General features: G+C 32.1%; 3 protein-coding genes across 4 annotated transcripts; 1 reads left to right on the plus strand and 2 right to left on the minus strand.

Annotated features, from left to right (window-relative positions):
* Nucleotides 1-685: 685 nt before the first annotated feature.
* Nucleotides 686-4,552, minus strand: LOC148596519 (IgGFc-binding protein-like). Its single transcript, XM_088563687.1, has 4 exons — nt 4,415-4,552; nt 3,539-3,607; nt 2,505-2,582; nt 686-2,080 (listed from the first exon to the last, which is right to left on the minus strand). Exons 1-4 carry the CDS (start codon nt 4,422-4,424, stop codon nt 807-809), a joined length of 1,431 nt encoding a protein of 476 aa, XP_088419813.1. The 5' UTR covers nt 4,425-4,552; the 3' UTR covers nt 686-806.
* Nucleotides 4,553-6,906: 2,354 nt separating this feature from the next.
* On the minus strand, nt 6,907-20,502 carry LOC148596520 (tetratricopeptide repeat protein 23-like). 2 transcript variants are annotated; one of them, XM_088562851.1, is made up of 11 exons: nt 20,416-20,502; nt 16,488-16,632; nt 15,861-16,032; nt 14,258-14,381; nt 13,013-13,295; nt 12,345-12,471; nt 11,497-11,579; nt 10,490-10,703; nt 9,687-9,836; nt 8,458-8,540; nt 6,907-7,318 (listed from the first exon to the last, which is right to left on the minus strand). In XM_088562851.1, exons 2-11 carry the CDS (start codon nt 16,616-16,618, stop codon nt 7,195-7,197), a joined length of 1,491 nt encoding a protein of 496 aa, XP_088418977.1. In that variant the 5' UTR covers nt 16,619-16,632; nt 20,416-20,502; the 3' UTR covers nt 6,907-7,194. The 2 variants fall into 2 exon arrangements, with proteins under 2 accessions (XP_088418977.1, XP_088418976.1); XM_088562850.1 differs by lacking the exon at nt 20,416-20,502 and adding an exon at nt 17,265-18,446.
* A 104-nt stretch (nt 20,503-20,606) lies between these two features.
* Nucleotides 20,607-35,487, plus strand: LOC148596521 (uncharacterized). Its single transcript, XM_088562852.1, has 11 exons — nt 20,607-20,734; nt 22,590-22,617; nt 23,534-23,639; nt 24,135-24,220; nt 26,822-26,908; nt 27,569-27,717; nt 29,166-29,259; nt 32,510-32,603; nt 33,381-33,473; nt 34,137-34,215; nt 34,794-35,487. Exons 1-11 carry the CDS (start codon nt 20,717-20,719, stop codon nt 34,884-34,886), a joined length of 927 nt encoding a protein of 308 aa, XP_088418978.1. The 5' UTR covers nt 20,607-20,716; the 3' UTR covers nt 34,887-35,487.
* Nucleotides 35,488-72,089: the final 36,602 nt, after the last annotated feature.

The following is a 72,089-nucleotide window of genomic DNA, read 5'->3' on the forward strand; positions in this document are numbered from 1 at the left end:
CGCTGTGGACAAAATACAATTATACACACCGTTACATCAGCTGAAAAAGGTCTGAGACTCTTGTTAAAACGGAAATATAGATACTGAATATAAGTTACACAAATGTACGGACTAATGACTACTAGCAATTAACTGACATACCAGCTCAAGACAAGTTTAGAACTATATATACCTGAATCGATACATATGGAGACAGGCAAAAAAAAGGAAAACGGAAAAACAAAAATAAAGGCTTTTACTTATACTTGACTTTTTTATGAGCAGCTCGGCGGGTGATTCTAGAAAAGCAGAGGGCACTTACCCTACCGGTGCACCTGGTCCATGTTCCCAGTTTTAGTGGAGTTACTTATTATGTATGATTTTGGTTATTTTATGTTCTTTGTTGTGTAAGTCTGTTTTCCATGTATGGTCTTTGCCCCTGTGTGTGTATGTTGGTCGACATTGACGTAGATAAGAAATGTGTTTATAGATCAAAGATTTATACTTCAAATCATTTGTATACCGTCACCATGCTTCCAAAATGTGTCCATCGGCACCTTTCACTTTACAGTTTTCTTTCAATTTCATGTCTGTCAGGTTTGTTTATATCTAAATCTGGTAATTTCTTAGGAAGAAAGCCTGTTGTCTTTTAATGAACTAGCTTTCTAGACATTTTCTAATTGTCTTATCAATTATACAAACAGTATGCTGGTAAAATAGTCGCTGTCATTAGAGTTTATTTTATTCAATGAATATGTTTTCATTTATTTGTTCGAATATACATCTGCTCTACTAAGGACAAAGGTCAATTTTCCGATACACGAAAGTTACAGTCTTACTCCAGCACAAGTTCCGTAAGAATATCCGTCTCCAATCCCATACACTATGGCACCGAAAACTACGTCTGGTGCAGTGTGCGTTATTTTGTGAACACGAATTGAGCTAAGACGTAGATGAAAGATTTTATATATTTCGTTCTCGTATATTATAGTAGACTCCGACAATGATGTGAAAGGATGGCCGTCGAATCTTAACCCAATGGAATCGAGTTCTTTTATTATAACGGTGACAAAATTTTCGTAAGTTACTTTACCACTGGGTGCGCATATATCGTAGTCATTTGAAAACTGAGAAATCGCGGGAATTGTCACTTTGAAATAACTAGTCCTTAGACCTTTATGTATTTTAACTCGGAGAGTCAATTGCATTGGAGTTCTACTCGCCACAGATGTCGGCGACTTTGGCGAAATCGAAATTTTATAAAGATCTTTATTTTCAAAAACTTTTAAATCATTTCCAGTATAACTAAAGATTTTAGAAGTTGAATCCTGAGGAACAATATCTGCTTCAATCGAAGATGCGTACATCAAATCCGGAATAATGAACTCAGATCCCAATGAATTTGTAGGGAGCAATTGCTCTATCTCAAACCGTTGAAGCCCATTCGCGTATTTTTTAGTCTCATAATTATAAGATCGTCCATTTTGTTTTGTTCCTTGAAACACCGCAATGGGTTTTGTACTCTGAACAACAGTTCCTGTAATATCGCTTTGTACCTCAAAATAGAACGATTCAAGATATTGCAGGGACACTGTATAGTTCATTCCATTTGGAATGGTCAGGTTCGCACTGTGTATTGTAATGTTGGAATTAATACACTGAAGTGTGATATCTGTGTTATCGTTAACAGCAATAACACCAAATGTTCCGAATTCTTCATTTATAGTATTGAAATTCTGAACTGTCGCAAGATTGTATTTAGTCCCAAGTTTGTCAATTGGCAAGACAGAAAATGCTTCTGTTGCATATGTTCCAAGACCTATCACACCCAAAACAGAAATGGAACGATCCGCTCTAATCTTCAAAGCATTAAAATTAGACCCGTTTTTGATGTCGACAAGAGAATTAGGTAAATTTATGACGACGACGTTGTCGAATGGGTTTGTAGCTTCGAAACTTCCAGGGTACTGGGACTCTATATCGACCTTTAAGGTGTTGTTTCTAACTTCCTCTGATGTGATAATTAACTGCGCAAGCGTAGATTCGTTAAAAGATGGTGTAAACATGGCTACAAAATCTGTACCTTTATAATCTAAAGATGCTGAAAGTTAAATTTGATAGATATAATACAAATATTGATTGTAACTTCGGTTCTGAATGACTTTCTTCGTTTTATGAATCGAAATGGTTTTATGTCGTTGGCATTTTACAGCTTAGTAGTGTAAATTACCTAAGCCATCTACATGTAAGTATGAGCAAATATTCCTCGAAAAGCAGAGGACGCCTTTCCTACCGGTGCACCTGGTCCATGCTCCCAGCTTTCAATGTAGTCGGAGTTGCTCATTTACTTTTGCTTCTCTGCACGTGTTATTTTAGTATTTTTTATGGCTTTCGTTGTGTGTATTTCCCTGTCTAACCTTTATCCCTGTATCACATTGTTTTGATTTCCAAGAATTTATGTTTCCTTGATTACCCGTTCCACCAATGATGAACGTCATTACTATATTCACGATTATTGAAAATACCTGTTAAATTTGCGTGTGCTTTGGATCTATGTGGTGCTGAGGTAAATGATTGGATGGAAGGCTGTACTGTAACCTTGCCTGAAAGTAAAGTACTTGATTAAATACGTTGCTGTAATCTTGTCCGAAATTATTTTGAATATTTGAATAATTAGACAATTGACAAAAAAGAATGATATATATATAAAACAATGAAATATCCAGTTCACATGTTCTTAGATATTGTTTGTTGGGGTTTAACGTCCGAGCAGCAATATTTCAGCTATATTCAGACAATGAACATGAAATGGATGATAAAATGAACATGAAATGAAAAAAAAAGGATGGGTCACAAGGATAATAGGGTCGACAAATTTTGATTGCCACTGGAAAAAGGGGGATGGGTAAGGTCGGGCAATTTAGCCTCCATTGGCGGAGCGCAAAGGTTCCTACTCCTATCGAATACCACAGCAGGGTTCTTTAACGTGCGAGGAACGTGGCATCTTTCCCAACACGGCGCACCACTATGGTTTGCGGTCAGGTTTTCCGTATTATAGCCTGACAATCCCAGCATGTAACACGCCAGGGGTACCCCATTCCACCACCTGGGGCACACATCCCAGTTGCTCTGTGGGCAGAGCGCCTAGCCCCCGGCTAGGTTTCTGAGCACTATTTAGTCGCCTTTTACGACAAGCTTAGCGCTGCTGCAGGCCTATTCTTTTAACACCCGGACCTGCACGGGGCGTTCTTAGATATATGTTCGGTTATCTTGTAGTGCTGATTGTACCTTTACAGTCGGAAACTCAATTCAATTAAAAGGGTCAGATCCAGGGCTTTTAAAAAGGATGTGCAGAAAAAGGGCGCTCTTAATTAATAATAGTTATATTTTGCTCAGTTCTTGCAGGATATAAATTTCAAAAAATTTCAACATCTGGTTCTTCCACTTACTTGGATATCTACATGCATGTGCAAATGCAGATGACTAACTTATTCAAATGTATATATATTCATAAAAAAAATAATGAATTGCATTGTATTGGAAATTAAAAAAATCTTACCATTTGCATTGAGTGTGAAGACCAACACCCACAGTGCTATCACCATTGTACCAAATGTTGATGGCGACGCTTGAGTAGAGAAACAAATAAGGCAATTACATCAAAATTAAAAAAAATATCGAGATGTTATTTCATTCTCTTGTCTTTTTTTATTTTAATTTAATTTTTTTGTTTTGTGTCTGCTATGACCACTTCGTAAGCAGATTGAAGTTTCTAGTTACTATATGAAATAAAGACAAACCAAGAATATTATCCGGAATTCTTTTATAAAGTAAATATATAGGTAATGCTAAAGAGCATTATTTACGTTAACATTTCATTTTATTCTAAATCGTGTCTTGTGGTATTGTCAATATTAACCTATTTAATTTTACATTGATCATTAACACTGGCTTTCGACAATACAAAACCGCCATCGGATTGACCAACGCCCTGTCAGTGATCAGTCATTTATTGATCCTTGATTAGTCAATAATCAATCATTAATCTATCAAATAGTTGCATGGATCGGTTCAGGGACTGTATATTTTTCCATGCAATGCAACCTTGTATAATGATTTGAATTTAATAAAATTCAGAAGTACATGAATTGAAAACAAGACATTAACACTCATCTTGTCGCTGATAGTAATATTCAATTTTAAATGGCGGATTCATAAATTCCGGCAGTGATTTTCTGCTTTCCTATTTAATAAAACAACTTTTATGACCACATCCCCTTAAGATACAAGTATGTCTAAGAAGTAAAACAACCAAGAAAATTATAAAAATTCTAGCAATAAGCTAGACTGCTATTACACAAAATGAAAGAGCGTCAAATAATACCAATTTAGGGATGTGATACGCTACCAAAAAAATGCATTTTTAAGACCTTACCATGTATCATTGTCACCAACAACAAATAATTGTCAATGACCTCAGTCCTCCTAATCTTCTACATATGGTAAATCATGGTTAACCAATGGTCTGCTAATGGCCTACATGTTTATCTCTGCCACAGATTTAATCTTACAGTAGTATCAAAAATAGTACCTTCTAGGTTAAAACCTTTTTGTTACAGTCCAAGGTTACTTCTAATAAACTCATCTTGTATAAAAATAAGCAACCTTTAAAACATTATATTTTCTTACCTGATTAATGTCTGTTTAAAAGCAGGTAATAACAAATAAACTGTGAGCAGAGCTCAACCAATGATACCCAAACCTAGAAACCACATGATAAAGCAAACAAGTTACTAATAAGTCTCCTCACATTCCCCAAATGATCACAGAACCCAAAAAATTATATTCAGTATACAATATTAAGCCTGTATACCAAGTTTCATAAAATTTGGATGCAAATCCACTATTTTCCTGTGTGGCACCTTATTTTACATGGCGCCTATTTTAACTTATTCAATCTAAGATTGTTTTATATATCCCTTAAGTTTGGTAAAGATATCTCAAGTCATAAAGGAAAAGCAACTGAAAAATCACAAAAAATCACACGAACTTTTCATTTTTCTTGTTACCATGACAACACATGAAATAACAATTTACTTTTTGAGAATAATATTATAGAGATCATCAAACTCTACCACACCAATTTTCATATTGGTAGCTGCTAAGGTTTACAAGGTATCACAATGTCCTATATTATGACCTATACCCCTTTTCAACTGAAGCACTCCTCCTTTTAATTTTTTTTTCTTGTGAAGTGAACATCTATGGGTTAACATTCCTAAATATTTGAATTTAGCATACAATTTAAAGCCTAAATAGTAAGTTTCATAAAATTCTGATAACATTTACACAAGGAAGTACCTTATTTTGGGTGTTGGCCATCTAAAAAAAATCAATCACATTTACATTGTTTTATATAAATCCTAAGTTTGGTGAAGATATCTCAAGTCATTTTTTCCTACATAAAGAAAAAAACATCTGAAAAATTGCAAAAAATGGCATTTTTTTTTGCTTTTTTGTTACCATGGCAACACAAAACATATTGATTCACTTTTTTTTGCATAATATTGTAGAGCTCATCTAACTCTACCAGCACACTTAATAATACAGAAGAAACGGTGCAAAAACAACAATTTTGTTCGGGGACTTAAATATAATGAAATTGTCATACAGGAGATTGATGTCACTCAAGTGTGAAATTCAATGCAAACAAATATAAAGCTTCTCTAATGGATCATGTGACTTTAACAGTTTGTTGATAAAGTTGCTGACTGGCACCATGAACATTATATACCTTCAAACGAGGGCATTACAATCCTCATGGTCACACTAATGAAGTAGTGTACAAAATTTATCGCAGGTTGTACCCAGTGAAACAGGTTACAAGTTAAAGAGCAAATCAAGGGAAGGACTCCAGCCAAAATCAAAAGAATGTAACCCAGGGACAAAGACCAAACATAGATAACAAACACAAACACAAGAACACAAAATAACCAAAATAATGCTACTGTAGAAACGATTGTGTTTTAAACCCTTACAATCATGTTAGTAACTCCATTTTCATAAACTTTCATACTACTTTACTATTTCAGAATTATTTTCTAAATCATTTTTTGGATTAAATGTACATATGCTTAACATGTCCCCATATAAAGCACTAAGCAAAGTTTCATTAAAATTTCGAATCAAATACATATAAGCTGTTTAATATTGACAAGTTTGGTGGAACCAATTTACATTCTAAAAAAATAATTTGCCAAAAGAATTCACATTGAACTGCCTACAGGATGTTCCCAGTTATTTTTAATAATAACAAGGATTTCAAAGGTTGTAAAATCTTTTTTAAAGATATTTCATACTAGAACAGTATAAGAAGAAAAAAAAAGATAAGTCAATGTGCTCCATTTTTAGGTATAACCATTTACAATTTTGGTGGCAAAGGATTCCATGAGTTTTACCTTAGTAAATTTTATCTATCAAAACCACTGATGGATTTTATAAAAAACATTTTAAGGTGCTTTTTAAAGAAAATGAAAAAAAAGTGGGTCAGCCGCAAAATACATTTATGCCTTAAAATGTATAAAACAACAGGAGTCAGAAAACCAGTTGAATATGAGCAGCGAACATCGTGAAGGATGTAGACCTAGGGTAAGGGAAATAACTCTTACAAATCATTTGAACGTTTGTGTAAAGCATTTTACCTCAATCTCTTCTAAGCATCAATTTAACTTGGATTGATTTCATTCTATTTCAAATGAAAGCTTGATAGGTTTTGGTTAAATTAAATATGATGCAAACATATCACTGACTTAAACAGTTATATCTCTTACACTAGGTCTACCTAATTAAATGAAAAAAATAGTCATCCATCCTGAAATATCAAAGAATCAAAAGGACAAAATGGCATTCACAATCAAAGAACTGCAATTCTATACATAGGTTTTTAATGTAAAATGCTATCACAGAAGAAAAGTTCAACAGAAAAATAACTACATGTAACAGTGTAAAAATAAATTTCAAAATATACATGTATTGATGTACAGTTCCAGTTCAGTTTTGTAATTTACTTATTACAAACCTGTAAAGATTCAATTAAATTAATTTATTTAAACAATTCAATTAATAGGTTAAAAGTTATCTCCAGAATTTTGTATAACTTTAAGCTAAATCTCCTGGGAAAAATCTATGTGGCATCTATGGTCTTAAGCTACAGTTTTAAAATGACACTGGCTGACAACCTCCTAAACTTTTCTTTGTTGTAACCATGGTGTTGAACTTTGGCCTTTTCTTCAATTCATCTTCTTTACTTAGTACAAATCTGTTTGAAAGGCCTGGACTCCTGTTAATAGGTAAAAAAGACATTAACTTTCTATACAGAATTGAAATACTTATAACATTCACATTGAGTGAAAGTTGAATATCACAAAATATGATCTTAGTTTCAATTTCAACATTGTAACAAATCTTGGCAAATTTGAAATTAAGTAAAGCAAGTTTTCATTTTGCGACATCCAACTTTCATGAGTTATAAAAAATATTTTTCTCTAAAAATCCAGAATAGGAGTTAGTTGTCATCAGTTAAGATTTGACAATGGCAAATATTTTTTTACTGGCTCTACTTAGACATTGGCATTTAACTCAATGTGCCACTGTCAAATGCTTGACTGACTTCTCCAAATACAATACAGTTATCTCAATAATGTACCTGTAAAAATAACCATTAAATTTTGCTTAAAAATAACTTTGTTCATTCGTAAAAATATTTCGACAGTCAATTGTTATAGAATGAAATTCTTTGCTACAGAATGTAATAATAAATAGCTTAATTTCAGAACATGGTACCCTTGGTTTCCTGTTTTTCTATGTTTAAGTCAGATATTGCATGCTACATTATGCCAAGAACACCCCAACTCAACCATTTCTATCAATCCAGGAAAGGGGAAACATGGAATAGGTCATCATTCAAAAGTAATGCACTACTATCTAAGCAGTCCCTCAAACAGAAGCTGAGAAGCATGTTACAGGAATGTGTAACGAAAAGGCAAACACAGTGATTGGAATTCAACAAATAGTAGCATTAAGTCTCAGTAAATATCAGACTGCGGGTAAAACATAATGTGAAAAAAAAACACCATTTTGTAATTTGACTATTTGCACCATCAGAATAAAGGGAAAAAAGACAAGATTTTTTTGGTAAATTGAGTTACAATATCATTGAAATGCATTGAAATGAACATTTAAAGGGCAGATAACTCTATCAAAAACCTTCTTTGTCTAATATTCTAATGAAAAAATTCTGGAAAAAAATCCAGTGATGCAGAGATCAAATAGTGATCTTTTTAAATAAAGGAATCATCTATATTGTCAGATCAGTAGGTTTTTGACATGCATTTCTTATTTTTTCCATTTTGCCTGATTCTTACAAAGACTTATACTTACACCATTGATAGGTACTGATTGTTTTCTTTTTCTACTTACGCCATTAATATATCTATTGTTCTCTCCGTATCTTTTGTCTTTCTATGATTTTTACCCAAAACCATCTGTTCTATATTTAAACACTAGAATAAAAAATTAAAATGGTGTTTAAAAACAGTATATTTTAGACATTAACTAATGGCCACGGATTTGTAAAATATTGAGAACATGTATATAACAATGAAAGCATTTATTTGTCACCACATGTATACTGGAAAAAGAACACACGTTATCATGTGTATTGGTATATACCAAGCGTTAGTGGGCCTGTGCAGTCAAATGTGCCACACATGAGAATCGGCCTCATATGATTATCATATGATTCCACGCTATAACAAATGTTTGGGACACATATGATTGTCATATGACTATCACATGTAAATTATCTGACTGTGTATGCTATTGCAGTCTATATAATTGGTCATACAGATTTATGTTAATCCTGACTTTTGTGATTTTTAATTTAGATACAATGGAGAGATTCGCCATCTTTTAATACAGTGTATTTGTAGAAAACACATTTGAAGCGGATGCCACTGATAAAAATAATATAATTTACCTTGGCTTTGATACTTAAGTCACCTTTAACAGAAAGATTACTGACATCACAAAGTAAACATACAATGTTTCTCTGATGTCAAAAGGTTATGCAGAAATTAATCTGGGGTCATTCAGATTTAAATGAAAAGTGTATTAAGGTAACCTATGTTACATGTGTTAGTAATGATCTCTCAAATAGATAAATTAATTTATCAATTTTAATCAATTTTAATTAAAAATGAATGTATTCATAGACACTGAATGATTCAAATACACTTTCAAGAGTGAAAGGTCTTAGACTTTTTTGCATCTTAAGGAGGAAGACCTAAAGTATAGGACATACCTTTTGAAATCAGTGATATGTTTGTATCATATTCAATTTCACCAAAAACTTTCAAACTTTTATTTGAAACAGAATGAAATCAATCCAAGTTACTTTGATGATTACATGAAATTGATGTAAAATGCTGATTACAAACATTCCAATTATTTGTAAGAATTGTGTTCCTTACCTTAATTAGGTCTACCGTATTATGTATAAGTGAAAGGTCCTCAATAAGAGGAAAGTATGGTCGTAAATGAAATTTCAATGGTCCTTCATAAAAAATCTAAGACCTCAAACTAGCATTAATTTGAAACGCTGGTGGTAAATGAATCTGTTAAATATAGAGTATATATGGAGTACAAACCTTCTTATAAGCTCTGAGAGATTTCTCCAGACTTCCCTGTGATAAATGGACAGATGCTATGAGTTTGTGTGTGTCTGATACATGTTCTGAATAGTCACCATAAATTTCACATTTGTCAGGGAGTGTTGATCTCAGGATATCTAACCCATCCTGTAAGTAAACATATACATGTATAATATTAACTTATTGTAAAATAACTTTTATTGAAAGAAATTAGAAAAAATGCAAGCAAAGATCACTAAAGAATACCCCTCTTCCAATCCTAAACTTGAAAAATTAAATAAAAAATTTTCAAAATCAAAACAAAAATAAACATGGGTTTTAATAAAACACTGATGTTTACCCTTTTAGCCCCCATTTTCTAAAACTGTAGGGGCCACAAAATCCAAATTAAATAGGAATCTTCCTTCTGTAGTAAGTAAAATAATATCAAAATTTCAGAACAATTTGTCTACCACAACTTAAGTTTAGCATGGAAATGAAGTATCCCAAGATGACTACAACGACCAACAAATTAACTGACATCACTGGATTTGCTCAGAATTCTAGAAAAAATGAGGTTTTTGACAGATTTATCTGCCTGTGAAATGTAGTAAATATTCAGTGCATATCAATGAAATTTTAACACAATTTACTAAAATGTCTTTTTCCTTGATTCTGATGGTGAAAATAATAAAAATAAACTTTAAAAATAATGGGTTTTGTCTCGCCTGATTCTTAAAGCAACTGCATCTTAAGCTCTTTATTAGTTCAATGAATTTATACCTGTTGTCTGTCTGTCTGTTAGATGACTTAATTTATACCTGTTGTCTGTCTGTTCTGATGTGAAGTCTGGCAAGTTCATCCTGTACCCCTATGGTCTTTTTGTGCTGAGGACCATAAGCAGTCTGACATGTTACCAAACATTCATTCAGATATTTCTCTGCTAAAGCTTCAGCTTCATCTTTCCCTGTGCTGATGTATGCCTGAGCTAGAGCCAATCCTGTATCCACCATTTTTGTGCTTCCTTCTCTGTAACTTCAGACAAAGATATTCCTTTTATAGATCTGAGGAAAATTACATTTAAAGCAGCTAAATAAACTATCTAGTATTGATTGTCTTTTAAACATTTAATTTCACCAAAAAACCTCATTATAACTAGAGGCTCCCAATCATTTACATGGAAATTAATTAAAGCTGATCGAACTAAATTAGTTATTTTTCAAAATCAATAAATATTCCATCTCAAAGATGTGTCACATTTTTTTTTACCATACTTTTAATGATGTCATGGAGTTTTAGTTGAATTTAATACTGCTTTTCTTGATAAAAAATGCATGGTTTTAATACAGGGAGAAAAACATATTTGATTTTATTCCTTTTAAAAATAGTGAGTATCCTCATTATAAATATCATAAAATTTTGATTTACTTGTCTGTGTGAAATCAGTATCTTTGAAAAAAAAATCATCTTAAATTTCAATCAAAAACCATATTTGAAAAATATTGTCATCTGTATTATTACATGTACTTTGAAACAACTATAGTGTGAGCCTGGACATAGAAGTTTGTTGCTTGAGAACAATCCTAACTTTGAGGCAGCTGTAGCTTGAGCCTGGAGATAAAGCAATGTTGCCAGGAACTTACTTTGAGGCAGCTGTAGTGTGAGTCTGAAGACAGTGGTTTCTTGCCTTGTAACAATACTTACTTTGAGGCAGTGGTAGTGTGAGTCTGAAAATTCAAGTCTCTTGTCTGGTAACAATACTTACTTTGACCCAGCTGTAGTGTGAGCCTGTAGATAGAGGTCTCTTGCCTGGTACATATGTACTTACTTTGAAGCAGCTGTAGTGTGAGCCTGGAGATAGAGGTCTGTTGCTTTTTCATAGTTGGCATACTTCCCTTTACTTAACTCTACTTACACGTGGTTAAGGAATTTATAAAATCATTTTGTAAACCAAAATGTTGGAAATGGCCTGGTTTCAATAAAATTTGAAAAAAATCCTAAAATATTAAGCCAAGGAAATTTCAATGAATGTCTTCAGAATTTTATTATGTCACAAATTGCTAAGAATATTTTCAGACGGAAACTTGTTCACATTAATAGAATTTTTATTTATCCAATCATTTCTGGCATAATATTTATAATACATTAAACATTTTAGTAAATTAAATAATAATATGATAAACAAAAACGAAAAACACACACACACAATACCCACACATAAACTTTCAACACATCACATATAAAATAAATGATTGCTTGTAGACTACACGAGTTAGGTTTCAGAATTATACACTGTTCGCATTTTAAAACATTCAAAAATGTATTTTGCGAATTCCAAAATAGTTTCTTCATCACTTAATGATAGAGTTATTAGGAAAAAATCCAAACACTGTCACATTAAAAACTAAGAAAAAAGGATTGTTTTTTTAACATGGTAAAAAAAATTAATAGTTGAATTGAAAACCTAGAAATCACTTATTTATCATGATTTCAATGATTGTTACACAAATTTCAATGACTATTATACTGATTTCAATGATTGTTACACCGATTTCCATGATTGTTACACCCATTTCAATTATTTGAGCACCACTACAGTATGTGCCTTGAATTATCTTACTGATAGAAATTGAAATTCCAATTATTTGTCCACTCATTTCAACTCTAAAAGGATATTTTGCCATATTCCTGGTACACTGGGACTAACTCCATAGAGTCTGGTCCATACTGTCTTTTGATAAGATCCAGCAGTCTGTCATACTGAGTAGCTGATCTGGCATGCTTCTTCTGTTTCCAATATAACCTTATTTCAAAAAGAAAGAACCTTATAAAACACTTGTAAGTTAATACTGTGATTTTAATTATTTTTGTTGGTATCAATTTTGTTGGATACAAGAATTACTGACTCATTGGTCTGCAACTTTAATTTTTTTTTTATCAATGATTGAAAAATTTCTCCACATTCCCACTACACTACACCATAGAAGCTAAATCATATTTGCTTAATATTTAAAACCCAAAATTTTAAGGTGTTCCTTCATACATACATTATTTTAATTACAAATACATACAAATGAACGATATATCCACCAGAAAATGAAGACCCATATTCACTTTTAAGTTATTAGTAAAATTTCAAAATTCTTAAATTCTTGCATCTTGCAAAGGAAAATTTGAGGTGACATTGCAACAGTTGCATGGCATTATTTACCTTTCAGTTACCTGAAAATATTTGCCCCACAGATAGCTGGCAATATATATCTGAATGTTGCCTGACAATATTTACCCTACAGATAGCTGGCAATATATATCTGAATGTTGCCTGACAATATATAAGTATTTACCTTGCAGTTGCTTGGCAGTATTTGATTTCCATTTCGTCACACTCATCATCACTGACACATGAAAGTTGGGTGAAATTCTGACAAGTCTGATCAGCCTTAGACAAAGCTTTCTCAGCCTCAGGATATTTCTTCATCTCCATTAGTGCTCTCCCTTGAACATGATGTATTTTGAATAATATGAAGATGACGTCAGCTTTCTCTTGTTCAGTGGTGTATGTAGCAACTGTATTCAACATAATAGTTTTAGCTGTTTCTGAATGGTAGTCAGCTTGGGGTGCTAAGCCTGATAAACAAAAAAAACAGAATAAATCTTAAATTTATCTAAGTAACAGTCTTTATAAAAAATCAGACAGAAGGTAATTCATGCATGTCAAATACCCACCAAATTAACTTGAATTTAAAACTCAGTAATGGTTACAGACCACAAAACTGGTCTTAGTTTGTAAGGACGGTATCATGGTCTGTATTATGAATTGTATTATGGACTGTATTATGGGCTGTTTTATGGACTGTATTATGGGCTGTTTTATGGACTGTATCATGAACTGTATCATGGACTGTATTATAGGCTGTTTTATGGACACTATTATGGACTGTTTTATGAACTGTATCATGAACTGTATCATTAACCATGTGGACTGAATGATAAACTGTACCATAGACTGTATCATGGACTGTATCATAGACTGTAGTATGGACTGTATCATGGATTGTATGATGGATATTTATGTATCGAAACAGAAGGATAAATCATATATGTCACAATCCACAGACATGGTCCAAAATACAAATATGTCTGAGGAAACAGAGACATTGTGGACAGAAAAATACAAATGATTATAAAAACTGAAAATTAGAAAAAAAAACAAGACAACACATTTAAGTAAGCAGTACTTGTAACAATAGTGATGTAAGGTGTAAAGATAATCTTCAAACTTTTAAGTATTTAAGAGGTAGATCTAGGATAAGGGACGCAACTCTTACAAATCATTGGAACGCTTGTATTCACCAGTTTATATCAATCTCATGTAAACATTAAAGTAACTTGGACTGATTTCATTCTGATTCAAATGAAAGCTTGATAGGCTTTGATGAAATTGAATATGATACAACCATGCATATAGGAATCACTGATTTTCAAGAGTCATGTCCCTTTCCCTAGGTCTACTCCCTTAAATTGGGAATTTTAATCAAGGCAATTACTGTCATATAATGAATATACAATAATGAAATTTTGAAGTTAACCTTTCAGGTCTAAATATGCCTCTGCTAGATCAGCATGGCTTTCAGCAAGTTTCCAATGGTTAGCTCCATGCACAATCCTGGTCAGGGCTAAACATCTCACAAGTTCTCTTATTGCTTCATCATACTTAAAACAGAAAAAAATGATCATACTGATGCATTAAATGTGTGAATACTAGTCTTTTACAGTGGACAAAGCTGCATGAAATTGAAAAATACAGAGGCCAAAAAAAAATAATCAAAAAAATTTACAAAATGTTGTGCAATTTCCAATTCCTAACACCACTTTTTTAAATTACGAAGCAATAAATGTAAAGTAAAAGGGCAAATAAGGTTAGTGAAGAGTTTCCTACGCACACAGATCATTATACACCCCTGCCTATTCAACACTGTGATTTATTGACAAAGTTTTTAGTGGAGTCCGAGTTGCTCATTTAATTTTGTTACTTAATTTGTATTATTATGGTTACTTTATGTTCTTTGTTGTGTTTGTCTCTTTTCCATGTCTGAATTTTGTACCTGGATAACATTCTTTTGATTTCCACTACAATCTTTGTTCACTTGATTACTCTTTGAAAACAAGCTTTGGTTAAGAGGTTCTTTCATTATTAGCTAAGTGGTGAAAGATTCAATGGTCATGAGATCAATATTTTAGTTAAATTAGACAAAGTCTTGCTTGTCTAAAAACTGAAAGTACAGCACAGCTCGCAGCATAGTCTGATAGGTGTGCCAAGTATTTATCAGACTATGGTGTGAGCTGTACTGTACCTACCTGTCAGTAGAATGTGATAACAAAATTACCCAATTGATAAACTCTAGGCAATATTCACAATTATTGACTAACGTTCGAATATTAGGCTGAATATAATAAAAACTACCAATACAATACAAAAATACAAAAGTGTGCCAATACCGGTGTCTAGTCGTCCAATACTTCATATTGGACTGGTTAAAATCCATATTAACCTAGCGTATTGGACTACTTAGTCAATAAAGTTATAATTGCGTAAGGTCTTCGATGTTGGCTGAGTTATTGATCCTCAGCTATAAATACTGGACTTTGGTTACGCCTCAGTCCAATATGGCTAGCCTCGGACCAATAACTACACAGGCAAAATTATTTCACATGATTTTCACACAAATTTCATATGGTTTTCACCTGAACTGAGCAAATAAATTTTGTGTCAAAGTTCATGGGAAATTCGTGTGAATCAAGCCTTCACATGAAATTCACAACAGTTGTCCCCATGCAATTCAGGTTAAGTGAATTCCAGGTGAAAATCATGTCAACTTCATGTGAAGTTCATGTGAATTTCATGTGAAGTTCATGTGAATTTCATGTGAAGCTCGATTAACATGAATTTCTTGTGAAAAATATCTGCCTGTGTAAGTCAATATGGAAAATCTTACGCAATAATACTAGAGTAATAGTCAACAATGTAATTCTGTATAACAATGGCAGTAGCAAAGTAAAAACCAGAAAGTTGGAAACCACAGCAATGGTCCTGACCTGGTACTGGTATTAAATAGTATTTTAAAAAATTAAATCAGGTTTTATAGCACTAAAGCTCCCTGATTCCATCATGGTTAATATACCAGAACAAACCTGTTCATTCTCTCTGAGTCTACCTATCCTCTTCACAGCCTTTTTGAGGAGCTTATCTGGAGGTGTCATGTCAACTCTGTGTTGTCCATTATGCCCACTCTTCTTTGACCTAGTTGTTGACCTCCCAGACCTGGCTGTGGTGGCATTGTCATCAAATTCATCATCATCATACCTAAGAAAAATAAACAGATATAATTTCTTAACTTTGAATGTGAAGATTGTCTTTAGAAACTGCACTCCTTCATTAATAAATTGTGTTTTAAGTTCCATTGATGAAAAAGAAGGTACATTTATAATATAAACTTAAAGTTAGATCATTTTATGGAAGGGTTCCTTAGATGCTCAACAAACAGACAAATTGTTTAGCAGCTTTAAAAAAAAACATCAACAACAAAATCAGGGAAAAAAATATGGTAGGAAGGTTAACTTAAACAGACAATATTTTTTCCCAGGCCTAAAAAAAGCATGTCTGTATTTCCTCATAGCAGTTAAAGTTGTCCAGTAATTGTGGCCTATATAAAGAGCTTGAAATGTACTTCATGGACTCATGAAACCTCACTTAAAACGACAATTATTCTATGAGATTATTCACACAGTAAATGTAATTATTAAGTTTTTAAAACAAACCTATCATCTTCATATTCCTCATCATCTGAATCCCTGTGGCATGATCGATGAGAACTTTGTCGATGATTTTGAACCTCCACCATCATCGGTGCACCTGTAGCATTTTCCTCACCAGAGTCATCAGAATACATGATGATGGTTTTACCTAGACAGAATTTAAAAACCATTTGAATTCATATTTCAGAGTTTTAAAAAAATATACTGGATTAACTGTTTAAATTGATCCAGTGACCCAGTGGTTAAATATGTAAGTGGTAATGAGTTCTATAAAACTTTGGATTTAGGGGAAAAAACTGTATTTGTAGTAGTTGGTTCTGGGAGATAAGTTGTGTAGTATTGTACTCCAGTTTTTAACTTTAAAATGTACTAATTGACATTCCCAAAGAACCCAGCCACACGAATAATACTTGTACAAATGGTTGTACATGTATAATCAATCAGGTTCTGTTTAGTCATGGCCAGAAAAAGCATCAACATCAAATTTGTACCTCCAGATTCAGGAGCTTAAAAATAGCATCATGGCAGCTTTATTTGCTAGCAAAGGCGAATCAGAACCAAACCAATCAGATAAAATATTTACTAGCTTCAATTATTAAATACAAATTGATCGAATCACAGCTTTTTTCAAGATGGTCAAAACAGTCAGCAGCATGGTGCAATAAAACCATCAATATCCTGTTTGTTTATGCAAAATTTGGAGCTTTGAAAACAGTATCATGGCAGCTTCATTCTGGTATAGTACACATTGTAGCATAGTCTGATAAATACCTGACATACCTCCAATACCTGGCATGACAGGTACATGTAGGAATTCTGTGAAATTCATTATGTTGTTTGTAATATACAGCTCACTAATTGATTAATAAATTATGGTATCTCAGGTAAAAAAATTTTTTAGCAGCACTGGAATAGAAAATTTCAGGCAGTGACATTCTGTTGGAATTTACATTTTGTTCAGTTTATTTTCCTGATCCTCCTAAATCCATTATGATCTTGTTCAAAATATCCAGTCTCTTGATTTAAATTGATCGAGAGTATCAATAATCATGTACAAAAAATTCATTACAGACAAATCAAGACTGCAACTGTGAAAGTTTATTGACACAATATGGTAGTGGTCGGTACAAACTCGTCTAAAGCTTAAGAAATGTTCCGTTGAAATGGAGAATTAATTGTTCTGTTATGAAACATGATGATCAAAAGAAACGCTTCAAGTTTCTACGGAAGTATACTGCACAATAAATTTGAACGTTTCATAAAACATGAATTATTGTAAGCTGAAGTGAAGAATGTTCATTTCGTATGCTATGTTAAATGTTTGAAACAAAAATGCTGATTAAATTACTTGCTTGTAACTGACAATTCGATAGATTTAAAAAATGTTCATAATTTATTTTCTCAAACCGGCGCCATTTTTTGTCTGAATTGTTATTGGAAGATTATTGGTCAAAATACCGCTAAAAGACAGAGTACGGTCCCGATCATGGGTGATGTCTGAAAATGATAGGGCAACTTCACTTCGCTTTTGGTGTCGTCTGAGGGCGAAGTAAGCAACTCCAGGGCTACTTAATATTTCACTTGAATCGCCCAGTAGCGTGAGCCCTGATGAAGAGCCAAGTACTTTTGGCCAGGGTTGAGTGGATTTTTACCATAGTCAGTTTTGATTGGTTCATTATAAGATATTAGTATCTGTCTGACACCTTCATTAAAATTAATTTGTGGCCAGGTGGGGTGACTGATAAAGAATCTTGTCGGCAATGTTGTAACTTTTATTGGCTTTATACACCTGTGCGATCACTCCGTGACCAACTGACCATACTGTGTTTCCTGTTATCGGTTTCAAGAGCTAATTATCTTGTAGGGTGCTGTAAATGACCTCTGGGCACACGTTTCCTGTCGTAATTGATTTTGAATCCTCAAATTTAACTTTATAGCACAGTGCTGGTAGCAAGATAACTCAGTGCCTATCTCGACAGCACTGTAAAGTGTAGCGCTTTATGGGCCTGGGGAGAACACTCTTGTTATATTGCAAGTAATTAAACACATGACCATTTTATATATTTTCTTTAAAAAAAAACACAGTTGCATACTTATAATTTTACTTATGCGGTTCTATTCAGACTGTTACAATAAGGAGTGTATATTAGGACACATCAAATGTACACCAGAATGATTTAAAGTCTTATTGGCAGATTAGAATGATTAAACAGGGCTTACAAAAACGTCAAAACAAAAGGTGGCATGAACTTTAGTCTAAGATTACTCTGACGTCCAACAGCTGATTTACCAGACAAGCTGGGGTCGTGGGACATCAGAGCTCATTCTTTATCAAAAACACAGCATTTACACTGTAGCGCACCAACTTTGATGGGTGCTTTGATACTAAAATTTACTACTTCATTGGCTACTGAACAAGTCAAGACCAGGTGTGTTATGAAACTTTACACATTGTGTACTATTAAAAATACTATGTATATGCTTTTCTGTAGTAATTCGTGTTATGGAAATAGAAATTTAAAATAATTAACAAAATATTGTGATCTTGAGTCACATATTGTGAAATTTTCTAATAATAAGCAGTATGTAACTTTTTGTAGAGTGAAAAAACATGTCAATAGTGTTGTCTGATGAACATGAAACAATGAATAACTGTTTTCCCTAGAGTTTACAGAATTTGGTCTTTCTAGAAAAATCCCCTATTTTTTGTAAGGGACAAACTTCAATGTCCCTAGCTTGTCTGTCAGAGCAATCTTGGACTACATGTATGAACTTATGTTTCTATGGGATTGTTTCTGGCTTCACATGTCTCATGTGGAATGTTCCCAAATTTTAATTATGTCTAATCCCAGAATGGCTAATGAAATTGTACCTAAAATGTCTAAACAGAAAAAAAATAAGTTATAAAAGAAACAAAATGTAATATTTATTGAAAATATGAACTTTTATTTATTTTATTTATCATTTTAGCCAAACATTGTTACGAGTTATTCGTTTTTATTAGGTTATCAAGTTAATCTTCTGAATTGACACCTTTCTCCTTAGTCTGTGACTGCTCGGATGTCCAATGGCAGATTTGCCAGACAAGCTGGAGACGTGGGACATCAGAGCTTGTCCCATATAAAAAACACAGGATTTAGAACAACAACATGGAGCACAATTCAAGACTAAAAGTTAATGGCTCATGAAAAATTAAGACTAGGTATGTTATGAAAGTTTATACTATTAAAAATCTATATGCTTTTCTGTAGTAATTTGTGCTTTGATATTAGAAATCTAATATAATTGACAAAAAAATTGTGATCTTGAACTTATGAAGGAGAAATCAAAGGAACTAATGTTATAGTGGTAATCAAAAGCATGTAATCCAGGGACAAAGACCAGACACGGAAAACAGACAAAGAACATAAAGTAACTAAAATCATACATACAAAGTAACAAAAGCAAATGAGCAACTCGGACTCCACTAAAAACAGGGAGCATGGACCAGGTGTATTGGTAGGGTAAGCGTCCTCTGCTTTGCTAGAAACACCCGCCGAATTGTTCATAAAAAGTCAAGTCCAGGGTAGACAAATGAGGAAAGGAAAACTATGACTCGTTGAATAAATCAGTTTTAAGATCACAGTCAAGTATTGTGAAATTTTATGAAAATTTGAAGTGTGCAAGTTTAATGCAGAGTGAAAACCATGTCGACAGTGTTGTCTGGTGCACACACAATACTATGTAACTATCTTTCCTTCAATTTACTGGTTTGCGACTTTCCAAATTCCAGTCAAATCCCACGTTTATGGATGAGCTCTCTTCTTTTTTAGTGCCAATAATCATTTTGAGTGGAGCTCGGGCTCGGAATACCCGTAAATTACAGTGTTATAATATAGAAATATAAAATGTGGACAGTTCACCAAGACTATAATAAGGCAAGCTAAAATACCAATTGTTTGTTGATTTGTTTACATCGACAATCGCCATTTGCAAATAACCTCTAAACAGAAAAAAAAAAATAATACTAAAAAATAATGCAGTCTGTTAAAAACAATGTTTTCAGAAGGTCTGTAAAATTTGCGAATTAAGCCACAATTTATTAATATTTTAACAAATATATCAATTCAAACTCTTTTATCTCTTTGTTTTTGAGAGTATAAAAAATTATTCTTGAACAGGTGCGCGTTTATAATATTACTTGTTTGTATTGCAAATAGAAGCGCTTGCAAGACGCAATCACCGGCAACGGGATGGCAGCGAATCAGTTGGTAAGGAAAAATGAGGGTGCCCTTTTTAAATCTATTGCTTTGATATAACTAACTAAGGGGGTTTTAACGTGTTGGACTACCCTGTCGAGTCTCGCACGGACGGTGCTTTGATATATGACATTTCAACTTTATATACTCCAAGATGGTGCCGCTTCTATCATTTACTAGTATCAATCATTGAACAAGTACAAATTATCTTGCTTATCCCTGTTACGGTCGAAATTGGAATTTTCCCATTCCGCAATGGGCCATATTCCGATTTCGGTCGTAGTATCCTCTTTTGCAGAATGAAATAAGATTGGTAGTGAGTCATTTCGCCCCAATTACCTGTTTGCCCCGGGTCGTTTCGTGTTGGGTTGTTTCGCCCTGATTATATTTTACCGTATATTCCGGTGTATAAGCCGCTATTTTTTTTCAGGTGACTTCTACCTGCGTTTTATACACAGGTGCGCTTTATATGTGTTTTTTTTTTCAGACCAGATCAGCTGATCTGATTTTGACCGGAAATTACATTGTTGACATTATTTTATACGATAAAGAATTGCCGGGCACTGGTTAACATTATGGTTCTTATATTTGCGAAAAATGTCCTCAAAGATTTCTTTTGTTGCATTTAGTTTCTCTTCATTCTGTTCCATTTTGTATAGTTAAATTATGTTTTTATAATGATTTGATTCATTTTATTGAATTGATTCATTTTGATTCTTTCTTTTATCGATTATTTTCGTTTCGTTTTGGTTCGTTTCCGTTTCACAATTTTTATGACCCGAGAATTATGGGTAATATTGATTACGTAATTTTCGTAAACATCTGGACGCCATACTGCAGACTATAATGCCAACTTTATCTTGGAAAATTTATGATTCGATTTGTATTTAATTATCAAAACTAGCAAATATTTTCTGAGACTGGTTTGGCTCTCAATCACACATTTACAAGTATACGCAAATGAATAACTGAAAATGCACAAAACGGATATTGATGCTTTTTCTTGCCATAAGTATACAGAACCAGGTTGATAATACAACCATAAACATTCCCTTCGGGAGGGTATAAAATTATTTATAAGATATCACATTATTTATAAAATTATAAATGAAATATCATATCATTTAAAAAAATATATACTTCAATTTTAATGCTTTTAATTATCATCCACTTTTCCACAACTAGCTGGCTTCAATCAACATGTTATAACAACAATATAATTATTTTTATGCCACAATTGTAAATATAATTTAATTAGTTGTTAATTAATTGAATGGGTGATTGATTAGAATGTTTTATTTACAAGGTGTCAATTATTGGTAATTAAATTAAAGGTGGTATTGAAATCATTTGAAGTCAAGTCCTTAGCTTGGAAGCTGAGTTCAGTTAATCAAAATAAAAAGAATTCCAAAGGTTGTGTTTTCCTGAGCCATGTGAAAGCCTAACGATTCAGAAATATGTATAAGGCGAGTGTTCAAGATTTGCATTCATATTCATTCATATCCATTACATCAGATGTTTGTATCTCTTGTGACCAGGTGGTTAGTAAGCGGCAGCATGGAATTTAGTGTTTCATCTGAAGACCTGGACCGTGACATCAACCCAAGGTACATCAGTTTGCAGCAGCGTCCCGGAAATTTATAAGCAGGGCGAAACGACCCAGGGCAAATGGGAAACAGGGTGAAACGACTCGGGGAGCGAACGGAATTCAGGGCGAAACGACCTGGATTCAATAAGATTGTACCATGTACGATGTATCCATACAAATATACCTGCATTTCATTTTTATGAATACACTCCCTGCCATATTATATTAAACTGTCAATTACATTCTCATTTTTTATGATGGTTATATTTTTTATTTCAGTACTCTTTAATTTTCAAGCAAGAACAAGGTTTGTGTTTTAATTAAAGGTTATAAGAAGAAGTTAATTTTATAGACTTAGCTCTACACAGGCAAATGTGCCACACATGAGAATCATATGGTTTGCACCATATGATAATTATATGTTTTTCATAAACATATGATTGTCATATGTTTGCAAGCCAAAATTAATGAATCGATTTGGTTGTATATTAGGAATGATGGAAAATATATAGAAGTTTACAGTGATGTGGGCCTCACAATATTTGGTATATTTTTTTTTGACAAACAAGGTTACAGTTCTTTCCTTCAAAATTCTCAATGACTAGCCTGCATAATAGAGGACTGTATAGGTTTCAACTAGCCCAAAACAAGAAAGGTACACATTATTTCACTAGCCCAAATTAATTTTTACTAGCGCCGGGCTGGTGGCTAAAGGCAAGCACTGTGGTTACAAAAAAAATATCAAGGAAGAGTAAATTATTCAACACAAAAAGAAGTAAACAGTACATCTTAATTAAATATTTTAGAGGCATAAATATTACGAATCAATGGAACATGCACATTTGAGTATACCAAGCACGCAGAAATTAAAGATGCTGCCGACTTAAGTTATTTCATTCTGCTTAAATTGAAGGTTTGACAGCTTTAGTGATATTGAATTACAAAAAAAAATATCACAGGTCTCCAGAGTTACATCATTGTATCCTGTACAATGTACACATTAAAGTCTACATCCTTAAATTCTTGAATATTTTTGCTTTAGAAATGTCTATGTATATACTGTATTTTAGCATATATACGTGTACCAGTACAACATGTATGTTATATGCATGTTACAAATAAAGATAATCCTTGTTATTATATCAAATCAATAAAGGAATTCTGTAATATATTTTTCTTTTCTGCATATCAATAATGTTTGAAATTCTTCTTTTATTTTGTAGCTCATGAGGACAGTATCTGGAGCTGTGCTTGGAAGAAAAATGAAAATGATGGTACAGAGAATGTCATAACTGGTGGGATTGATGATCTGGTCAAAATATGGAGATGGTAATACAACATGAATAATAGTTGCTCTTGTGTTTTGTCAGTGGAACTTTGGTCTTTATTTAACAGGGGTTAAACCTGAACTATGTCATGCTAGAGAGTCATCAGCTTAGTGTTTTGTCGATAAATCTGTTGATGTTTATTTTACAAGGGTGACGATAAACTAGAAATGTCATGCTTAGAGTGACATCAGATTGGTGCTGTGTCATTAAATCTATTGATGTTTATTTTAAGGGGCGACAGTAAACTAGAACTACGTCATGCTCTAGAGGGACATCAGATTGGTGCTGTGTCATTAAATCTGTTGATGTTTATTTTACAGGGGCAATGGTAAAGTAGAACTACGTCATGCTCTAGAGGGTCATCAGATTGGTGCTGTGTCATTAAATCTGTTGATGTTTATTTTACAGGGGCGATGGTAAAGTAGAACTACGTCATGCTCTAGAGGGACATCAGATTGGTGCTGTGTCATTAAATCTGTTGATGTTTATTTTACAGGGGCGACGGTAAACTAGAACTACGTCATGCTCTAGAAGGACATCAGCTTGGTGTGGTGTCTGTAGATATCAACAGAAATGGAACGTGTATCTTTTATTTGCATGAAGTTCCATGGGAACTGGAGAGGTTTTACAGATTTTTCTCACTATATACAGTCGACTCAACTTAATCGCATATCGCTTTATTGCATATTTCGGTTGTTAGCATAATTTTCTCCTGCACAAAACCATTTCCTATTATTCTATTACGTAAAAAATCGCTTATTTGCATAGGCCTTGGAGGTGCATTTCGGTTTATTGCATAGAGAATTTTGCCTCATCCAGGTAAAGACAGGTTTTCCCAAATTCTATTTTAAGCCTTCGGGTCATAAATATGTCAATCATATTTATTGTTGTTAGCATAATTTTCTCCTGCACAAAACCATTTCCTATTATTCTATTACGTAAAAAATCGCTTATTTGCATAGGCCTTGGAGGTGCATTTCGGTTTATTGCATAGAGAATTTTGCCTCATCCAGGTAAAGACAGGTTTTCCCAAATTCTATTTTAAGCCTTCGGGTCATAAATATGTCAATCATATTTATTGTTGTTAGCATAATTTTCTCCTGCACAAAACCATTTCCTATTATTCTATTACGTAAAAAATCGCTTATTTGCATAGGCCTTGGAGGTGCATTTCGGTTTATTGCATAGAGAATTTTGCCTCATCCAGGTAAAGACAGGTTTTCCCAAATTCTATTTTAAGCCTTCGGGTCATAAATATGTCAATCATATTTATTGTTGTAAAAGCTAGATTATCATCAATCAGGAGGTGTTAATAATGGATTAAAAACATAATGGACATAAAAGACAATATAAATGATTTCTAATTACATTAAAATAGACAAGCACCTAGGTGAACAATGACTTCTGACGACATGCCAAACATCACCTTATGATGCGGCTTGGAGTATTTTTTGTCCCTATTTAAATTCTTCCGACTACAAATGATTATCAATGTAAATTTAATTTTCTTTAATGAGCTGAACAGTTTTGAGTGAGCTTGGGTTACTAGGCATAAATATCATATGAAAATTAAAAGTCATTCATTCAGTACAATGTCTAATGAAATTGAACTACCCTAAGGTGCCCCATACTATCCACACTTCATAGGAATATATTGAGGTCAATGACACGTATAATACACAACTATCAGTGTACAATGGTGATTGAACAGAGGAATAAAAACACACAGACCATTTCAAAAGCCCACAAACTGCATACATTGATGAATATTACACTGAATCCTGACTGAAATATGAAATATGGGATTTTCTTTCATAGAAAGGTCAGGAAATTACTTGACTATTTATAGATGAGAAACACGTGGTTTTACTTATAAATACACACAACATAAAGAAGGTCAATAAACAAGACAAACACAATATATATTATTATTTATTGATAAAAGAACAATACAATGAGAAGGTCTATAACAATTAAATACCAAATCAGAAATGTTGAACAGTGATATCTCTGGTTGATCCACAGTATCGTCGTCTTACCTGAACTCACACTTCTGGTAAAATCGTAATTTCGGTTATAAGAATAGCCCGGTTATTTGCATAATTTTTACTGGCAAATAGGCTATGCAATTAAGCGGAATCCACTGTATATATATATATATTTTTAAAATCTGGTATTGTTAAGAAATTTTAAAAATGTAAAGCAAGTCACCTCCTATGTGAATATTGTAGATTGGTATCAACTCAGGTCCGAGGTTTTTTTTTTGTATTTATGAAAACGAAGAAAATCAGTAATAGGTCTGGACTTGACCTTTAATGCAAAATGTGCGTTTATAAAATGCATAGGCTTTGCAAAGTGCGAAATCTTTGAAATGTATGTAGATAGCCATCTTGTAGAACTCTCCTATCTTTAGCAGTCTTTATTGATTTTTACTGATAGCTTCTGTTTGGCTCGTGACATCACTAAGTCGGTTTTGGTACTGATACAAGTACTGCAAATAATATGTAAACAAACAATATTCTGTAAATATTTCTGTTTATCTAATCATCAAAACATGTTGTCTTGTCAAGCTTACGATTGCAGGAATGATAAAAGAGAAATATTCTTCAAGTTGTTTTTACCAGCAACACGAACATTCTTTGGAGTGCATTAGATTTTTCTCTGGCATACTAGCTACAGTCTTCTGGCTGCAAATCTGGTTGTTCATCAATGTTGTCTTACATTTGCTTACATGTTGTGCCTCAATCTCTTCTTCTGTTTATTTTGGGTTGAAATCATAGGAAAAATGTCCCAAATTTGTGATTTCTTTGGACATCATTATCAATTACCTATTTACTTTCACTTTACAAACAGTCTTTGTGACATCACAACTCAACTGATCATGATGGCCCCCATGGGTGCGGGAAATTCAAATTCCCTAATTATAAATTGTGATTAATTAGTTAAGAAAAGGAAATTATTATGTTTCAATTTAATTTTCATGAACGTTTAAAAGATTAGTTTCGATATTTATGACTTGTACAATAACACAGTCTTCTCCTTTAAAGTTGGAAAAATGAAAATTACATTTTAATTCTGAGTTCCTTTAACAAATTATTTCTGAACTCCATTATATAACTGCTGGTCTCTGTATTTCATGTAAAATACATTTGAATTAGGAAATTTTCCTTATCTGAACACCAGTGGCAGCTTCTAGTAGTTTAGACAGCCATGTCAGAGTCTGGGACATCATCACTGGGAAGTGTATCAAAAGTATTGATGCTGGACCAGGTGGGTTGTTATGTTGTTATATGGCTGATGTCTCAACAGTCTTTATAAACATCAGACAGGAAGGAATTTAAAAGCCAAATTTACTATTATTTCTTGTTCAGAAACAGTAACTGATCACATGACCAGTCTTAGTTTTTCATTTCATTGTTGTGCTTTTGAGAACAAAATTATATGGATTGTTCAAGAAATTGGTATTTTACAAGAGTTATCGTTCTTGAATTGGTTCCATTTGGTTGATTTTAATGGGAGATAAATGTATAATTTTCTCAATAGTGCAGATCTAAATATGAAAATGATTATTATTATGTAAAACTACTAATATATAGACTGAAAAACCATGTTTTGTTCTGTGGGTTTTTCTACATCACGAATCACTTTACCATTGGCAGTGCCTGAATTTTATGTGGACTAAATGAAGGTGTGACTTTCCTATAACACATGATGTACACCTGTGTTAAAGTTCAGTCAATCAAATCATAAATGCATGCATAAAATTCATAATAAATCACTTCCAAAATTAAGATTTTTAGTCTTTCTGACAGAGGATCTACATATTTAGGATGTGACTGACGGTCTTGTCCCTATTACCAGTTACGCAATTTAAATTTCTATCCTCTTATTTTTCATTACAACAAATAACATATACCATTTTTATTGTAGTTGATGCCTGGACGCTGGCATTTTCTCCTGACTCACGGTTTTTAGCGACAGGAAGTCACAGCGGTAAAATAAACATATTTGGTGTGGACTCTGGGAGGAAAGAAATGACTATGGACACCAGGGGCAAATTTACACTCAGTATTGCTTATGTATGTATACTCACATCATTCTGTTGCCACTAAAAAAGGGAGAGGAGGTAGGGTCGTGCAATTTAACCTCCTGCAGTGGAGTTTAAATGTTTTCTGCTCATGTTCAGCCATACATTTGTAACTTGACAAATTTTCGAACTCCTCGGCCTTTATCCATTTCAAAGCATTAATATGTTTTGCCCAGTGACTCCTACTTATCTTTTCATAGTTCATTAAATATATCTTAAATGTTATTTGGAGATTTTTTTTTATGTCTACTTGTATCACTTAGGTTGAAAGATCTTTTAAAGGATATTTCACAATCCTTTGAAGTCCTTGTTATTTTATCAAACATCCTTAAAATTGATTATTATTATACACATACTGTCTGTAGTAGAGGGTGTTATGCTTTAGTATCACAAGAGGTAAATATATTACATGAGACAAAGTCTAGGGTGATATATTTACAGAGTGTGATACGATGCGTAACACCCGCTACTACAGGCAGTATGTGTAGTATATTATACATTTATACTGAATATGAGAGTGTGATATATCGTGACGTCGAGGGTGAAATATTGTGTGATATATTGCTGCCGTCGGGGTGATATATCGATCCACCAATCACTGTTCAGTGGTGGCGGGGCAAATAATGATGTGCAGGGAATAGACTAAAATAACTTGTCACCCATTATCCAATCAAAATTTAAGATTTTTGTATAAGATATAATATTATACTTTTAAGATTTTCATTTGTTTATATGTCTGGTAGGAAATTTTATGGAGTGTCTCCATTTTTAAGAATATGATGTCATAAATTGAGAAGTTGTGTATGTTGTTCTCTTTTTTTCAAGAGTAAATACATTTGACAAGCAAATATTTATGATACTTCAGATCAAGTTGCAATATATATATGGAGTGGACCTCAGCTCTTCTGCACTCTGTATTATATTTTTTTGTGCACCCAACGGATCCATACATGTACATGTATATTGCTGTATGATCTTCAGCATCATGAATTATTTGCTAATTATTTACCATGGGATCATTTTTTATTGGAGACATTTTAATTAGAGGTAGTTTCATTTGATATTTGCTCATTGTTGCATTTTTTATATATTTTTAGTTCGAACAAAAAGTTCCATATTTCTATTAGCTAACCTTTAATGATGCAGAGATTCATTCTTAAATTAATTGGTTGCATATTATGCTTCTGCTAGGTGAAATCATTTCTTCTCTGAGCAATGTAAGAAAGATATAAAACAATAAAGGAAGAAGAATTTGAGGATAATTTTCCTTGATAACATTTGACCTCTGCCTTGCTCTAATTGTCATCAATGTGTAATGAGGTCCTTTGTCCATCTCTCTGTACATATACAGGTTAATCACCTAGACATTTTGTTGATTCTTACTGCTCATTATTTTTAGTAACTGTTTATGTTCAATCTTGATTTTTCTTTCTATTACAGAGCCCAAATGGACAGTATATAGCCTGTGGTTCTATTGATGGTATTGTTAATGTATTTGATGTGACGAAGGGTGTGCCTATCAACACTTTAGAAGGTCAGTTTAGGCAAAATATAGTTATTATTATTATACCCCCCACCTTGAAACTTTTATTTCTCAAGACCCAATCTGTGTGAATATTAACAAACAATAAAATATATATAACATGCGGAATGAATGGCATGCAAAAAATACTTAGCAAATAGGGTCATTTGGCATTAGTGATTTAGCTAGCGCTCGTCATTTCATAAATGACAAAAATGTTTTAGATCGTTTTCGTCACTTAAAATTTGAAAAGTGTATAAAAAAAATTCCATTCAAAAAGTATTTCAGGTAAATTTTTGTCAGCTTAAATAAAAATGTTCCTAAAAACTGTCAATCATCACCCAGCCTTACGCTCTGACAAGTTTATGACCCCAAGCTTGGTAATTACCTTGTCATCCCTGATATGTGCATCGATAATAATCCTTTAAAATAACAACAATTTATCAATTGTTTGATCATTAGGACCACAAAAGATAATCCCAGGGGTCTCACTCAACTTTAGCCGGTCGTTTTCGGCCGCCGAAAAAAGCCTCAAGTTGACTTGAGACATTTCTGCTTTTAAGTACGTTTAAATTTATATTTATCCTTATTTTAAGGATTAGTCGTGTTAAACAGTTTACATTTTTAATGGATACAGACCGATTTTACTCGAATATAAAAAAAACCTTCACAAACCTCACAACATATACATAGCTATCTATTTTTAGAAATTTAAATGCACACAAAAACAATGTCTCTGAAGAGTGACTGGTCGTCTCATGGATTTCTATTAATTTTAACGCAATAGCAGACAGTTAGGAAGTACTAATCAAAGATAAATATTTATTTTACGATTCTCTTTTCTTCTTGAAACTAAATCACAGTGATTACGAACGTCTTCAATTCTACTCATGATTTGTGGACAAAGGTCACTAAAAAATTACCACCCAGCAGTAAGATATCATGCAGCAACCGCTTAGAGTGCAACATTCTACAGTTGACGATGCCAATGTGGTCAACGTCCTTTCTATCTGTCTAGTTTCTGCGTTATCTTCTGGTGACTGAGAGGGGATTTAGTAGGTACTATCTGATCAAGACCTATCTTAGGAACAGGTTTCATCAATCAATTCTGTTCTAAAGATCTGTTTCTATCCTTCTGATTTGAGGAGTTTTAGGTTGAAGAGGACTTTTGATGTGTTGTGTTTGGCAAAGGACAGGAGGATTTTCTCATATTAGTTGAGAGTCAGATCATACCATAGAAGTAGCTTATGTCAAATAGTAGCTATTTTTAGACTGAATGCATCAAAACTTTGTCATAATTGTAAAAAAAAATTTCTATTTTACTATTTTTCTAATAGTAACTATATTATTTTATTAAGTAACACACATTTCCTTATAGAAAATAATAGTTATTTTGTTGTGATATTTATTGTATTTATTGTTATGCCTGTATCTGTAAACTTAAAATGAATATATTAAAAGTGTTTATGTCTTTAGTTTATTATACTATTGACTATTTACAAAATTCTGCTGCCCGTAATATGTCGTTCGTGCTGTACGCAAAAGTGACTAAAGCCCTCAAAATCATAGCTAAAGCCCTGCATTTGGCATTATATGACTAGTTGGCCGCCCCCAAAAAAAATTATATGGACCAAATTTGTAGCTGTAGTCTATTGACTTTTTAGGGGCCGCCAACTGGTCCATACTTTGTAATTCTACCCAAAGTAAGAATGAAATATTTGCTATATTATACTTTAAAGTAACATACTGTGTAAGAATAAGGCAGTGAGTGGCACATTATTTTTCTTAATTTGATATTTTGTGCCTCTAATATATTCAAATGCAGCTAAATTTATCCTGCAGCTTTGATGATGTAAATAATTTATGACCGCTTAAATAAGGCAAAAGTTTGGGAAAAATTTCCACCATTTTTCCTTAGTGCATTTTAACTAAATTTGAACTATCTATGTCTTAAGAAGGCAAACTTTACAAACACTTTGACAGTAATTTCTTGAGCTTATGAGGTATAAATGCTTGGATAATGCAATAAAACCTCTTTTTGTTTTTTCTTCATGTGCCACACCTTTTACACATCTTGCCTGATTCCTAGACAGAGAAGTACTTGATATATAGTTGACTCTGACTCATTATTTTGTAAGAAAAGGGATCTTAGGTTGTGACATCACATTCTTCAGTTGAAAGCAGGGTGGTCCAAACAATATCTTGTCTGTCCAATGACATTATATGGACTGGTAGTTATATCTAAGAATGTAAACAAATAAACATTAAATGATTTTAAAAGTATAACATAAATATTTCAACTTACGCAATAGCAATACATAATTTGGATATAGAATTAAGGTCAATTTATAACAGATAATTACCATAATTTTTTGGTAACAGTTTTCTCTGCAACGATACTCTAAAGCTTGATATTTGAACTCCAGCTTATAATGGAATTCTACATCAAGGGATCTGATTTTGGGCTTGGTTGATAACAACTTCTACTCATATTTGACAACTCAGTTTACATCTGGACTATATGTTAAAGTTGGGGTGATGGAGTTTCACAAGAAAAACTTTTCGTTCACAGATATTCATTTTATCCTACTGCATCTGTGTTAATTACCAGTGGTCAATTTTTAAAATCCGAACTCAACTCATCAATTTCACTACAGTTCCATCAACAATAGATCAAAAAGAAAATTATAACTAAAAAACTAATTACAAATCACATATTTTAATTGTTCAGTCTGATTATAAAAGGGCATCTCAACTTAATTGAAAATTAACATGATAAATGTCATACATTTTCTTTTCTATGAGGGAGATTTTATGAATAGTCCACTTGAAATTAATCATTGAGTAACACTGCCAAATTTAGGTGTTCTATAGAAAAAAATGTAACTTTCACATGTTCAACTAAGGTAACTGGCATTATTATTTCTTCAATATCTAATTACCTGTCTGTACAACCTGATTTTATATGGATTACCCTGTCTTTGTGTTTGGCTGTCAACAAATTCCTTATCCATTTAACAGAGTTATATAAAATTTAAAAAAGAAGTTAGATATCACATTTAGATTTGCATGAAAGATTTCAATGCCAGTGTGAGATAATCCAATTAAGGAAGCAGTAAGACTTAGTGTTTAAAACCTAACTTCAATGCTTTTAAAGGAATAATGTGAAGGACTAATTTTGATTAATTTGACATTGAAGAATATGGTTGACACGCATTTGTATGAGACAGTAATTTATGTTACATAATCATTTTCTTTTCAGGTCATGCCAAACCAATCAGATCGTTATGTTTCTCACCAGATTCCCAGTTGCTGCTGACCGGTTCAGACGACAATACCATTAAAGTTTATGAAATGTAAGTTAACTTGAGGTTTTAAATGTTTTTGTTTGGATGCTTTTAGTTATATCTCATAAAAACATAATTTTTTATTTAAAGTTTTTAAAAAAAAAATTAAATTATGGAGTATTTTGATAAATGGATTGAACATTAAATGAGCACATTTTTTTTTCTAAATGTTCATTTTTCAGTATTTCTATGTAAAACAATTTAAATTTTCTTTTAAAAAATTGCTCATGTATATCAATACATTTTAGCCCAACATGTTTTATAATCTGTTTAATGGGACCACTGACCCTATTTTATCCAAAAATAAAATAGAAATAAAAGTATGTCAATGTTGTTTTATTTTGGAAATTCTGCAAGAAAATCCCATGCTAAAAATAAAAGAAAATAGTTCACATTGGACTAGTCAAAAGGAAGTGACCAATCAGTGTTTTATTTTAGTAAGATATCTAGAGCTCTCAGCATTTACTTTTGTTAATAGAAAAAACACTGAAGGTCAATGGCCTACCACAACAACAATGTGTTATCATAATCTTTCTCTATCCGTCTCTATATCAATATTAAAGGCAGTATGCACATCTCTTGTTTGAATAAATCATGATTATCCTATATACCAGTAACATAAACTCAAATTAAGCTTTAAAATCTTCATGATTATTATTACTTATTCAAGCTTTGTGGTGCTGGGACTTGGTTAAAATCAAAACTATTTTTCGTTACTCATGCAGCTAGCCACACACTGCAGAGATACCTGATCACATTGTGGATAAGTCATATTTTATTTTTCAGACAACATGCTATTATGGCTGGTGCCCTGTCAGGTCATGGGTCATGGATACTTAGTGTAGATTTCTGTAAAGATGACACTCATTTTGTCTCAAGGTAAGTGAAAATGCTAGAATTTTATTTTCATCCCCCCAAAAAAGATCACAAATAAAATTTCTACAATGTGACAAAAAATGATTTGAATTAAATGTTATTCATAGCATAAAGAAGTAAATATTTTTTGTGGATGTTTTTGACCTCATCTTATGGTTGACATACAGTGTTATACAATTGTGTGAAAAGTTAGGGTAGGTAGGTAAGTAGGTAGGAAATTTATTTTATTTTTCAAAAACATTTTACATTTAGGAAACAAGGGGAATCAATCAAGATTTTTAAAAGTGCTTGAGCTGAAACGGTAGGTGTGTTAGCAGCGAACAAATGTATTATTTTTATTTTGGTATAAACCAAGAACATTTGAAGAACTTTAAATATTGTTGGTATAACATGTATATACTAGTAAGCTCCCTTTCACCTTTTAATATTTTGTTTCATTATGTGACTTAAACATGGAAGAACTAATTTTTTTTTCTGTCTTTGCAAAAAGTAAAACAACTATTTAGGGTAAAATGAATGGCCTTTTCTTCTCACATTTGTTTTTTTGTATGAAAATAGGACTGAGAAACAAAAAAATTTGCTTTGAAAGGGCAGCTCTATATATTGTTATTTCACCCTAGACTGTTTAAAGTGATCTTTCTGTATCTCATGAACATAACGTTTCAGTTCTTCGGATAAGACAGTAAAGATCTGGGATGCAGGATCTAGACAGTGTGTACATACATTCTATGACCATACAGACCAGGTAAATATATATAGGAAGTTAATACCTGCCCAATTTACTGATCTTGTATATTTGGCATTTCAGTGTGGAAGATATCTCAACATTAATTGGAGCTACATACATTGTTTCTGTCATTTTTTTTCTCGTTGGATATTGTTATCTCGACAAATTTTCCACTTTCTTTTGTTTCTCTAAATACTGGTATAAGTATCCCATTATTATACTCCTAAAACACAAGAAGTTTCGGGAGTAGGGACCAATCTGACTGATCTTCTGATTTGCCAGCTATTTGGAGAAGGTTGATCTTAGTCCCATTTATTTTACATGAATGTTTTATATTAGAAACCTACCTTGGTTGGGGCTATAAGATAATTGCAATGTCAGTCTGTCTGCCTTTCCATCTATCCATCCATAGTTCTGTCTATATACCTTTAAATCCAGAGTCTATGTATATGATTGATTTTGATGAAATTTAATATGAATGTTAAGACCATTTTTAACTGTTATGACATACAACCATCAAGTTCAATGAGGATAGATTATCAAACACAATTTATGCTTATTTTTCGTTAGAAGGATCAAGAACTTTTTGTTTTTAGGTTTGGTCAGCCAAGTACAGTGATGATGGATCTAAGATTGTATCTGTATCAGATGACAAATCTATACAGGTTTATGAGGGACCTCCTGTGTAGTTTACATCATTTATAATTGACATTTTGTATGTATAATGAATTGAATTATGCGATCAATGACCAAATGCTTGAATATGTTCCTACAAACAAACCGTATGTTACCAAATAAAATTTGTATTTAATGCATATCATAAGATTTAATGATCATAAAAGGAAAGGGCTAGTTTCTTGTTTATTTGTTATTTTTTTTCTTTGTGTAAATTTTGCTTTTTCATGCAGATAGAGTAAGTTACACGAAAGATAATTGATGAAGATGCAAAACCTTCAATTTTCTTTTGTTTATATATATATATATATATTAAGGTCTGAAAAATTCTCAACGATGTTAGAACTGTCAAATTTTCGATTCAAATTTTGGGTTGTTCCCTCTGTGAGACTCCTATTTGTACCGCTGTGACATCTATAGCCTAGCTGGCCGAGTGGTCTAGGATGCTGGACTTTGTGCGGGCGGTGTTGCCATAGATGTCACAGTGGTACCAATTTTTCAGTTCTGACATGGTTGGGAATTTTTCAGACCTTTATATATAAATATATTTGAGTGAATCTTTATATACATTGTAAATATGCACTTCATTTATGAATAAACATTTTAAACACCTAAGTTGTCCTTTTCATTGATTGACCATTGATGATTATATCTTATACAGGTAATGGTAGTTGTAGGCCTTTTCATTACAATTAATACTGGTCTGTACATACAGCAATCATTGGGCAAAAAAATATGTTAATTTCCTGTTACACTTCTTAACCTAATTTTTTGTGTTTACCCTATTTATTTTAGGCCATATAAAAAATGCCTAAGTTCTCAGGCCACTTTAAAAAAAATTGATGCGGGAGAGAGGTTTTCTTTTTTTGGATCAAAAGCAAGTTTTTTTTTGAGAAATTTCATCAAATTGAACAATTCTGTAAAAATACAGGATGTTGAGAAGTTAAATAAGTTACTCTATGGCATAACAACTTTACTGGAATATGGGATATGGCAATAAATAAGAGCAAACTCTCTGCCACGAGACAAACTTCTATTTTTAATAATCAATGTTAAATAACAGCCTCATTCACATCAAACTTTTTACCTTTCTAACTAAGTAAAAGTTGACTATGGACTGGATATGAAAATTGCCGGATTTTACTGTATTATAAATTGCAGATGCTGGAGGGTTTTTAGGGATGCGGCAGGGCCTGAGAACCTGGCATATTTTTTTAGCCTTATGGGAATTTGGGCGCAAGTCTTGATTGAGAAAATTTGAAATGTTTTTGAAAAATAAAATAATTCCCTGCCTACCTACCCTGTTTTTTTCTTGCTAGTATCAGGAAACAAGATAAGTTATTTTGTCTTACCAACATAAAAAATTGTTTTGCTGATGCTGGAAAGGTCATACATTGTTCCTGTTTACTGGAGTAATGGTGGGAATTTTTATCAAATTAACGTTATACACATTTAATTGTCAGAAAAAAAGCACTTTCAGGCTAAAATAATTCAACTATCATTATCATATTAAGATAATATGCATACACTATGATAATCATAAAAAATACTATACTAGTAATACACAAATAAGTGAAATGCACACCAAATATGGTTATTCATAATGGGATCTAATGATTATGATTATGATTTAAAACTAGGAATAAGTAGGAATTTAAGTACTGCAACCAACAACGTTACAACAGAAATATCAATCCACTGATTACAATTAAGTTAAAATTACACTGTACCTATAAATTATTGAGAAAATCTATATGATGAATATAATAATCAATTTGTATAGTGCCCCCACAAAAAAGGTTAGGGGAGAGGGGTTTATAGGTTTCACCCTGTCTGTCTGTCCGAACTATTTTCATAACACCTTATAGCATTGTTAACGAACTTTGTGGAAAGGTCATTTGCATGTTATTGTCATAATCGGTAAATCAGTGGTCACATCAGCAGAAAGAACAATTTACAAAAAACAATCATTACTCATTGTTTGTGTATATATCAACCTTCATCTCGAGCTCATGTGAGACCACTTTGTAAGTAGGAAAAGGAATGTTACAAATTCTAGAGAAAAACATCCTTTGATATGGAGTTTTTTAGCTGCCGAAATATAAATAAAATTTTAGCGCTTGCAAAAATAAATCATGACCAACATCGAAGCAGTTTAGTTTATTAAGAAAACTCAGCCGCAGATTACTGCGTAACAGGAGTAAATGCATATAAATATACATATAAATATTACACAATATCAGTCACATACATGTACAATGACAAAAATAACGAGCCATTACATCAAATGATAAATCAATTTAACAACTTTTGAATTTTTTGAATGAAAATTGATAAATTTATCAAGACTTTTACATTACAATATTTTAATATACCATACATTTTTTCTCTATTAGGATACCTAATATAATAACTCGGAATAAATTTTCTTCCGATGTCTAAAACTATATTGTTATTACATTCAAATAAATAATGATATTCGTCCCCAAGACCAGATCCACAAACTACACAATCTTTCGTCACTTGATATATTCCGCCATCTACCAGTTTCGATAGGAAATTGAATATTACAAACCCTTAATTTACAAATATGTACCCGTTGCCCCGATTTTAGTTTTAATAGATAAGGTTTCAATCGAAATTCGTGTTTAAAATTAGAGTAATATTCCCCTCTAGATGAATTATTCATATCATCTTTGGATGAACTGGTCTTATAGACGCTGTTTAATATTCACCTTTAAAAAGTTAAAATTGACATTTTCTTGAATATTCCATATTTCACTATAACCACAATCATCAAATATAGACTTTATATAATTAATCCACTTAAAATTAAAATTATCATGCTCACTTAAGTGAAGTAGTAATTTGTATAATTTTCCTGACAATTATTCTCATTAGAAGCTACTCTATGCCAAAAATACACCATTTTTAATTTAATATGTACTTCCAGTGGGAATCTCCCAAGTTCCCCATATACCATAAAATTTGGTGTAGATGATCTTACTCCCAATGCGTTTACAAAATTGGAGATGTAATTTTTCAATAGTAGCCTTATTTTCAAACTCCATATTTCTGAAAAATATGTTAATATAGGAACTACCAAAACATCAAATAATTTTAATTGAAGGTTAATGGGAATAGAAATATTTTGTATCTTTTTGTATAGAACATACAGGTTTTTTTTCTTCCTTGCTTGTACAAAATTACCGTTATATTTAAATAAAAGTCCCAAATAAACATATGAATCCTTTATTTCTCAGTTTTTATTGAACAATTTAAAATAAATATTTCTTGTAAATTTCCTTCTTGAAAAAAATACCACCTTTGTTTTTTTTTTGTTACAGTTACACTTAATTTCCAATCTATACAATATTTTTCAAGACAGACAGTGTTTTTTGTAAATCTAATGCTACAAAAATAACAGTTTCATCAGCATACAGGTTACAGACCACCAATTCAACCAATGAGCATTTGGAACGTACGCAAAAATAGTCCTACGCAGAAATTACCCCTGTTCCTCATAGTGCTGTGAAAAAAGTTCTCATCTTATTTTAAAAATTTAAACAGTTTCTGAAAGGAAAAACATTTCTGTACATTTTATAGGTGCATTTTGCTTCTTGTGATGTGAAGCCTAATCTCCATAATGATTTTTAAATATACCCCTATCTTGTGAAAACACTGGGATTTCCCATGCTATTTATAGACCCTTCACTTCCGGTGACCAGTACTGCACTGCAAGTCTGCTAACCCCACATGCCATTCTGAGGATTGTGAGCTGACATATGTAGAATCATGCTGATATATAGTCATCTGCAGGTTAAAGTTAAGGTAAAGTCCAGAGAAGCCATTGAATATTGTGAAATTAGCATAGAAGCCTATGGGAAGTGGAATTAGTGGTTTTTAGCCTGAAGATGAAGCCATGACAAAATGAAAAGTTTCTTGAAATAGCTTTAAACTACTTGAAGATCTTGTTAACTTTGCCATGAGAGGAATACACTACAAAAATCCTTCAAAATATGCATTTTTTTAAGTTATAGGTCCAAATTATGGAAAATTGGTCTTTTTGGCTGATTTTTATGTCCTATCTTGTAAAAAGTGTAGAAAATTTAGTAAAAATATCAAATATTAAACTTTGAGGGCTATATTTACCTAAATATGGTAGTAATAAGCACTTGAAATCAAGTTTTGTGTAGATTTGAGCAAAAATTAGGTTAGAAATGAGGAAAAACTCACTTTCATTACTGCGGTTAAGGCCATATAAGCATTCCCCTATGGCAACATGGAAAATCCATTATTGAGCACTTTTTTTGCTTTAGGTGCCCTTTACTGGTCATGTTTTAATGTGAAAACACTGTATTTACAAATTTAAAGCCAAATATATCACCTTTTGTGAAAATTTAAAGATTTAGGATTTTTGACATGTGATCAAGAAAAAGGGGGAGGCATGTCAGAAATAATTTTTTAAAAATAGACCAATTTCTCAGAAAATGATTACTTTTAAAACTATTTCTTCATTAATATTGTTAAAAAACAAGTTGTGATTGATATTTTTTATTTGAAAAGTCAGAAAAAGTTCTTTGCAAATATTTAATGCATTTCAGTATGGTAGAATATTTTCACTTTTTTGCTCGCACAACTTGGTTACCCTATATTTAAAAATCAAATATTTAAAAAAGTGCTTGCCACATTTCACTGAAACTTTGCAAATGCATTCAGTATGTGTGTAGGAAGATACCTGTATAGTTATTTATTTTTTCTAAGACAAAAAGTGACTCTTTATGAAGATGAAGCCATGACAAAATGAAAAGTTTCTTGAAATAGCTTTAAACTACTTGAAGATCTTGTTAACTTTGCCATGAGAGGAATACACTACAAAAATCCTTCAAAATATGCATTTTTTTAAGTTATAGGTCCAAATTATGGAAAATTGGTCTTTTTGGCTGATTTTTATGTCCTATCTTGTAAAAAGTGTAGAAAATTTAGTAAAAATATCAAATATTAAACTTTGAGGGCTATATTTACCTAAATATGGTAGTAATAAGCACTTGAAATCAAGTTTTGTGTAGATTTGAGCAAAAATTAGGTTAGAAATGAGGAAAAACTCACTTTCATTACTGCGGTTAAGGCCATATAAGCATTCCCCTATGGCAACATGGAAAATCCATTATTGAGCACTTTTTTTGCTTTAGGTGCCCTTTACTGGTCATGTTTTAATGTGAAAACACTGTATTTACAAATTTAAAGCCAAATATATCACCTTTTGTGAAAATTTAAAGATTTAGGATTTTTGACATGTGATCAAGAAAAAGGGGGAGGCATGTCAGAAATAATTTTTTAAAAATAGACCAATTTCTCAGAAAATGATTACTTTTAAAACTATTTCTTCATTAATATTGTTAAAAAACAAGTTGTGATTGATATTTTTTATTTGAAAAGTCAGAAAAAGTTCTTTGCAAATATTTAATGCATTTCAGTATGGTAGAATATTTTCACTTTTTTGCTCGCACAACTTGGTTACCCTATATTTAAAAATCAAATATTTAAAAAAGTGTTTGCCACATTTCACTGAAACTTTGCAAATGCATTCAGTATGTGTGTAGGAAGATACCTGTATAGTTATTTATTTTTTCTAAGACAAAAAGTGACTCTTTAGGTTACAGACCACCAATTCAACCAATGAGCATTTGGAACGTACGCAAAAATAGTCCTACGCAGAAATTACCCCTGTTCCTCATAGTGCTGTGAAAAAAGTTCTCATCTTATTTTAAAAATTTAAACAGTTTCTGAAAGGAAAAACATTTCTGTACATTTTATAGGTGCATTTTGCTTCTTGTGATGTGAAGCCTAATCTCCATAATGATTTTTAAATATACCCCTATCTTGTGAAAACACTGGGATTTCCCATGCTATTTATAGACCCTTCACTTCCGGTGACCAGTACTGCACTGCAAGTCTGCTAACCCCACATGCCATTCTGAGGATTGTGAGCTGACATATGTAGAATCATGCTGATATATAGTCATCTGCAGGTTAAAGTTAAGGTAAAGTCCAGAGAAGCCATTGAATATTGTGAAATTAGCATAGAAGCCTATGGGAAGTGGAATTAGTGGTTTTTAGCCTGAAGATGAAGCCATGACAAAATGAAAAGTTTCTTGAAATAGCTTTAAACTACTTGAAGATCTTGTTAACTTTGCCATGAGAGGAATACACTACAAAAATCCTTCAAAATATGCATTTTTTTAAGTTATAGGTCCAAATTATGGAAAATTGGTCTTTTTGGCTGATTTTTATGTCCTATCTTGTAAAAAGTGTAGAAAATTTAGTAAAAATATCAAATATTAAACTTTGAGGGCTATATTTACCTAAATATGGTAGTAATAAGCACTTGAAATCAAGTTTTGTGTAGATTTGAGCAAAAATTAGGTTAGAAATGAGGAAAAACTCACTTTCATTACTGCGGTTAAGGCCATATAAGCATTCCCCTATGGCAACATGGAAAATCCATTATTGAGCACTTTTTTTGCTTTAGGTGCCCTTTACTGGTCATGTTTTAATGTGAAAACACTGTATTTACAAATTTAAAGCCAAATATATCACCTTTTGTGAAAATTTAAAGATTTAGGATTTTTGACATGTGATCAAGAAAAAGGGGGAGGCATGTCAGAAATAATTTTTTAAAAATAGACCAATTTCTCAGAAAATGATTACTTTTAAAACTATTTCTTCATTAATATTGTTAAAAAACAAGTTGTGATTGATATTTTTTATTTGAAAAGTCAGAAAAAGTTCTTTGCAAATATTTAATGCATTTCAGTATGGTAGAATATTTTCACTTTTTTGCTCGCACAACTTGGTTACCCTATATTTAAAAATCAAATATTTAAAAAAGTGCTTGCCACATTTCACTGAAACTTTGCAAATGCATTCAGTATGTGTGTAGGAAGATACCTGTATAGTTATTTATTTTTTCTAAGACAAAAAGTGACTCTTTAGGTTACAGACCACCAATTCAACCAATGAGCATTTGGAACGTACGCAAAAATAGTCCTACGCAGAAATTACCCCTGTTCCTCATAGTGCTGTGAAAAAAGTTCTCATCTTATTTTAAAAATTTAAACAGTTTCTGAAAGGAAAAACATTTCTGTACATTTTATAGGTGCATTTTGCTTCTTGTGATGTGAAGCCTAATCTCCATAATGATTTTTAAATATACCCCTATCTTGTGAAAACACTGGGATTTCCCATGCTATTTATAGACCCTTCACTTCCGGTGACCAGTACTGCACTGCAAGTCTGCTAACCCCACATGCCATTCTGAGGATTGTGAGCTGACATATGTAGAATCATGCTGATATATAGTCATCTGCAGGTTAAAGTTAAGGTAAAGTCCAGAGAAGCCATTGAATATTGTGAAATTAGCATAGAAGCCTATGGGAAGTGGAATTAGTGGTTTTTAGCCTGAAGATGAAGCCATGACAAAATGAAAAGTTTCTTGAAATAGCTTTAAACTACTTGAAGATCTTGTTAACTTTGCCATGAGAGGAATACACTACAAAAATCCTTCAAAATATGCATTTTTTTAAGTTATAGGTCCAAATTATGGAAAATTGGTCTTTTTGGCTGATTTTTATGTCCTATCTTGTAAAAAGTGTAGAAAATTTAGTAAAAATATCAAATATTAAACTTTGAGGGCTATATTTACCTAAATATGGTAGTAATAAGCACTTGAAATCAAGTTTTGTGTAGATTTGAGCAAAAATTAGGTTAGAAATGAGGAAAAACTCACTTTCATTACTGCGGTTAAGGCCATATAAGCATTCCCCTATGGCAACATGGAAAATCCATTATTGAGCACTTTTTTTGCTTTAGGTGCCCTTTACTGGTCATGTTTTAATGTGAAAACACTGTATTTACAAATTTAAAGCCAAATATATCACCTTTTGTGAAAATTTAAAGATTTAGGATTTTTGACATGTGATCAAGAAAAAGGGGGAGGCATGTCAGAAATAATTTTTTAAAAATAGACCAATTTCTCAGAAAATGATTACTTTTAAAACTATTTCTTCATTAATATTGTTAAAAAACAAGTTGTGATTGATATTTTTTATTTGAAAAGTCAGAAAAAGTTCTTTGCAAATATTTAATGCATTTCAGTATGGTAGAATATTTTCACTTTTTTGCTCGCACAACTTGGTTACCCTATATTTAAAAATCAAATATTTAAAAAAGTGCTTGCCACATTTCACTGAAACTTTGCAAATGCATTCAGTATGTGTGTAGGAAGATACCTGTATAGTTATTTATTTTTTCTAAGACAAAAAGTGACTCTTTAGGTTACAGACCACCAATTCAACCAATGAGCATTTGGAACGTACGCAAAAATAGTCCTACGCAGAAATTACCCCTGTTCCTCATAGTGCTGTGAAAAAAGTTCTCATCTTATTTTAAAAATTTAAACAGTTTCTGAAAGGAAAAACATTTCTGTACATTTTATAGGTGCATTTTGCTTCTTGTGATGTGAAGCCTAATCTCCATAATGATTTTTAAATATACCCCTATCTTGTGAAAACACTGGGATTTCCCATGCTATTTATAGACCCTTCACTTCCGGTGACCAGTACTGCACTGCAAGTCTGCTAACCCCACATGCCATTCTGAGGATTGTGAGCTGACATATGTAGAATCATGCTGATATATAGTCATCTGCAGGTTAAAGTTAAGGTAAAGTCCAGAGAAGCCATTGAATATTGTGAAATTAGCATAGAAGCCTATGGGAAGTGGAATTAGTGGTTTTTAGCCTGAAGATGAAGCCATGACAAAATGAAAAGTTTCTTGAAATAGCTTTAAACTACTTGAAGATCTTGTTAACTTTGCCATGAGAGGAATACACTACAAAAATCCTTCAAAATATGCATTTTTTTAAGTTATAGGTCCAAATTATGGAAAATTGGTCTTTTTGGCTGATTTTTATGTCCTATCTTGTAAAAAGTGTAGAAAATTTAGTAAAAATATCAAATATTAAACTTTGAGGGCTATATTTACCTAAATATGGTAGTAATAAGCACTTGAAATCAAGTTTTGTGTAGATTTGAGCAAAAATTAGGTTAGAAATGAGGAAAAACTCACTTTCATTACTGCGGTTAAGGCCATATAAGCATTCCCCTATGGCAACATGGAAAATCCATTATTGAGCACTTTTTTTGCTTTAGGTGCCCTTTACTGGTCATGTTTTAATGTGAAAACACTGTATTTACAAATTTAAAGCCAAATATATCACCTTTTGTGAAAATTTAAAGATTTAGGATTTTTGACATGTGATCAAGAAAAAGGGGGAGGCATGTCAGAAATAATTTTTTAAAAATAGACCAATTTCTCAGAAAATGATTACTTTTAAAACTATTTCTTCATTAATATTGTTAAAAAACAAGTTGTGATTGATATTTTTTATTTGAAAAGTCAGAAAAAGTTCTTTGCAAATATTTAATGCATTTCAGTATGGTAGAATATTTTCACTTTTTTGCTCGCACAACTTGGTTACCCTATATTTAAAAATCAAATATTTAAAAAAGTGCTTGCCACATTTCACTGAAACTTTGCAAATGCATTCAGTATGTGTGTAGGAAGATACCTGTATAGTTATTTATTTTTTCTAAGACAAAAAGTGACTCTTTAGGTTACAGACCACCAATTCAACCAATGAGCATTTGGAACGTACGCAAAAATAGTCCTACGCAGAAATTACCCCTGTTCCTCATAGTGCTGTGAAAAAAGTTCTCATCTTATTTTAAAAATTTAAACAGTTTCTGAAAGGAAAAACATTTCTGTACATTTTATAGGTGCATTTTGCTTCTTGTGATGTGAAGCCTAATCTCCATAATGATTTTTAAATATACCCCTATCTTGTGAAAACACTGGGATTTCCCATGCTATTTATAGACCCTTCACTTCCGGTGACCAGTACTGCACTGCAAGTCTGCTAACCCCACATGCCATTCTGAGGATTGTGAGCTGACATATGTAGAATCATGCTGATATATAGTCATCTGCAGGTTAAAGTTAAGGTAAAGTCCAGAGAAGCCATTGAATATTGTGAAATTAGCATAGAAGCCTATGGGAAGTGGAATTAGTGGTTTTTAGCCTGAAGATGAAGCCATGACAAAATGAAAAGTTTCTTGAAATAGCTTTAAACTACTTGAAGATCTTGTTAACTTTGCCATGAGAGGAATACACTACAAAAATCCTTCAAAATATGCATTTTTTTAAGTTATAGGTCCAAATTATGGAAAATTGGTCTTTTTGGCTGATTTTTATGTCCTATCTTGTAAAAAGTGTAGAAAATTTAGTAAAAATATCAAATATTAAACTTTGAGGGCTATATTTACCTAAATATGGTAGTAATAAGCACTTGAAATCAAGTTTTGTGTAGATTTGAGCAAAAATTAGGTTAGAAATGAGGAAAAACTCACTTTCATTACTGCGGTTAAGGCCATATAAGCATTCCCCTATGGCAACATGGAAAATCCATTATTGAGCACTTTTTTTGCTTTAGGTGCCCTTTACTGGTCATGTTTTAATGTGAAAACACTGTATTTACAAATTTAAAGCCAAATATATCACCTTTTGTGAAAATTTAAAGATTTAGGATTTTTGACATGTGATCAAGAAAAAGGGGGAGGCATGTCAGAAATAATTTTTTAAAAATAGACCAATTTCTCAGAAAATGATTACTTTTAAAATTATTTCTTCATTAATATTGTTAAAAAACAAGTTGTGATTGATATTTTTTATTTGAAAAGTCAGAAAAAGTTCTTTGCAAATATTTAATGCATTTCAGTATGGTAGAATATTTTCACTTTTTTGCTCGCACAACTTGGTTACCCTATATTTAAAAATCAAATATTTAAAAAAGTGCTTGCCACATTTCACTGAAACTTTGCAAATGCATTCAGTATGTGTGTAGGAAGATACCTGTATAGTTATTTATTTTTTCTAAGACAAAAAGTGACTCTTTAGGTTACAGACCACCAATTCAACCAATGAGTATTTGGAACGTACGCAAAAATAGTCCTACGCAGAAATTACCCCTGTTCCTCATAGTGCTGTGAAAAAAGTTCTCATCTTATTTTAAAAATTTAAACAGTTTCTGAAAGGAAAAACATTTCTGTACATTTTATAGGTGCATTTTGCTTCTTGTGATGTGAAGCCTAATCTCCATAATGATTTTTAAATATACCCCTATCTTGTGAAAACACTGGGATTTCCCATGCTATTTATAGACCCTTCACTTCCGGTGACCAGTACTGCACTGCAAGTCTGCTAACCCCACATGCCATTCTGAGGATTGTGAGCTGACATATGTAGAATCATGCTGATATATAGTCATCTGCAGGTTAAAGTTAAGGTAAAGTCCAGAGAAGCCATTGAATATTGTGAAATTAGCATAGAAGCCTATGGGAAGTGGAATTAGTGGTTTTTAGCCTGAAGATGAAGCCATGACAAAATGAAAAGTTTCTTGAAATAGCTTTAAACTACTTGAAGATCTTGTTAACTTTGCCATGAGAGGAATACACTACAAAAATCCTTCAAAATATGCATTTTTTTAAGTTATAGGTCCAAATTATGGAAAATTGGTCTTTTTGGCTGATTTTTATGTCCTATCTTGTAAAAAGTGTAGAAAATTTAGTAAAAATATCAAATATTAAACTTTGAGGGCTATATTTACCTAAATATGGTAGTAATAAGCACTTGAAATCAAGTTTTGTGTAGATTTGAGCAAAAATTAGGTTAGAAATGAGGAAAAACTCACTTTCATTACTGCGGTTAAGGCCATATAAGCATTCCCCTATGGCAACATGGAAAATCCATTATTGAGCACTTTTTTTGCTTTAGGTGCCCTTTACTGGTCATGTTTTAATGTGAAAACACTGTATTTACAAATTTAAAGCCAAATATATCACCTTTTGTGAAAATTTAAAGATTTAGGATTTTTGACATGTGATCAAGAAAAAGGGGGAGGCATGTCAGAAATAATTTTTTAAAAATAGACCAATTTCTCAGAAAATGATTACTTTTAAAACTATTTCTTCATTAATATTGTTAAAAAACAAGTTGTGATTGATATTTTTTATTTGAAAAGTCAGAAAAAGTTCTTTGCAAATATTTAATGCATTTCAGTATGGTAGAATATTTTCACTTTTTTGCTCGCACAACTTGGTTACCCTATATTTAAAAATCAAATATTTAAAAAAGTGCTTGCCACATTTCACTGAAACTTTGCAAATGCATTCAGTATGTGTGTAGGAAGATACCTGTATAGTTATTTATTTTTTCTAAGACAAAAAGTGACTCTTTAGGTTACAGACCACCAATTCAACCAATGAGCATTTGGAACGTACGCAAAAATAGTCCTACGCAGAAATTACCCCTGTTCCTCATAGTGCTGTGAAAAAAGTTCTCATCTTATTTTAAAAATTTAAACAGTTTCTGAAAGGAAAAACATTTCTGTACATTTTATAGGTGCATTTTGCTTCTTGTGATGTGAAGCCTAATCTCCATAATGATTTTTAAATATACCCCTATCTTGTGAAAACACTGGGATTTCCCATGCTATTTATAGACCCTTCACTTCCGGTGACCAGTACTGCACTGCAAGTCTGCTAACCCCACATGCCATTCTGAGGATTGTGAGCTGACATATGTAGAATCATGCTGATATATAGTCATCTGCAGGTTAAAGTTAAGGTAAAGTCCAGAGAAGCCATTGAATATTGTGAAATTAGCATAGAAGCCTATGGGAAGTGGAATTAGTGGTTTTTAGCCTGAAGATGAAGCCATGACAAAATGAAAAGTTTCTTGAAATAGCTTTAAACTACTTGAAGATCTTGTTAACTTTGCCATGAGAGGAATACACTACAAAAATCCTTCAAAATATGCATTTTTTTAAGTTATAGGTCCAAATTATGGAAAATTGGTCTTTTTGGCTGATTTTTATGTCCTATCTTGTAAAAAGTGTAGAAAATTTAGTAAAAATATCAAATATTAAACTTTGAGGGCTATATTTACCTAAATATGGTAGTAATAAGCACTTGAAATCAAGTTTTGTGTAGATTTGAGCAAAAATTAGGTTAGAAATGAGGAAAAACTCACTTTCATTACTGCGGTTAAGGCCATATAAGCATTCCCCTATGGCAACATGGAAAATCCATTATTGAGCACTTTTTTTGCTTTAGGTGCCCTTTACTGGTCATGTTTTAATGTGAAAACACTGTATTTACAAATTTAAAGCCAAATATATCACCTTTTGTGAAAATTTAAAGATTTAGGATTTTTGACATGTGATCAAGAAAAAGGGGGAGGCATGTCAGAAATAATTTTTTAAAAATAGACCAATTTCTCAGAAAATGATTACTTTTAAAACTATTTCTTCATTAATATTGTTAAAAAACAAGTTGTGATTGATATTTTTTATTTGAAAAGTCAGAAAAAGTTCTTTGCAAATATTTAATGCATTTCAGTATGGTAGAATATTTTCACTTTTTTGCTCGCACAACTTGGTTACCCTATATTTAAAAATCAAATATTTAAAAAAGTGCTTGCCACATTTCACTGAAACTTTGCAAATGCATTCAGTATGTGTGTAGGAAGATACCTGTATAGTTATTTATTTTTTCTAAGACAAAAAGTGACTCTTTAGGTTACAGACCACCAATTCAACCAATGAGCATTTGGAACGTACGCAAAAATAGTCCTACGCAGAAATTACCCCTGTTCCTCATAGTGCTGTGAAAAAAGTTCTCATCTTATTTTAAAAATTTAAACAGTTTCTGAAAGGAAAAACATTTCTGTACATTTTATAGGTGCATTTTGCTTCTTGTGATGTGAAGCCTAATCTCCATAATGATTTTTAAATATACCCCTATCTTGTGAAAACACTGGGATTTCCCATGCTATTTATAGACCCTTCACTTCCGGTGACCAGTACTGCACTGCAAGTCTGCTAACCCCACATGCCATTCTGAGGATTGTGAGCTGACATATGTAGAATCATGCTGATATATAGTCATCTGCAGGTTAAAGTTAAGGTAAAGTCCAGAGAAGCCATTGAATATTGTGAAATTAGCATAGAAGCCTATGGGAAGTGGAATTAGTGGTTTTTAGCCTGAAGATGAAGCCATGACAAAATGAAAAGTTTCTTGAAATAGCTTTAAACTACTTGAAGATCTTGTTAACTTTGCCATGAGAGGAATACACTACAAAAATCCTTCAAAATATGCATTTTTTTAAGTTATAGGTCCAAATTATGGAAAATTGGTCTTTTTGGCTGATTTTTATGTCCTATCTTGTAAAAAGTGTAGAAAATTTAGTAAAAATATCAAATATTAAACTTTGAGGGCTATATTTACCTAAATATGGTAGTAATAAGCACTTGAAATCAAGTTTTGTGTAGATTTGAGCAAAAATTAGGTTAGAAATGAGGAAAAACTCACTTTCATTACTGCGGTTAAGGCCATATAAGCATTCCCCTATGGCAACATGGAAAATCCATTATTGAGCACTTTTTTTGCTTTAGGTGCCCTTTACTGGTCATGTTTTAATGTGAAAACACTGTATTTACAAATTTAAAGCCAAATATATCACCTTTTGTGAAAATTTAAAGATTTAGGATTTTTGACATGTGATCAAGAAAAAGGGGGAGGCATGTCAGAAATAATTTTTTAAAAATAGACCAATTTCTCAGAAAATGATTACTTTTAAAATTATTTCTTCATTAATATTGTTAAAAAACAAGTTGTGATTGATATTTTTTATTTGAAAAGTCAGAAAAAGTTCTTTGCAAATATTTAATGCATTTCAGTATGGTAGAATATTTTCACTTTTTTGCTCGCACAACTTGGTTACCCTATATTTAAAAATCAAATATTTAAAAAAGTGCTTGCCACATTTCACTGAAACTTTGCAAATGCATTCAGTATGTGTGTAGGAAGATACCTGTATAGTTATTTATTTTTTCTAAGACAAAAAGTGACTCTTTAGGTTACAGACCACCAATTCAACCAATGAGCATTTGGAACGTACGCAAAAATAGTCCTACGCAGAAATTACCCCTGTTCCTCATAGTGCTGTGAAAAAAGTTCTCATCTTATTTTAAAAATTTAAACAGTTTCTGAAAGGAAAAACATTTCTGTACATTTTATAGGTGCATTTTGCTTCTTGTGATGTGAAGCCTAATCTCCATAATGATTTTTAAATATACCCCTATCTTGTGAAAACACTGGGATTTCCCATGCTATTTATAGACCCTTCACTTCCGGTGACCAGTACTGCACTGCAAGTCTGCTAACCCCACATGCCATTCTGAGGATTGTGAGCTGACATATGTAGAATCATGCTGATATATAGTCATCTGCAGGTTAAAGTTAAGGTAAAGTCCAGAGAAGCCATTGAATATTGTGAAATTAGCATAGAAGCCTATGGGAAGTGGAATTAGTGGTTTTTAGCCTGAAGATGAAGCCATGACAAAATGAAAAGTTTCTTGAAATAGCTTTAAACTACTTGAAGATCTTGTTAACTTTGCCATGAGAGGAATACACTACAAAAATCCTTCAAAATATGCATTTTTTTAAGTTATAGGTCCAAATTATGGAAAATTGGTCTTTTTGGCTGATTTTTATGTCCTATCTTGTAAAAAGTGTAGAAAATTTAGTAAAAATATCAAATATTAAACTTTGAGGGCTATATTTACCTAAATATGGTAGTAATAAGCACTTGAAATCAAGTTTTGTGTAGATTTGAGCAAAAATTAGGTTAGAAATGAGGAAAAACTCACTTTCATTACTGCGGTTAAGGCCATATAAGCATTCCCCTATGGCAACATGGAAAATCCATTATTGAGCACTTTTTTTGCTTTAGGTGCCCTTTACTGGTCATGTTTTAATGTGAAAACACTGTATTTACAAATTTAAAGCCAAATATATCACCTTTTGTGAAAATTTAAAGATTTAGGATTTTTGACATGTGATCAAGAAAAAGGGGGAGGCATGTCAGAAATAATTTTTTAAAAATAGACCAATTTCTCAGAAAATGATTACTTTTAAAACTATTTCTTCATTAATATTGTTAAAAAACAAGTTGTGATTGATATTTTTTATTTGAAAAGTCAGAAAAAGTTCTTTGCAAATATTTAATGCATTTCAGTATGGTAGAATATTTTCACTTTTTTGCTCGCACAACTTGGTTACCCTATATTTAAAAATCAAATATTTAAAAAAGTGCTTGCCACATTTCACTGAAACTTTGCAAATGCATTCAGTATGTGTGTAGGAAGATACCTGTATAGTTATTTATTTTTTCTAAGACAAAAAGTGACTCTTTAGGTTACAGACCACCAATTCAACCAATGAGCATTTGGAACGTACGCAAAAATAGTCCTACGCAGAAATTACCCCTGTTCCTCATAGTGCTGTGAAAAAAGTTCTCATCTTATTTTAAAAATTTAAACAGTTTCTGAAAGGAAAAACATTTCTGTACATTTTATAGGTGCATTTTGCTTCTTGTGATGTGAAGCCTAATCTCCATAATGATTTTTAAATATACCCCTATCTTGTGAAAACACTGGGATTTCCCATGCTATTTATAGACCCTTCACTTCCGGTGACCAGTACTGCACTGCAAGTCTGCTAACCCCACATGCCATTCTGAGGATTGTGAGCTGACATATGTAGAATCATGCTGATATATAGTCATCTGCAGGTTAAAGTTAAGGTAAAGTCCAGAGAAGCCATTGAATATTGTGAAATTAGCATAGAAGCCTATGGGAAGTGGAATTAGTGGTTTTTAGCCTGAAGATGAAGCCATGACAAAATGAAAAGTTTCTTGAAATAGCTTTAAACTACTTGAAGATCTTGTTAACTTTGCCATGAGAGGAATACACTACAAAAATCCTTCAAAATATGCATTTTTTTAAGTTATAGGTCCAAATTATGGAAAATTGGTCTTTTTGGCTGATTTTTATGTCCTATCTTGTAAAAAGTGTAGAAAATTTAGTAAAAATATCAAATATTAAACTTTGAGGGCTACATTTACCTAAATATGGTAGTAATAAGCACTTGAAATCAAGTTTTGTGTAGATTTGAGCAAAAATTAGGTTAGAAATGAGGAAAAACTCACTTTCATTACTGCGGTTAAGGCCATATAAGCATTCCCCTATGGCAACATGGAAAATCCATTATTGAGCACTTTTTTTGCTTTAGGTGCCCTTTACTGGGCATGTTTTAATGTGAAAACACTGTATTTACAAATTTAAAGCCAAATATATCACCTTTTGTGAAAATTTAAAGATTTAGGATTTTTGACATGTGATCAAGAAAAAGGGGGAGGCATGTCAGAAATAATTTTTTAAAAATAGACCAATTTCTCAGAAAATGATTACTTTTAAAACTATTTCTTCATTAATATTGTTAAAAAACAAGTTGTGATTGATATTTTTTATTTGAAAAGTCAGAAAAAGTTCTTTGCAAATATTTAATGCATTTCAGTATGGTAGAATATTTTCACTTTTTTGCTCGCACAACTTGGTTACCCTATATTTAAAAATCAAATATTTAAAAAAGTGCTTGCCACATTTCACTGAAACTTTGCAAATGCATTCAGTATGTGTGTAGGAAGATACCTGTATAGTTATTTATTTTTTCTAAGACAAAAAGTGACTCTTTAGGTTACAGACCACCAATTCAACCAATGAGCATTTGGAACGTACGCAAAAATAGTCCTACGCAGAAATTACCCCTGTTCCTCATAGTGCTGTGAAAAAAGTTCTCATCTTATTTTAAAAATTTAAACAGTTTCTGAAAGGAAAAACATTTCTGTACATTTTATAGGTGCATTTTGCTTCTTGTGATGTGAAGCCTAATCTCCATAATGATTTTTAAATATACCCCTATCTTGTGAAAACACTGGGATTTCCCATGCTATTTATAGACCCTTCACTTCCGGTGACCAGTACTGCACTGCAAGTCTGCTAACCCCACATGCCATTCTGAGGATTGTGAGCTGACATATGTAGAATCATGCTGATATATAGTCATCTGCAGGTTAAAGTTAAGGTAAAGTCCAGAGAAGCCATTGAATATTGTGAAATTAGCATAGAAGCCTATGGGAAGTGGAATTAGTGGTTTTTAGCCTGAAGATGAAGCCATGACAAAATGAAAAGTTTCTTGAAATAGCTTTAAACTACTTGAAGATCTTGTTAACTTTGCCATGAGAGGAATACACTACAAAAATCCTTCAAAATATGCATTTTTTTAAGTTATAGGTCCAAATTATGGAAAATTGGTCTTTTTGGCTGATTTTTATGTCCTATCTTGTAAAAAGTGTAGAAAATTTAGTAAAAATATCAAATATTAAACTTTGAGGGCTATATTTACCTAAATATGGTAGTAATAAGCACTTGAAATCAAGTTTTGTGTAGATTTGAGCAAAAATTAGGTTAGAAATGAGGAAAAACTCACTTTCATTACTGCGGTTAAGGCCATATAAGCATTCCCCTATGGCAACATGGAAAATCCATTATTGAGCACTTTTTTTGCTTTAGGTGCCCTTTACTGGTCATGTTTTAATGTGAAAACACTGTATTTACAAATTTAAAGCCAAATATATCACCTTTTGTGAAAATTTAAAGATTTAGGATTTTTGACATGTGATCAAGAAAAAGGGGGAGGCATGTCAGAAATAATTTTTTAAAAATAGACCAATTTCTCAGAAAATGATTACTTTTAAAACTATTTCTTCATTAATATTGTTAAAAAACAAGTTGTGATTGATATTTTTTATTTGAAAAGTCAGAAAAAGTTCTTTGCAAATATTTAATGCATTTCAGTATGGTAGAATATTTTCACTTTTTTGCTCGCACAACTTGGTTACCCTATATTTAAAAATCAAATATTTAAAAAAGTGCTTGCCACATTTCACTGAAACTTTGCAAATGCATTCAGTATGTGTGTAGGAAGATACCTGTATAGTTATTTATTTTTTCTAAGACAAAAAGTGACTCTTTAGGTTACAGACCACCAATTCAACCAATGAGCATTTGGAACGTACGCAAAAATAGTCCTACGCAGAAATTACCCCTGTTCCTCATAGTGCTGTGAAAAAAGTTCTCATCTTATTTTAAAAATTTAAACAGTTTCTGAAAGGAAAAACATTTCTGTACATTTTATAGGTGCATTTTGCTTCTTGTGATGTGAAGCCTAATCTCCATAATGATTTTTAAATATACCCCTATCTTGTGAAAACACTGGGATTTCCCATGCTATTTATAGACCCTTCACTTCCGGTGACCAGTACTGCACTGCAAGTCTGCTAACCCCACATGCCATTCTGAGGATTGTGAGCTGACATATGTAGAATCATGCTGATATATAGTCATCTGCAGGTTAAAGTTAAGGTAAAGTCCAGAGAAGCCATTGAATATTGTGAAATTAGCATAGAAGCCTATGGGAAGTGGAATTAGTGGTTTTTAGCCTGAAGATGAAGCCATGACAAAATGAAAAGTTTCTTGAAATAGCTTTAAACTACTTGAAGATCTTGTTAACTTTGCCATGAGAGGAATACACTACAAAAATCCTTCAAAATATGCATTTTTTTAAGTTATAGGTCCAAATTATGGAAAATTGGTCTTTTTGGCTGATTTTTATGTCCTATCTTGTAAAAAGTGTAGAAAATTTAGTAAAAATATCAAATATTAAACTTTGAGGGCTATATTTACCTAAATATGGTAGTAATAAGCACTTGAAATCAAGTTTTGTGTAGATTTGAGCAAAAATTAGGTTAGAAATGAGGAAAAACTCACTTTCATTACTGCGGTTAAGGCCATATAAGCATTCCCCTATGGCAACATGGAAAATCCATTATTGAGCACTTTTTTTGCTTTAGGTGCCCTTTACTGGTCATGTTTTAATGTGAAAACACTGTATTTACAAATTTAAAGCCAAATATATCACCTTTTGTGAAAATTTAAAGATTTAGGATTTTTGACATGTGATCAAGAAAAAGGGGGAGGCATGTCAGAAATAATTTTTTAAAAATAGACCAATTTCTCAGAAAATGATTACTTTTAAAACTATTTCTTCATTAATATTGTTAAAAAACAAGTTGTGATTGATATTTTTTATTTGAAAAGTCAGAAAAAGTTCTTTGCAAATATTTAATGCATTTCAGTATGGTAGAATATTTTCACTTTTTTGCTCGCACAACTTGGTTACCCTATATTTAAAAATCAAATATTTAAAAAAGTGCTTGCCACATTTCACTGAAACTTTGCAAATGCATTCAGTATGTGTGTAGGAAGATACCTGTATAGTTATTTATTTTTTCTAAGACAAAAAGTGACTCTTTAGGTTACAGACCACCAATTCAACCAATGAGCATTTGGAACGTACGCAAAAATAGTCCTACGCAGAAATTACCCCTGTTCCTCATAGTGCTGTGAAAAAAGTTCTCATCTTATTTTAAAAATTTAAACAGTTTCTGAAAGGAAAAACATTTCTGTACATTTTATAGGTGCATTTGGCTTCTTGTGATGTGAAGCCTAATCTCCATAATGATTTTTAAATATACCCCTATCTTGTGAAAACACTGGGATTTCCCATGCTATTTATAGACCCTTCACGTCCGGTGACCAGTACTGCACTGCAAGTCTGCTAACCCCACATGCCATTCTGAGGATTGTGAGCTGACATATGTAGAATCATGCTGATATATAGTCATCTGCAGGTTAAAGTTAAGGTAAAGTCCAGAGAAGCCATTGAATATTGTGAAATTAGCATAGAAGCCTATGGGAAGTGGAATTAGTGGTTTTTAGCCTGAAGATGAAGCCATGACAAAATGAAAAGTTTCTTGAAATAGCTTTAAACTACTTGAAGATCTTGTTAACTTTGCCATGAGAGGAATACACTACAAAAATCCTTCAAAATATGCATTTTTTTAAGTTATAGGTCCAAATTATGGAAAATTGGTCTTTTTGGCTGATTTTTATGTCCTATCTTGTAAAAAGTGTAGAAAATTTAGTAAAAATATCAAATATTAAACTTTGAGGGCTATATTTACCTAAATATGGTAGTAATAAGCACTTGAAATCAAGTTTTGTGTAGATTTGAGCAAAAATTAGGTTAGAAATGAGGAAAAACTCACTTTCATTACTGCGGTTAAGGCCATATAAGCATTCCCCTATGGCAACATGGAAAATCCATTATTGAGCACTTTTTTTGCTTTAGGTGCCCTTTACTGGTCATGTTTTAATGTGAAAACACTGTATTTACAAATTTAAAGCCAAATATATCACCTTTTGTGAAAATTTAAAGATTTAGGATTTTTGACATGTGATCAAGAAAAAGGGGGAGGCATGTCAGAAATAATTTTTTAAAAATAGACCAATTTCTCAGAAAATGATTACTTTTAAAACTATTTCTTCATTAATATTGTTAAAAAACAAGTTGTGATTGATATTTTTTATTTGAAAAGTCAGAAAAAGTTCTTTGCAAATATTTAATGCATTTCAGTATGGTAGAATATTTTCACTTTTTTGCTCGCACAACTTGGTTACCCTATATTTAAAAATCAAATATTTAAAAAAGTGCTTGCCACATTTCACTGAAACTTTGCAAATGCATTCAGTATGTGTGTAGGAAGATACCTGTATAGTTATTTATTTTTTCTAAGACAAAAAGTGACTCTTTAGGTTACAGACCACCAATTCAACCAATGAGCATTTGGAACGTACGCAAAAATAGTCCTACGCAGAAATTACCCCTGTTCCTCATAGTGCTGTGAAAAAAGTTCTCATCTTATTTTAAAAATTTAAACAGTTTCTGAAAGGAAAAACATTTCTGTACATTTTATAGGTGCATTTGGCTTCTTGTGATGTGAAGCCTAATCTCCATAATGATTTTTAAATATACCCCTATCTTGTGAAAACACTGGGATTTCCCATGCTATTTATAGACCCTTCACGTCCGGTGACCAGTACTGCACTGCAAGTCTGCTAACCCCACATGCCATTCTGAGGATTGTGAGCTGACATATGTAGAATCATGCTGATATATAGTCATCTGCAGGTTAAAGTTAAGGTAAAGTCCAGAGAAGCCATTGAATATTGTGAAATTAGCATAGAAGCCTATGGGAAGTGGAATTAGTGGTTTTTAGCCTGAAGATGAAGCCATGACAAAATGAAAAGTTTCTTGAAATAGCTTTAAACTACTTGAAGATCTTGTTAACTTTGCCATGAGAGGAATACACTACAAAAATCCTTCAAAATATGCATTTTTTTAAGTTATAGGTCCAAATTATGGAAAATTGGTCTTTTTGGCTGATTTTTATGTCCTATCTTGTAAAAAGTGTAGAAAATTTAGTAAAAATATCAAATATTAAACTTTGAGGGCTATATTTACCTAAATATGGTAGTAATAAGCACTTGAAATCAAGTTTTGTGTAGATTTGAGCAAAAATTAGGTTAGAAATGAGGAAAAACTCACTTTCATTACTGCGGTTAAGGCCATATAAGCATTCCCCTATGGCAACATGGAAAATCCATTATTGAGCACTTTTTTTGCTTTAGGTGCCCTTTACTGGGCATGTTTTAATGTGAAAACACTGTATTTACAAATTTAAAGCCAAATATATCACCTTTTGTGAAAATTTAAAGATTTAGGATTTTTGACATGTGATCAAGAAAAAGGGGGAGGCATGTCAGAAATAATTTTTTAAAAATAGACCAATTTCTCAGAAAATGATTACTTTTAAAACTATTTCTTCATTAATATTGTTAAAAAACAAGTTGTGATTGATATTTTTTATTTGAAAAGTCAGAAAAAGTTCTTTGCAAATATTTAATGCATTTCAGTATGGTAGAATATTTTCACTTTTTTGCTCGCACAACTTGGTTACCCTATATTTAAAAATCAAATATTTAAAAAAGTGCTTGCCACATTTCACTGAAACTTTGCAAATGCATTCAGTATGTGTGTAGGAAGATACCTGTATAGTTATTTATTTTTTCTAAGACAAAAAGTGACTCTTTAGGTTACAGACCACCAATTCAACCAATGAGCATTTGGAACGTACGCAAAAATAGTCCTACGCAGAAATTACCCCTGTTCCTCATAGTGCTGTGAAAAAAGTTCTCATCTTATTTTAAAAATTTAAACAGTTTCTGAAAGGAAAAACATTTCTGTACATTTTATAGGTGCATTTTGCTTCTTGTGATGTGAAGCCTAATCTCCATAATGATTTTTAAATATACCCCTATCTTGTGAAAACACTGGGATTTCCCATGCTATTTATAGACCCTTCACTTCCGGTGACCAGTACTGCACTGCAAGTCTGCTAACCCCACATGCCATTCTGAGGATTGTGAGCTGACATATGTAGAATCATGCTGATATATAGTCATCTGCAGGTTAAAGTTAAGGTAAAGTCCAGAGAAGCCATTGAATATTGTGAAATTAGCATAGAAGCCTATGGGAAGTGGAATTAGTGGTTTTTAGCCTGAAGATGAAGCCATGACAAAATGAAAAGTTTCTTGAAATAGCTTTAAACTACTTGAAGATCTTGTTAACTTTGCCATGAGAGGAATACACTACAAAAATCCTTCAAAATATGCATTTTTTTAAGTTATAGGTCCAAATTATGGAAAATTGGTCTTTTTGGCTGATTTTTATGTCCTATCTTGTAAAAAGTGTAGAAAATTTAGTAAAAATATCAAATATTAAACTTTGAGGGCTATATTTACCTAAATATGGTAGTAATAAGCACTTGAAATCAAGTTTTGTGTAGATTTGAGCAAAAATTAGGTTAGAAATGAGGAAAAACTCACTTTCATTACTGCGGTTAAGGCCATATAAGCATTCCCCTATGGCAACATGGAAAATCCATTATTGAGCACTTTTTTTGCTTTAGGTGCCCTTTACTGGTCATGTTTTAATGTGAAAACACTGTATTTACAAATTTAAAGCCAAATATATCACCTTTTGTGAAAATTTAAAGATTTAGGATTTTTGACATGTGATCAAGAAAAAGGGGGAGGCATGTCAGAAATAATTTTTTAAAAATAGACCAATTTCTCAGAAAATGATTACTTTTAAAACTATTTCTTCATTAATATTGTTAAAAAACAAGTTGTGATTGATATTTTTTATTTGAAAAGTCAGAAAAAGTTCTTTGCAAATATTTAATGCATTTCAGTATGGTAGAATATTTTCACTTTTTTGCTCGCACAACTTGGTTACCCTATATTTAAAAATCAAATATTTAAAAAAGTGCTTGCCACATTTCACTGAAACTTTGCAAATGCATTCAGTATGTGTGTAGGAAGATACCTGTATAGTTATTTATTTTTTCTAAGACAAAAAGTGACTCTTTAGGTTACAGACCACCAATTCAACCAATGAGCATTTGGAACGTACGCAAAAATAGTCCTACGCAGAAATTACCCCTGTTCCTCATAGTGCTGTGAAAAAAGTTCTCATCTTATTTTAAAAATTTAAACAGTTTCTGAAAGGAAAAACATTTCTGTACATTTTATAGGTGCATTTTGCTTCTTGTGATGTGAAGCCTAATCTCCATAATGATTTTTAAATATACCCCTATCTTGTGAAAACACTGGGATTTCCCATGCTATTTATAGACCCTTCACTTCCGGTGACCAGTACTGCACTGCAAGTCTGCTAACCCCACATGCCATTCTGAGGATTGTGAGCTGACATATGTAGAATCATGCTGATATATAGTCATCTGCAGGTTAAAGTTAAGGTAAAGTCCAGAGAAGCCATTGAATATTGTGAAATTAGCATAGAAGCCTATGGGAAGTGGAATTAGTGGTTTTTAGCCTGAAGATGAAGCCATGACAAAATGAAAAGTTTCTTGAAATAGCTTTAAACTACTTGAAGATCTTGTTAACTTTGCCATGAGAGGAATACACTACAAAAATCCTTCAAAATATGCATTTTTTTAAGTTATAGGTCCAAATTATGGAAAATTGGTCTTTTTGGCTGATTTTTATGTCCTATCTTGTAAAAAGTGTAGAAAATTTAGTAAAAATATCAAATATTAAACTTTGAGGGCTATATTTACCTAAATATGGTAGTAATAAGCACTTGAAATCAAGTTTTGTGTAGATTTGAGCAAAAATTAGGTTAGAAATGAGGAAAAACTCACTTTCATTACTGCGGTTAAGGCCATATAAGCATTCCCCTATGGCAACATGGAAAATCCATTATTGAGCACTTTTTTTGCTTTAGGTGCCCTTTACTGGTCATGTTTTAATGTGAAAACACTGTATTTACAAATTTAAAGCCAAATATATCACCTTTTGTGAAAATTTAAAGATTTAGGATTTTTGACATGTGATCAAGAAAAAGGGGGAGGCATGTCAGAAATAATTTTTTAAAAATAGACCAATTTCTCAGAAAATGATTACTTTTAAAACTATTTCTTCATTAATATTGTTAAAAAACAAGTTGTGATTGATATTTTTTATTTGAAAAGTCAGAAAAAGTTCTTTGCAAATATTTAATGCATTTCAGTATGGTAGAATATTTTCACTTTTTTGCTCGCACAACTTGGTTACCCTATATTTAAAAATCAAATATTTAAAAAAGTGCTTGCCACATTTCACTGAAACTTTGCAAATGCATTCAGTATGTGTGTAGGAAGATACCTGTATAGTTATTTATTTTTTCTAAGACAAAAAGTGACTCTTTAGGTTACAGACCACCAATTCAACCAATGAGCATTTGGAACGTACGCAAAAATAGTCCTACGCAGAAATTACCCCTGTTCCTCATAGTGCTGTGAAAAAAGTTCTCATCTTATTTTAAAAATTTAAACAGTTTCTGAAAGGAAAAACATTTCTGTACATTTTATAGGTGCATTTTGCTTCTTGTGATGTGAAGCCTAATCTCCATAATGATTTTTAAATATACCCCTATCTTGTGAAAACACTGGGATTTCCCATGCTATTTATAGACCCTTCACTTCCGGTGACCAGTACTGCACTGCAAGTCTGCTAACCCCACATGCCATTCTGAGGATTGTGAGCTGACATATGTAGAATCATGCTGATATATAGTCATCTGCAGGTTAAAGTTAAGGTAAAGTCCAGAGAAGCCATTGAATATTGTGAAATTAGCATAGAAGCCTATGGGAAGTGGAATTAGTGGTTTTTAGCCTGAAGATGAAGCCATGACAAAATGAAAAGTTTCTTGAAATAGCTTTAAACTACTTGAAGATCTTGTTAACTTTGCCATGAGAGGAATACACTACAAAAATCCTTCAAAATATGCATTTTTTTAAGTTATAGGTCCAAATTATGGAAAATTGGTCTTTTTGGCTGATTTTTATGTCCTATCTTGTAAAAAGTGTAGAAAATTTAGTAAAAATATCAAATATTAAACTTTGAGGGCTATATTTACCTAAATATGGTAGTAATAAGCACTTGAAATCAAGTTTTGTGTAGATTTGAGCAAAAATTAGGTTAGAAATGAGGAAAAACTCACTTTCATTACTGCGGTTAAGGCCATATAAGCATTCCCCTATGGCAACATGGAAAATCCATTATTGAGCACTTTTTTTGCTTTAGGTGCCCTTTACTGGTCATGTTTTAATGTGAAAACACTGTATTTACAAATTTAAAGCCAAATATATCACCTTTTGTGAAAATTTAAAGATTTAGGATTTTTGACATGTGATCAAGAAAAAGGGGGAGGCATGTCAGAAATAATTTTTTAAAAATAGACCAATTTCTCAGAAAATGATTACTTTTAAAACTATTTCTTCATTAATATTGTTAAAAAACAAGTTGTGATTGATATTTTTTATTTGAAAAGTCAGAAAAAGTTCTTTGCAAATATTTAATGCATTTCAGTATGGTAGAATATTTTCACTTTTTTGCTCGCACAACTTGGTTACCCTATATTTAAAAATCAAATATTTAAAAAAGTGCTTGCCACATTTCACTGAAACTTTGCAAATGCATTCAGTATGTGTGTAGGAAGATACCTGTATAGTTATTTATTTTTTCTAAGACAAAAAGTGACTCTTTAGGTTACAGACCACCAATTCAACCAATGAGCATTTGGAACGTACGCAAAAATAGTCCTACACAGAAATTACCCCTGTTCCTCATAGTGCTGTGAAAAAAGTTCTCATCTTATTTTAAAAATTTAAACAGTTTCTGAAAGGAAAAACATTTCTGTACATTTTATAGGTGCATTTTGCTTCTTGTGATGTGAAGCCTAATCTCCATAATGATTTTTAAATATACCCCTATCTTGTGAAAACACTGGGATTTCCCATGCTATTTATAGACCCTTCACTTCCGGTGACCAGTACTGCACTGCAAGTCTGCTAACCCCACATGCCATTCTGAGGATTGTGAGCTGACATATGTAGAATCATGCTGATATATAGTCATCTGCAGGTTAAAGTTAAGGTAAAGTCCAGAGAAGCCATTGAATATTGTGAAATTAGCATAGAAGCCTATGGGAAGTGGAATTAGTGGTTTTTAGCCTGAAGATGAAGCCATGACAAAATGAAAAGTTTCTTGAAATAGCTTTAAACTACTTGAAGATCTTGTTAACTTTGCCATGAGAGGAATACACTACAAAAATCCTTCAAAATATGCATTTTTTTAAGTTATAGGTCCAAATTATGGAAAATTGGTCTTTTTGGCTGATTTTTATGTCCTATCTTGTAAAAAGTGTAGAAAATTTAGTAAAAATATCAAATATTAAACTTTGAGGGCTATATTTACCTAAATATGGTAGTAATAAGCACTTGAAATCAAGTTTTGTGTAGATTTGAGCAAAAATTAGGTTAGAAATGAGGAAAAACTCACTTTCATTACTGCGGTTAAGGCCATATAAGCATTCCCCTATGGCAACATGGAAAATCCATTATTGAGCACTTTTTTTGCTTTAGGTGCCCTTTACTGGTCATGTTTTAATGTGAAAACACTGTATTTACAAATTTAAAGCCAAATATATCACCTTTTGTGAAAATTTAAAGATTTAGGATTTTTGACATGTGATCAAGAAAAAGGGGGAGGCATGTCAGAAATAATTTTTTAAAAATAGACCAATTTCTCAGAAAATGATTACTTTTAAAACTATTTCTTCATTAATATTGTTAAAAAACAAGTTGTGATTGATATTTTTTATTTGAAAAGTCAGAAAAAGTTCTTTGCAAATATTTAATGCATTTCAGTATGGTAGAATATTTTCACTTTTTTGCTCACACAACTTGGTTACCCTATATTTAAAAATCAAATATTTAAAAAAGTGCTTGCCACATTTCACTGAAACTTTGCAAATGCATTCAGTATGTGTGTAGGAAGATACCTGTATAGTTATTTATTTTTTCTAAGACAAAAAGTGACTCTTTAGGTTACAGACCACCAATTCAACCAATGAGCATTTGGAACGTACGCAAAAATAGTCCTACGCAGAAATTACCCCTGTTCCTCATAGTGCTGTGAAAAAAGTTCTCATCTTATTTTAAAAATTTAAACAGTTTCTGAAAGGAAAAACATTTCTGTACATTTTATAGGTGCATTTTGCTTCTTGTGATGTGAAGCCTAATCTCCATAATGATTTTTAAATATACCCCTATCTTGTGAAAACACTGGGATTTCCCATGCTATTTATAGACCCTTCACTTCCGGTGACCAGTACTGCACTGCAAGTCTGCTAACCCCACATGCCATTCTGAGGATTGTGAGCTGACATATGTAGAATCATGCTGATATATAGTCATCTGCAGGTTAAAGTTAAGGTAAAGTCCAGAGAAGCCATTGAATATTGTGAAATTAGCATAGAAGCCTATGGGAAGTGGAATTAGTGGTTTTTAGCCTGAAGATGAAGCCATGACAAAATGAAAAGTTTCTTGAAATAGCTTTAAACTACTTGAAGATCTTGTTAACTTTGCCATGAGAGGAATACACTACAAAAATCCTTCAAAATATGCATTTTTTTAAGTTATAGGTCCAAATTATGGAAAATTGGTCTTTTTGGCTGATTTTTATGTCCTATCTTGTAAAAAGTGTAGAAAATTTAGTAAAAATATCAAATATTAAACTTTGAGGGCTATATTTACCTAAATATGGTAGTAATAAGCACTTGAAATCAAGTTTTGTGTAGATTTGAGCAAAAATTAGGTTAGAAATGAGGAAAAACTCACTTTCATTACTGCGGTTAAGGCCATATAAGCATTCCCCTATGGCAACATGGAAAATCCATTATTGAGCACTTTTTTTGCTTTAGGTGCCCTTTACTGGTCATGTTTTAATGTGAAAACACTGTATTTACAAATTTAAAGCCAAATATATCACCTTTTGTGAAAATTTAAAGATTTAGGATTTTTGACATGTGATCAAGAAAAAGGGGGAGGCATGTCAGAAATAATTTTTTAAAAATAGACCAATTTCTCAGAAAATGATTACTTTTAAAACTATTTCTTCATTAATATTGTTAAAAAACAAGTTGTGATTGATATTTTTTATTTGAAAAGTCAGAAAAAGTTCTTTGCAAATATTTAATGCATTTCAGTATGGTAGAATATTTTCACTTTTTTGCTCGCACAACTTGGTTACCCTATATTTAAAAATCAAATATTTAAAAAAGTGCTTGCCACATTTCACTGAAACTTTGCAAATGCATTCAGTATGTGTGTAGGAAGATACCTGTATAGTTATTTATTTTTTCTAAGACAAAAAGTGACTCTTTAGGTTACAGACCACCAATTCAACCAATGAGCATTTGGAACGTACGCAAAAATAGTCCTACACAGAAATTACCCCTGTTCCTCATAGTGCTGTGAAAAAAGTTCTCATCTTATTTTAAAAATTTAAACAGTTTCTGAAAGGAAAAACATTTCTGTACATTTTATAGGTGCATTTTGCTTCTTGTGATGTGAAGCCTAATCTCCATAATGATTTTTAAATATACCCCTATCTTGTGAAAACACTGGGATTTCCCATGCTATTTATAGACCCTTCACTTCCGGTGACCAGTACTGCACTGCAAGTCTGCTAACCCCACATGCCATTCTGAGGATTGTGAGCTGACATATGTAGAATCATGCTGATATATAGTCATCTGCAGGTTAAAGTTAAGGTAAAGTCCAGAGAAGCCATTGAATATTGTGAAATTAGCATAGAAGCCTATGGGAAGTGGAATTAGTGGTTTTTAGCCTGAAGATGAAGCCATGACAAAATGAAAAGTTTCTTGAAATAGCTTTAAACTACTTGAAGATCTTGTTAACTTTGCCATGAGAGGAATACACTACAAAAATCCTTCAAAATATGCATTTTTTTAAGTTATAGGTCCAAATTATGGAAAATTGGTCTTTTTGGCTGATTTTTATGTCCTATCTTGTAAAAAGTGTAGAAAATTTAGTAAAAATATCAAATATTAAACTTTGAGGGCTATATTTACCTAAATATGGTAGTAATAAGCACTTGAAATCAAGTTTTGTGTAGATTTGAGCAAAAATTAGGTTAGAAATGAGGAAAAACTCACTTTCATTACTGCGGTTAAGGCCATATAAGCATTCCCCTATGGCAACATGGAAAATCCATTATTGAGCACTTTTTTTGCTTTAGGTGCCCTTTACTGGTCATGTTTTAATGTGAAAACACTGTATTTACAAATTTAAAGCCAAATATATCACCTTTTGTGAAAATTTAAAGATTTAGGATTTTTGACATGTGATCAAGAAAAAGGGGGAGGCATGTCAGAAATAATTTTTTAAAAATAGACCAATTTCTCAGAAAATGATTACTTTTAAAACTATTTCTTCATTAATATTGTTAAAAAACAAGTTGTGATTGATATTTTTTATTTGAAAAGTCAGAAAAAGTTCTTTGCAAATATTTAATGCATTTCAGTATGGTAGAATATTTTCACTTTTTTGCTCACACAACTTGGTTACCCTATATTTAAAAATCAAATATTTAAAAAAGTGCTTGCCACATTTCACTGAAACTTTGCAAATGCATTCAGTATGTGTGTAGGAAGATACCTGTATAGTTATTTATTTTTTCTAAGACAAAAAGTGACTCTTTAGGTTACAGACCACCAATTCAACCAATGAGCATTTGGAACGTACGCAAAAATAGTCCTACGCAGAAATTACCCCTGTTCCTCATAGTGCTGTGAAAAAAGTTCTCATCTTATTTTAAAAATTTAAACAGTTTCTGAAAGGAAAAACATTTCTGTACATTTTATAGGTGCATTTTGCTTCTTGTGATGTGAGGCCTAATCTCCATAATGATTTTTAAATATACCCCTATCTTGTGAAAACACTGGGATTTCCCATGCTATTTATAGACCCTTCACTTCCGGTGACCAGTACTGCACTGCAAGTCTGCTAACCCCACATGCCATTCTGAGGATTGTGAGCTGACATATGTAGAATCATGCTGATATATAGTCATCTGCAGGTTAAAGTTAAGGTAAAGTCCAGAGAAGCCATTGAATATTGTGAAATTAGCATAGAAGCCTATGGGAAGTGGAATTAGTGGTTTTTAGCCTGAAGATGAAGCCATGACAAAATGAAAAGTTTCTTGAAATAGCTTTAAACTACTTGAAGATCTTGTTAACTTTGCCATGAGAGGAATACACTACAAAAATCCTTCAAAATATGCATTTTTTTAAGTTATAGGTCCAAATTATGGAAAATTGGTCTTTTTGGCTGATTTTTATGTCCTATCTTGTAAAAAGTGTAGAAAATTTAGTAAAAATATCAAATATTAAACTTTGAGGGCTATATTTACCTAAATATGGTAGTAATAAGCACTTGAAATCAAGTTTTGTGTAGATTTGAGCAAAAATTAGGTTAGAAATGAGGAAAAACTCACTTTCATTACTGCGGTTAAGGCCATATAAGCATTCCCCTATGGCAACATGGAAAATCCATTATTGAGCACTTTTTTTGCTTTAGGTGCCCTTTACTGGTCATGTTTTAATGTGAAAACACTGTATTTACAAATTTAAAGCCAAATATATCACCTTTTGTGAAAATTTAAAGATTTAGGATTTTTGACATGTGATCAAGAAAAAGGGGGAGGCATGTCAGAAATAATTTTTTAAAAATAGACCAATTTCTCAGAAAATGATTACTTTTAAAACTATTTCTTCATTAATATTGTTAAAAAACAAGTTGTGATTGATATTTTTTATTTGAAAAGTCAGAAAAAGTTCTTTGCAAATATTTAATGCATTTCAGTATGGTAGAATATTTTCACTTTTTTGCTCGCACAACTTGGTTACCCTATATTTAAAAATCAAATATTTAAAAAAGTGCTTGCCACATTTCACTGAAACTTTGCAAATGCATTCAGTATGTGTGTAGGAAGATACCTGTATAGTTATTTATTTTTTCTAAGACAAAAAGTGACTCTTTAGGTTACAGACCACCAATTCAACCAATGAGCATTTGGAACGTACGCAAAAATAGTCCTACGCAGAAATTACCCCTGTTCCTCATAGTGCTGTGAAAAAAGTTCTCATCTTATTTTAAAAATTTAAACAGTTTCTGAAAGGAAAAACATTTCTGTACATTTTATAGGTGCATTTGGCTTCTTGTGATGTGAAGCCTAATCTCCATAATGATTTTTAAATATACCCCTATCTTGTGAAAACACTGGGATTTCCCATGCTATTTATAGACCCTTCACTTCCGGTGACCAGTACTGCACTGCAAGTCTGCTAACCCCACATGCCATTCTGAGGATTGTGAGCTGACATATGTAGAATCATGCTGATATATAGTCATCTGCAGGTTAAAGTTAAGGTAAAGTCCAGAGAAGCCATTGAATATTGTGAAATTAGCATAGAAGCCTATGGGAAGTGGAATTAGTGGTTTTTAGCCTGAAGATGAAGCCATGACAAAATGAAAAGTTTCTTGAAATAGCTTTAAACTACTTGAAGATCTTGTTAACTTTGCCATGAGAGGAATACACTACAAAAATCCTTCAAAATATGCATTTTTTTAAGTTATAGGTCCAAATTATGGAAAATTGGTCTTTTTGGCTGATTTTTATGTCCTATCTTGTAAAAAGTGTAGAAAATTTAGTAAAAATATCAAATATTAAACTTTGAGGGCTATATTTACCTAAATATGGTAGTAATAAGCACTTGAAATCAAGTTTTGTGTAGATTTGAGCAAAAATTAGGTTAGAAATGAGGAAAAACTCACTTTCATTACTGCGGTTAAGGCCATATAAGCATTCCCCTATGGCAACATGGAAAATCCATTATTGAGCACTTTTTTTGCTTTAGGTGCCCTTTACTGGTCATGTTTTAATGTGAAAACACTGTATTTACAAATTTAAAGCCAAATATATCACCTTTTGTGAAAATTTAAAGATTTAGGATTTTTGACATGTGATCAAGAAAAAGGGGGAGGCATGTCAGAAATAATTTTTTAAAAATAGACCAATTTCTCAGAAAATGATTACTTTTAAAACTATTTCTTCATTAATATTGTTAAAAAACAAGTTGTGATTGATATTTTTTATTTGAAAAGTCAGAAAAAGTTCTTTGCAAATATTTAATGCATTTCAGTATGGTAGAATATTTTCACTTTTTTGCTCGCACAACTTGGTTACCCTATATTTAAAAATCAAATATTTAAAAAAGTGCTTGCCACATTTCACTGAAACTTTGCAAATGCATTCAGTATGTGTGTAGGAAGATACCTGTATAGTTATTTATTTTTTCTAAGACAAAAAGTGACTCTTTAGGTTACAGACCACCAATTCAACCAATGAGCATTTGGAACGTACGCAAAAATAGTCCTACGCAGAAATTACCCCTGTTCCTCATAGTGCTGTGAAAAAAGTTCTCATCTTATTTTAAAAATTTAAACAGTTTCTGAAAGGAAAAACATTTCTGTACATTTTATAGGTGCATTTTGCTTCTTGTGATGTGAAGCCTAATCTCCATAATGATTTTTAAATATACCCCTATCTTGTGAAAACACTGGGATTTCCCATGCTATTTATAGACCCTTCACTTCCGGTGACCAGTACTGCACTGCAAGTCTGCTAACCCCACATGCCATTCTGAGGATTGTGAGCTGACATATGTAGAATCATGCTGATATATAGTCATCTGCAGGTTAAAGTTAAGGTAAAGTCCAGAGAAGCCATTGAATATTGTGAAATTAGCATAGAAGCCTATGGGAAGTGGAATTAGTGGTTTTTAGCCTGAAGATGAAGCCATGACAAAATGAAAAGTTTCTTGAAATAGCTTTAAACTACTTGAAGATCTTGTTAACTTTGCCATGAGAGGAATACACTACAAAAATCCTTCAAAATATGCATTTTTTTAAGTTATAGGTCCAAATTATGGAAAATTGGTCTTTTTGGCTGATTTTTATGTCCTATCTTGTAAAAAGTGTAGAAAATTTAGTAAAAATATCAAATATTAAACTTTGAGGGCTATATTTACCTAAATATGGTAGTAATAAGCACTTGAAATCAAGTTTTGTGTAGATTTGAGCAAAAATTAGGTTAGAAATGAGGAAAAACTCACTTTCATTACTGCGGTTAAGGCCATATAAGCATTCCCCTATGGCAACATGGAAAATCCATTATTGAGCACTTTTTTTGCTTTAGGTGCCCTTTACTGGTCATGTTTTAATGTGAAAACACTGTATTTACAAATTTAAAGCCAAATATATCACCTTTTGTGAAAATTTAAAGATTTAGGATTTTTGACATGTGATCAAGAAAAAGGGGGAGGCATGTCAGAAATAATTTTTTAAAAATAGACCAATTTCTCAGAAAATGATTACTTTTAAAACTATTTCTTCATTAATATTGTTAAAAAACAAGTTGTGATTGATATTTTTTATTTGAAAAGTCAGAAAAAGTTCTTTGCAAATATTTAATGCATTTCAGTATGGTAGAATATTTTCACTTTTTTGCTCGCACAACTTGGTTACCCTATATTTAAAAATCAAATATTTAAAAAAGTGCTTGCCACATTTCACTGAAACTTTGCAAATGCATTCAGTATGTGTGTAGGAAGATACCTGTATAGTTATTTATTTTTTCTAAGACAAAAAGTGACTCTTTAGGTTACAGACCACCAATTCAACCAATGAGCATTTGGAACGTACGCAAAAATAGTCCTACGCAGAAATTACCCCTGTTCCTCATAGTGCTGTGAAAAAAGTTCTCATCTTATTTTAAAAATTTAAACAGTTTCTGAAAGGAAAAACATTTCTGTACATTTTATAGGTGCATTTGGCTTCTTGTGATGTGAAGCCTAATCTCCATAATGATTTTTAAATATACCCCTATCTTGTGAAAACACTGGGATTTCCCATGCTATTTATAGACCCTTCACTTCCGGTGACCAGTACTGCACTGCAAGTCTGCTAACCCCACATGCCATTCTGAGGATTGTGAGCTGACATATGTAGAATCATGCTGATATATAGTCATCTGCAGGTTAAAGTTAAGGTAAAGTCCAGAGAAGCCATTGAATATTGTGAAATTAGCATAGAAGCCTATGGGAAGTGGAATTAGTGGTTTTTAGCCTGAAGATGAAGCCATGACAAAATGAAAAGTTTCTTGAAATAGCTTTAAACTACTTGAAGATCTTGTTAACTTTGCCATGAGAGGAATACACTACAAAAATCCTTCAAAATATGCATTTTTTTAAGTTATAGGTCCAAATTATGGAAAATTGGTCTTTTTGGCTGATTTTTATGTCCTATCTTGTAAAAAGTGTAGAAAATTTAGTAAAAATATCAAATATTAAACTTTGAGGGCTATATTTACCTAAATATGGTAGTAATAAGCACTTGAAATCAAGTTTTGTGTAGATTTGAGCAAAAATTAGGTTAGAAATGAGGAAAAACTCACTTTCATTACTGCGGTTAAGGCCATATAAGCATTCCCCTATGGCAACATGGAAAATCCATTATTGAGCACTTTTTTTGCTTTAGGTGCCCTTTACTGGTCATGTTTTAATGTGAAAACACTGTATTTACAAATTTAAAGCCAAATATATCACCTTTTGTGAAAATTTAAAGATTTAGGATTTTTGACATGTGATCAAGAAAAAGGGGGAGGCATGTCAGAAATAATTTTTTAAAAATAGACCAATTTCTCAGAAAATGATTACTTTTAAAACTATTTCTTCATTAATATTGTTAAAAAACAAGTTGTGATTGATATTTTTTATTTGAAAAGTCAGAAAAAGTTCTTTGCAAATATTTAATGCATTTCAGTATGGTAGAATATTTTCACTTTTTTGCTCGCACAACTTGGTTACCCTATATTTAAAAATCAAATATTTAAAAAAGTGCTTGCCACATTTCACTGAAACTTTGCAAATGCATTCAGTATGTGTGTAGGAAGATACCTGTATAGTTATTTATTTTTTCTAAGACAAAAAGTGACTCTTTAGGTTACAGACCACCAATTCAACCAATGAGCATTTGGAACGTACGCAAAAATAGTCCTACGCAGAAATTACCCCTGTTCCTCATAGTGCTGTGAAAAAAGTTCTCATCTTATTTTAAAAATTTAAACAGTTTCTGAAAGGAAAAACATTTCTGTACATTTTATAGGTGCATTTGGCTTCTTGTGATGTGAAGCCTAATCTCCATAATGATTTTTAAATATACCCCTATCTTGTGAAAACACTGGGATTTCCCATGCTATTTATAGACCCTTCACTTCCGGTGACCAGTACTGCACTGCAAGTCTGCTAACCCCACATGCCATTCTGAGGATTGTGAGCTGACATATGTAGAATCATGCTGATATATAGTCATCTGCAGGTTAAAGTTAAGGTAAAGTCCAGAGAAGCCATTGAATATTGTGAAATTAGCATAGAAGCCTATGGGAAGTGGAATTAGTGGTTTTTAGCCTGAAGATGAAGCCATGACAAAATGAAAAGTTTCTTGAAATAGCTTTAAACTACTTGAAGATCTTGTTAACTTTGCCATGAGAGGAATACACTACAAAAATCCTTCAAAATATGCATTTTTTTAAGTTATAGGTCCAAATTATGGAAAATTGGTCTTTTTGGCTGATTTTTATGTCCTATCTTGTAAAAAGTGTAGAAAATTTAGTAAAAATATCAAATATTAAACTTTGAGGGCTATATTTACCTAAATATGGTAGTAATAAGCACTTGAAATCA

This window comes from Perna viridis, chromosome 15 (assembly GCF_037379345.1).
Source record: "Perna viridis isolate PV_CMFRI_1.1 ecotype Kerala chromosome 15, ASM3737934v1, whole genome shotgun sequence".
In the NCBI taxonomy this organism is placed as follows: domain Eukaryota; kingdom Metazoa; phylum Mollusca; class Bivalvia; order Mytilida; family Mytilidae; genus Perna; species Perna viridis.

Coding starts and splice junctions, on each gene's coding strand:
- LOC148596519 (XM_088563687.1), bottom strand. Junction 2,583..3,538: donor CTTCACACTCAATGCAAATG/GTAAGATTTTTT, acceptor CTTTACTTTCAG/GCAAGGTTACAGTACAGCCT. Junction 2,081..2,504: donor AGCACACGCAAATTTAACAG/GTATTTTCAATA, acceptor TTTAACTTTCAG/CATCTTTAGATTATAAAGGT.
- LOC148596520 (XM_088562850.1), bottom strand. CDS start 17,313: ATGAATTTCACAGAATTCCTACATGTACCTGTCATGCCAGGTATTGGA. Junction 9,837..10,489: donor TCAGAACAGACAGACAACAG/GTATAAATTAAG, acceptor GTTTACTTACAG/GATGGGTTAGATATCCTGAG. Junction 8,541..9,686: donor CTCTCAGAGCTTATAAGAAG/GTTTGTACTCCA, acceptor TTTTTATTCTAG/TGTTTAAATATAGAACAGAT.
- LOC148596521 (XM_088562852.1), top strand. Junction 23,640..24,134: donor CTGGTCAAAATATGGAGATG/GTAATACAACAT, acceptor TTTATTTTACAG/GGGCGACGGTAAACTAGAAC. Junction 29,260..32,509: donor GCCTATCAACACTTTAGAAG/GTCAGTTTAGGC, acceptor TTTTCTTTTCAG/GTCATGCCAAACCAATCAGA.